Source organism: Garra rufa, chromosome 23, assembly GCF_049309525.1.
Source record: "Garra rufa chromosome 23, GarRuf1.0, whole genome shotgun sequence".
In the NCBI taxonomy this organism is placed as follows: domain Eukaryota; kingdom Metazoa; phylum Chordata; class Actinopteri; order Cypriniformes; family Cyprinidae; genus Garra; species Garra rufa.
In genome coordinates, this window is record NC_133383.1 from 5,415,425 (window position 1) to 5,487,513 (window position 72,089).

The 72,089-nt window shown below is 35.6% G+C and overlaps 3 protein-coding genes across 4 annotated transcripts in view; all 3 read left to right on the forward strand.

Annotated features, from left to right (window-relative positions):
• ttc28 (tetratricopeptide repeat domain 28) overlaps positions 1-8,005 on the forward strand; it is a 253,373-nt gene extending 245,368 nt beyond the window's left edge. Inside the window, exons 18-23 of one of the 2 annotated variants that reach the window (XM_073829886.1) lie at positions 1,093-1,324; positions 1,447-1,523; positions 3,475-3,498; positions 3,666-3,795; positions 3,869-3,976; positions 5,637-8,005. In XM_073829886.1, coding sequence (XP_073685987.1) covers positions 1,093-1,324; positions 1,447-1,523; positions 3,475-3,498; positions 3,666-3,795; positions 3,869-3,976; positions 5,637-7,237 — 2,172 coding nt within the window. In that variant the 3' untranslated portion in view covers positions 7,238-8,005. The remainder of the gene's footprint in view (positions 1-1,092; positions 1,325-1,446; positions 1,524-3,474; positions 3,499-3,665; positions 3,796-3,868; positions 3,977-5,636) is intronic. The other variant, XM_073829887.1, reaches the window with a different exon arrangement.
• A 3,671-nt stretch (positions 8,006-11,676) lies between these two features.
• pitpnb (phosphatidylinositol transfer protein, beta) lies at positions 11,677-46,677 on the forward strand. The gene is made up of 12 exons (XM_073829936.1): positions 11,677-11,730; positions 15,701-15,731; positions 21,761-21,906; positions 22,101-22,192; positions 23,983-23,990; positions 25,331-25,405; positions 25,501-25,584; positions 32,227-32,304; positions 32,402-32,512; positions 35,018-35,140; positions 39,672-39,760; positions 44,338-46,677. Exons 1-11 carry the CDS (start codon positions 11,711-11,713, stop codon positions 39,717-39,719), a joined length of 816 nt encoding a protein of 271 aa, XP_073686037.1. The 5' UTR covers positions 11,677-11,710; the 3' UTR covers positions 39,720-39,760; positions 44,338-46,677.
• Positions 46,678-48,301: 1,624 nt separating this feature from the next.
• On the forward strand, positions 48,302-61,305 carry mn1a (meningioma 1a). Its single transcript, XM_073829776.1, has 4 exons — positions 48,302-48,862; positions 49,104-52,262; positions 58,650-58,703; positions 61,242-61,305. Exons 2-3 carry the CDS (start codon positions 49,145-49,147, stop codon positions 58,658-58,660), a joined length of 3,129 nt encoding a protein of 1,042 aa, XP_073685877.1. The 5' UTR covers positions 48,302-48,862; positions 49,104-49,144; the 3' UTR covers positions 58,661-58,703; positions 61,242-61,305.
• Positions 61,306-72,089: the final 10,784 nt, after the last annotated feature.

Below are 72,089 nucleotides of genomic sequence, written 5' to 3' on the forward strand. Positions count from 1 at the left end.
CAATGAAAGGTTAGAATTTTGTGAATTTTTTGAATGAAAGTTCTAAAGGATAAACGATGCAGATTTATTTTCACAGTCACCTTTGCTCGTATTTACTAAGGGTGCCACTATTAGTGGAGGGCACTGTATCACATACAGTAGTAGACTATACTACTACTTTAGATATAGCAGTTTTTTTTGTATTTGTTATGTAGTTCTTTATCTTTTTGCTTAAAAGTATTAAATGTAATCATATAATTGTGTGTATATATATTAGTTATATACAACAATGTGGCTAAAGTAAAATATAATTATGAGAGTATATGTTATAGTATAAAATATTACAGTATAAAATTTAGTATAAAATATTTTACAATATAAAATGTGGATTTAATATTTATGCAATTTTTATATGACATATATATATATATATATATATATGTATTGCATTACATGCATACATACTAATAATAAATACTTTTTTTTATTTTAAAAATATTTTTTATGTTAACCTTAATCTTTTTAAAATTATTATATATTATTTTGTATATAAAAATGCTATATATATACACAATGAAGTGTAATTTTCAATAAAAAAAAATTATATATAATAATAAAAAATATTTAATATATAAAATAAATGACATATATAAAAAATTATATAAAAATAATATATAATAATAAAAAAATAAATATATAAAATATATATAAAATAAATAATATATAAAATATATATAAAAAACTGGATATTTTCTTCTTTTTATTAACCAACATTAACAAATAAGATTAACAAATAGTGTAATAAATGTACTGGTCATAGTTCTTTCATGTTAGCTAATACATTCACTTATGTTAACAAATGACACCTTATTGTAAAGTGTTACCACTTTACCTACTTATCATTTGTTTTTCATTTAGTGTTTTTTTTATAGGTTTCATTTTTATTTTCAATTGAAAATGTTGAAATAGTAGTGACAGACAATAAGTTGGAGTATCTGACTTTTTGTCTGGATAGAAAATGTTGAAATAGTAGTGACAGACAATAAGTTGGAGTATCTGACTTTTTGTTTGGTATTGTACAGCAAATCATCTGTGTTTCTGTGGCTCCCCCAGGTGGAGAAATCTCTCCAGCGCATTCAGAACGGCCAGAGGAACTCCATGTACACGTCTCAGCAGAGTGTGGAGAATAAGGTGGGCGGCGTGCCGGGCTGGCAGGCTCTGCTGACCGCGGTAGGATTCAGGCTGGACTCGGCTGGAACGGGCCTTCCCGCAGCGGTCTTCTTCCCAACCACTGACCCTGGAGACCGACTGCAGCAATGCAGCACCACCCTACAGTCACTGCTGGGTACGACACACTCTCACCAAAACCAGTACTAAACCCGTGCAAATTAGAAGAGATGTGTTGATAATATAGCATAATGACAGATTTACAAGGGTTAAAGAGTTATTTGTCCTTCATGTTTGCAGGTTTGCCTCCTCCTGCTCTGCAGGCGTTGTGTAAACTGATCACAGCGTCAGAAACCGGAGAACAGCTGATCAACCGGGTAAGATGTCACAGCATGTATCTACCTTTTCATTAAAGGAGAAGTTCACTTCCAGAACAAAAGTTTACATATAATGCACTCACTCCCTCGTCATCCAAGATGTTTATGTCTTTCTTTCTTCAGTTGTAAAGAAATTGTTTTTTTTAGGAAAACATTTCAGGAATTTTCTCCATATGGTGGACTTCTATGGTGCCTGTGAATCTGAGCTTCCAAAATGCAGTTTAAATGCAGCTTCAAAGGGCCCTAAATGATCCCAGCAGAGGAAGAAGTGTCTTATCTAGTGAAACGATCTGTTATTTTCTTAAGAAATTGACAATTTATATACTTTTTAACCTCAAATGCTGGTCTTGTCTAGCTCTGCGTCAACTCGGTGTATTCCGGTTCAAGACAGTTAGGGTATGTCGAAAAGCTCCCATCTCAATTTCTCCTCCAACTTCAGAAACATCCTACATCGCTGCAGAAGTACCGACCCAGTGTTTACAAAGTGAACGTGCAAAGATCTAACGCCCTTCACAAAAACTGCGATGTAGGATGATTTTAAAGTTGGAGGAGAAAATGAGATGGGAATGTTTCAACAAACCCCATACTTCATAAACTGAAATACATTGAGCTGACGCAGAGCTAGATAAGACGAACATTAGAGCTTAAAAAATATATACACTATTACTCAAAAGTTTGGGATTGGTATGTTTTTTAAAGAAGTTTCTTATGCTCATTAAGGCTGTGTTCATTTGATCGAAAATACTGAAAAAAAAATTTATATTGTGAAATATTATAACAATGTAAAACTGTGTTTTTCTATATTAATATACATTAAAATTTTATTTATATCTGTAATTAAAGTTGAATTAAAGTCTTCAGTGTCACATGATCCTTCAAAAAAATCATACTAAAACGCTGATTTATCGTCAGTGCCAGAAACAGTTGTGCTGCTTAATATATTTTTTGGAACTTGTGATACATTTTTTCAGGATTCTTTGATCAATAAAACAGCATTTGTTTAATTTTCTAACACTATACAGTACTGTTCAAAGTTTGGGATCAGTCAATTTTTTATATAAATATATATATATATATGGATGTATTATATGTGTATTTTATTAGTTTATTTATGGATGTATAATATATGTATTTTTGTTTTGTTTTTATTCTGCTAACTACAATGCTTTGGCAATATGTACCTAAGTATGTCATGCCAATAAAGCAATATGAATTTAATTGAATTGAAAAAATACATTTTTTTTTTTTTTTAAGAAATGAATACTTTATTCACCAAGGATGTGTCAAATTATTACAAAGTGATAGCATAGATTTACATTGTTAGAAAAGTATTATATTTTGAATAAATGCTGTTAACTTTTTAACTTATTGATCAAAAAATCCTGAAGAAAAGAATCACAGGTTTCAAAAAAATATATGGCAGTACAACTGTTTCCAACATTGATAATTCTAATAAATCAGCATATTAGAATGATTTCTGAAGGATCATGTGACACTTAGGAATGAAGTAACAGCTGATGAAAATTCAGCTTTGCATCACAGGAATAAATTATACTTTAAAGTATATTAAAATAAAATAAACTTTTTTTCTATTGTAATAACATTCTGCAATATTACTGTTTTTTCTTGGCTGGAGCCCTTTGAAGCTGCATTTAAACTGCATTTTGGAAGTTCAAACTCGCGGACACCATAGAAGTCCACTATAAGGAGAGAGTTTTTTCCTCAAAAAGCATAACTTCTTTACGACTGAAGAAAGAAAGTCATGAACATCTTGGACAAGGGAGTTGTCCTGGAAGTGAACTTATTCTTTTAAGCAAACTATTCTGTGCTCATGCATCTGATCTGTGCGTAACTACACTGCTGTTAAGAGTGCCTGCTATATTATTGAGATGCTCATGTTTGCTTTTTAACAATCCTCTTTCCTTCTCTTTTCCTAAACTTACCACTAAAGGCTGTTAAAAATGTAGTTGGAATGGTAAGTGCTTAAATATCTGCTTTCAACTAACTCTGACTAACGCTAATACACTACCGTAAATTAACTTGCCTGTGATTTTTTAGCTGTAATGTTTTATTATAAATAAAACAAGATGCTTATATATTGGACAGACTTTTATCATTGAGATCATTGTTGTTTTTCCGCAGCTCCATCAGGTTTTGGTGCAGCTTCAGTCTGGAGAGAAGGAGCATGATTTCTCTCTCGCGCCCATCCAAGTGTCCATCAGTGTGCAGCTCTGGAGACTTCCTGGCTGCCATGAGTTCCTGGCTGCTCTGGGTAAGAGTAGCTTCAGCATATAAGTACTGACTGAGATGCTTTACTTCATGCTGAAGGTTTTCTCTTTCTCCAGGGTTTGACCTGTGTGAGGTCGGTCAGGAGGAGGTGGTGTTGAAGACGGGCAAACAGGCCAACCGTCGCACCATGCACTTTGCCCTGCAGTCGCTACTGGCCCTGTTTGGTGAGCATTGCATCAGCCTCACACTGTTAATCACATTAACAAAACTGATTCATTAATTGTAAATGAATAAGAATTTGATCACCGATACTAAAGACAAGGAAAAAGCTGTATCAATAAGATTAGCTCATATATCAGTTTACTCAAAAGAAGCTGTTAGTATTTTAATTTATAGACAAGGCAAGTTTATTTTTATAGCACAGCTTACACACTGCTAATTTAAAGTTCTTTACATAAAAAGAATTAAAAAATAACCATAACTATGGAACAAGAACTATGGACGTTTCCACCACTGAATAAAAAAAGGTAATTGCGACTTTTTATCTCACAATTCTGACTTTTTTTCTCAGAATTATGAGATATAAACTCACAATTACGAGTTATGACGTCAGAATTGTGAGATATAAACTTACAATTCTGAGAAATGAAGTCAGAATTGCTTAATGTAAACTTGCAATTGCATGTTATAAAGTCCGAATTGCAAGATAAAAATTCACAATTCTGACTTTTCTCAAAAGTGCATGATATAAACTCACAATTGCGAGTTAGAAAGTCAGAATTGCAAGACATAAACTTGCAATTTTGACAAATAAAGACTTTTTTTTCGGAATTGCACATTTTTTATCTCTCAATTTTTTCCCTGAATTGCGAGTTTGTAACTAAATTCTGACTTTATAACACACAATTGCGACTTAAGTCAGAATTGTGAGATATAAACTAAAAGTTAGAATTGTGACTTAATACCTTAATATCTTTATATCATAATTCTGACTTTATAACACGCAATTGCGAGTTTATATCTCACAGTTCCGAGACAAAAGTCAGAATTGTGAGTTTGTATCATGCAATTCTGAGAAAAAAGTCGGATTTGTGAGACAAAAGTTGCAATTACCTTTTTTTTATTTTTTATTTAGCTTCAATACGTAACAGTGCATAAGGAATAAAATGTGTTATTTTAAAATTTCTAAAGTTATTCAAAAGAAAAAAGATGCAATTTCAGTCAGAATAAAATAGACTACAATTAATGGATGTGAAATCATAAATTTAAAGGACTAAACATTAGCAACTACTAAATTTTGCTTTTTAAAAAATTGATGTAATTTATTACATGCAATAAATAATCATTATTAGTATTTTACTGGCTTAAAAAACATTTCAAAAGACAATAACTATGACTAAAACAAAAAATTTTTTTTTTACAACTTTTAAAGTTATGTTAATAATATGTATAATATGTAATAATAGTCATTCATTATGGCATACGAATTAAGTATAAAAAATTATTATTATTATTGCAATTTTTCCCTCCAATGAAATTCCAATATCCTTTTAAAAGAAAGTTACATTTTGACTAATTTAAACTTCTGACTAAAAAATTATCAAAATAAAATTTGATTAAAAAATTATATATATCATATATTTATGTTGTGTAATCATTACAATACTGGTAAAAATGGAAAAGATAATATTATTATTACTATTTTATAGTAATAATAATATTTATAATAATGTCTTTAATTACATGCCATGAGTAATCACTATTACTATTTTTACTGGCAATAAAATTTCTATATCTATACACCCTTAAAATATATAACGTGTTTTATATACATAAAATAACATCTGACTTGGTAATAATTGCCCTCTTGGTAATTCCCCTCAGACTCTACTGAGCTGCCGAAGCGTCTGAGTCTGGACAGTTCATCGTCTCTGGAGTCTCTGGCCTCGGCACAGTCTGTGTCCCACCAGCTGCCTATGGGCTACCCCAACCCTCCCTTCTCCCCTCCGTGCCCCGACAGCCTGGCCTCGGACGCCATCTCCGTCTACAGCCTGAGCTCCATCGCCTCCTCCATGAGCTTCCTGTCCCGTCCCGAAGGCGCGTCCGACTTCATCAGCCAGCGTTCGCGCCAGCAGGAACTAGAACGGCATCGGGGCGGAGCCGGGCTGTTCGCATCCCACCGGCACACGGCGGTGCCCCGCAGTCGCTCGTCCCCACATGGAGCCGTAGGAGGGCATGATGATGAAGAGTATGAAGGATACAGTATAATCAGCAGTGAGCCGTTGGGTAGCCAATGCGACACGCTCCCTCGTCCCGCAAACCACAGGAACCATCGGGGCGCTGCGCGCGGCGGGACCGGCAGGGGTTACGCAGTGTCCGTGTCCTCCAGGGGAAGTGTCAGCACCCCAACGTCTCCTATCAAAGCTACTCTAGTTCCCAGTCCCAACTCGCCCTTCCAGAAAGTCGGGAAGGTGAGCAGCTCCGACACGGGCGAGTCTGATCAGTCCAGCACGGAAACGGACAGCACTGTGAAGTCCCAAGAGGAGCGGACACCCGGAACCCCTCTGGACCCGCAGGAGCTGGCGCAGAAGATTCTGGAAGAGACGCAAAGCCACATGCGGGCCGTCGAGACTTTGCAGAGAAGCACTGGGAGCGTCCCGCTGGGTGACGGGACGGCCAGCGGAGGACCTCCAACCCCAACCGGTGGGTCTGCTTTCCGTTCCTCGGAGACGAGCGCATTCAGTCGCCCTAGTAGCCGGGCGAGCATCAAGGCTCAGTCGTCTCCACTCACGACGCGTCCCAAGCCGCCCTCCCGTACGTCGTCCCTACAGAAGGTCAGCTCGGGATACAACAGCCCCGCTACGTCCGAGACATCCCTCAAGGAAGGCAGCCAACCATCGCCAACTTCCGAAAGTCACGCCCAGTTTAAACTCAAATATCCCAGCTCGCCCTACAGCGGCCACATCTCACGTTCGCCCAGCAACATCTCACCCAGTTCAGGGCACCAGTCGCCATCTGGGAGCGCGCCCTCGCCGGCCTTGTCCTACTCCTCAACGGGCTCGACGCGCTCCAGTCCGGCGGATGCCCCGGATATCGACCGACTCAAATTGGCTGCAATTGATGAAAAAGTCCAAGCGATCCACAATCTCAAGACCTTCTGGGCGAGCGCGACCCAACAGCAGCACTCGGGACCGATGCGGGCGCTCCGTGGCGGGAAGCTAAGCACCGCCAAACGAGATGTCCTGGGCCTTCTGAACCTCTCGCCCAGGCATGGCGTGACGGGACAGGATACGCCCGGCCAGGATGTGGCGCTCGAGCACAGAAACCCACCTAATGGCCACCGCAAGATCGATCCCAGGAGAGTCGCGCCTTCTCCGACGGCTTCCACCGGAAGCAGTCCGGGTTCGCATTCCATCCGACTGCCTTCGGGGAACGGATACAAGTTCCTGTCGCCAGGACGGTTCTTCCCTTCATCTAAATGTTGAGATTCTGTCCCTCAGTGACTGGCTTCTCTTGATAAAGGAGTATTTTGAGTATTTATGACTCTTGAAAACAGTGAAAAGGACAGTCTGGGTGAGGAAGTGCACATTCCCTGAAGCCTCAAACTGCCTACTGTTTAATTTTCCGTGCAGAGAGCATATAATCCTTATGCTTCCACCTACACTGTAAAGGACCGTTTATATATGCAGACTGATCGTAGACTTGCGCAAGGCATGTCAGACAAACAAACAAACAAAAAAAAAACTACGAAAAAAAAAACGAGATTATACCAAAATGGTATTTCAACAAAAAAGACAAAAAGGCTCGCTGTTTGTGTTAGTGAAGATGATGCGGCTTTGACTGGTTTATTTCTTTTGTTTTTTTTGTTTTTCTTTTTGTTTTTTTTAAATATAATTATTGTTATTGTTATTATTATTATTATTATTATTATTATGGATGGTAATTGTTATTACAGTTATTTGTTTTGTAAATTAAATCAACGTTTTGCAATCAGTATTATACGTTTTTATATTGTTAAAGAAGCAAACCATGCACAAAAAAAGTTGAAAAAACATTTTCATATTTTTATTGAGATGGTGACGATGCACCTGACCTGACTTCTATGTGAATTGAGTGTCAGTATTACAGCATGGGTTCTCTTGCTCTCCAGTGATTCAGTGTCTTTTTAACAGAGATTTTGCATATGTGGACTCTCATCCAGACATATCTCAGTCATTTCTCAGTAAAATGGTCTCAATAAAAAGTTTAATTTACTCTCTTGCGGTGGTCTGTTATTCATTTTTATATTACTGTACAACAGAATAGAACTATTAGAATAGCTTCACAAATTAAAATAGTAAATCCCACAATCGATTCATAACAAAGTATTTTGTTACAAATGGATCAAAATTATCGGCAAAAAATATTAGGATATTAAAGTTTATTGTCCATTTAGATATTTTGTAAATTTCCTACTGTAAATATATCAAAACGTAATTTTTGATTAGTAATGTGCATTGCTAAGAACTTTATTCAGACAACTTTAAAGGCGAGTTTCTCAATATTTAGATTTTTTTTGCATTTTTTTTTTTAGATTTTCAAATTTTCAAATAGTTATACAATATCTCGGCCAAATATTGTCGTATCCTAACACCATACACCAATGGAAAGCTATTTATTCAGCTTTCAGATGATGTACAAAACCTCAATTTAAAAGAAATGACCTTTATGACTGGTTTTGTGATGCAGGGTCACAAATCAGTGCATTTTCCACAGTAATTAGGCATAATGATTGTACTTTACAAATAGGGTTTTGTTCATTTTTTCTTATTTCTAGACAATTGTATCCTTATAGTGATTCAAAATTCACTATTTTCACAAATATTTGTTCCCAAATATATTCCTTCAGCACATGTGGACTATGTTCTTTGGTCAGATAAAGGGACACGGCCATTTGTAGAAATCTAAACATGAGTATGTGTCTTAGAAGGCAATGAAGTTGGGATTAGACACTAATTGAATAGTATTTCTCACATAAATGGAAGTGACATGATAGTCAATATGCAGAAATAATATTTGTAAATTTTTTGAGTATTATTCCACAGAGAATTACTTTAAGGTTATCAGAAGATATCATAAAATTGAGATTTATACATCATCTGAATGAATGCTGAATGAATAAGCTTCCCATTGATTTATGTTTTTTTTTAGGATAGGACAATATTTGGCCGAGATGCAACTTTTTGCAAATCTGGAATCTGAGGGTGCAAAAAAATCTAAATACTAAGAAAATCGCTTTTAAATTTGTCCAAACGAAGTTCTTAGCAATGCATATTACTAATCAAAAATTACGTTTTGAAATATTTACGGTAGGAAATTTACAAAATATTCTCATGGAACATGATCTTTACTTAATATCCTAATGATTTTTGGCAGAAATGAAAAATCTATCATTTTGAGCCATACAATGTATTTTGGGCTATTGCCACAAACATACCCTCACTACTTAGAGCTGGTTTTGTGGTCAAGGGTCACAAATGATTAGAAAAAAAGAAGCATACAAAGTCTACACAAACAAAAAATGGTACTTCCATGGTTTTTGGACATGTTATCATGGTATTCCAGTTATTCCCAGGAATGTGTTATTCTTTCAGTACCATGGTATGCCACAAGCAAAAACTTTACATATTTTTCCATGATTATCTTGAATTTATAAATCAAACACCCAATATAGTGTTCCCATAGCTCAAACAATAGAGCTTTGTTTTAGCAAAACCAAGGCAATGGGTTCAGTTCGAAAATGGGTCACAGACGAGATGTCCCATTTTGGTGTCTGCATCAATTAAATGTATTAAATAAATTGCATTTGATATTAAATGAATATTGAATGCAAGTGCCTACTTCATTGTTTCAAATACCTTTTGTGAAAATAAAATATCAAAATATGGGTGAAATAATGTTGCCATTCAGCTATATTTATGTCAAAAATCAAAGCAACATGCTTATTCTGGCCAAAAATGTAGAAAAGTGATCATACTACATTTTATTGTATTTAAAATTAATGTTAATTAGTATTTTAGTGCTGCACTGTGATGCCTACATGTGACCCTGGACCACAAAGCCAGTCTTTAGTAGCAATAGCCAAAAATACACTGTATGGGTCAAACTTATTGATTTTTCTTTTAAGCCAAAAATCATTAGGATGTTAAGTAAACATCAAGTTCTTTTTAGGATATTTTGTACATTTTTATTGTAGATATATCAAAACTTAATTTTTGATTAGTAATATACATTGCTGAGAACTTCATTTGGACAACTTTAAGGCGATTTTCTCAGTATTTAGATTGTTTTGCACCCTCAGATTCCAGATTTTCAAATAGTTGTATCTCTGCCAAATATTGCTCTACCCTAACAAACCATCAACGGAAAGCTTATTTATTCAGCATTCAGATTAAGTATAAATAAAAAATAAAAATGACCCTTTTGATTTGTTTTGTGATCCAGGGTCACAAATAGTTTTTTAATGCCATGTAGTGAGTGTTGTTCTAAATTTGCCTGACAAGAATTTTTGGTATATAAACTATTGTTACACTGAATTAAAATAAACTTGCCTTGCCTTGAATTACATTTTAGTGTGTGTCTTCCTTAAATCACAGTAAAAAGTCACTTCGGATAAAAGGGTCTGCCAAATGCATGTAAATAAATCCATTATATGGAACAGATAGTGATGGAAAATAATCAACAGGTGTCCAGCATGCATGTGAACTTTTAATAGTGATTAAAAGCATCCAAAAATGCAAGTTAGTTGATGAATGCCCCGAGTGACAGAGAAGCTCAAATATAAGCCTAATAGAGATTCATAGAGCCCTCTTCATGTTTTGCAACTCCTATATATGACTCTGGACCACAAAACCAGTCTTAAGTAGCATGTATATTTGTAGCAATAGCCAACAATACATTGTATGGGTCAAAATTATTGATTTTTCTTTTATGCCCAAAATCAGTAGGATATTAAGTAATGTTCATGTTCACCATAAATATAACGTGTAATTTTTGATTAGTAATATGCATCGCTAAGAACTTCATTTGGACAACTTTAAAGGTGATTTTCTCAATATTTAGATTTTTTTTGCACCCTCAGATTCCAGATTTTCAAATAGTTGGAGATCAGCCATTTATTGTTCTATGCTAACAAATCATACATTAATGGAAAGCTAATTTATTCAGCTGAATGTGATGTCCAGCATGCACGTAAACCTTCAGTAGTGAATAAATGCATCCCAAAATGCATCTCATGAAGTTGGCTGATGAATGTCCTGAGTCACAAAGAAGCTAAAATATAGGTCTAAGAGAGCAGAAGCAACTCCTATTTGTAACCCTGCACCACAAAACCAGTCTTAAGTAGCACATTTATATTTGTAGCAATAGCCAACAATACATATGGTTCAAAATAAATTCTTTTATGCCCCAAATCATTAGAATATTATGTAAAGATCATGTTGCACAAAGACATTTTGTAAATTTCCTACCGTAAATATAACAAAGATTAATTTTTGATTAGAAATATGCATCGCTAAGAACTTAATTTGGACAACTTTAAAGGTGATTTTCTCAATATTTTGTTTATTGTACTGTATTTAGTTTTTTTTTTTTTGCACCCTCCAGATTTTTAAATAGTTCTATCTCGGCCAAATATTTTCCTATCCTAACAAACCATACCATTATTCTAAAGTGGCATTTCAATAATGAGCAGTTGTGCCATTTGATACCATACTCAAGGATAATATTAATTACATGAATTAAATCGCACATATACTTTCAAAAGCTCAGTGGTTTATGATTCTACACATCCTTTCTGAATTAAAAAATAATAATAAACATAAATTGAAGCTCCGGGTGTAAAGGGCGGAATCGCTTGGCTTGTGACATCAGCCGTGACGTCGGCAGGTCTGCGCGCAGCCGTAACCGGTGCAAAGAAGATGGTGCTCATCAAGGAGTAGTAAGTTCAAGTCTTATTTTTCCACCTTTTCAGTCAAAACATTTTATCTGCTTTCGAATTACACATAGTAAATGTGTATCTGTTAGTTCTTGACCACTTTTGGAGGGTGAAGCGTGGGCGCGCGGAGGTTGTACTCGCTCCCGGGAAGTACGCGAGACACCGGTTCGCGCATGAGGCCCAGCTTTAGCATGCTAAGCTAAGCGAAAGCACTAGCCATTCATTTTCAACAAGAGGTGCGTTAGCACGCGATGCTATTAGCTGTTAGTCATTAGCCGTCAAGATTAAACGGCAGCAAATCTGATAGTTCCCTCAGACTGGAGATAACGACAGAGTCATTGATTTGTAAGAGTTTATATTCTCAGAAAGCGTCTGACTTTGCCGTTAGAGTATTTACTATCACAAAAATGTGAAAAAAAAATCGCTTTTTGGAGTTTTTCTTTCTTTTGCCGGTTTATGTAAGCGAGGTATTAATCCTAGCAAAACCGCTTGACAGTTCAGCAACTTTTGAGTAAAACTTTTTTAGATTATATCTCAACATCTATCTCAGAAATATTGTCATCGTATTATATCCAGACTGATTTAGTTTATCGTTTCAACAAACAGACCTAAAGTTCATGTTTTGAAACCTGTTAATGCCAGCAGGTATAGGTGAAAAGTGTTTAATGGTGATTAAACCGTGCTAAATTACTCTCTAGCCTCGCAACACGTTTGGTTTGCCTTGGTAACCACGAAACGTTAATCTAATTATATTCACTCGTGTGACTTGGTTATTTTTAGGCATTTTCTGTGTTAGACAATCTTTGATGCACCCCAAAACGTCAATTTGACAGGTGACTTCGGTTTAGAAAGGCCTGCAGTCATTAATTTCCAAGCTGTTCTTGTTTCCTTCCAGGTTTTATCTTTCTGTTCTCTGGGGATCTAGTTATCACATTTTAATTAGGTTCTCATCTGTAGCACAGGACATGACATGCCTGAAAACAGTTGCTGTATAGCCTTTAATCTGAGAGATCGGATCAAGATTATGTCACAATGTGCCACCTTATGAAATCCAGCACCTTTTAACCTTCTCTCACGGTTCAGACTCGGAGTATCCACCCTTTAGGCTTGCAAGCGAATGCAAATGTGAGCGATCCTAGTCACGTTGAGCAACAGGTTTGCATGGGTTTCATTCCAGAAAACTCTCTGCCAAAGTTTCCGGCATGTCTCTACTAGGTTTAAATGGTCAAAATGTACTAGAAAAAGGCGGTCTGTCGCAAGTCACTCAGCGGATGGGAGAGAATTTCAACCTCTTGAGGTTTACAGGGGAGTTTCCGTATTGAGGAAATGTTGAGTAATATAGAAACTGATGTTGGGTTTTCCTTTAAGAAGACTGTTTATATGGATGAAATCTGTAGTGTTTTGCATGCCTGCAAAATGATTATTGCATTACTTTCAGGATTGGCTCATATAGCGAGTATGTTACAAGACTGATTTGCTGTCTCCACTTAGTTTCTTCTCATGCAACTTTTACACGTTAGGAATTACTTGTAGAAATAGACTAATATGTGACCCTGGACCACAAAACCAGTCATAAGGTTAAATTTTACAAAACTGAGATGTATACATCATACGAAAGCTCAATAAATAAGCTTTATATTGATGTATGGTTTGTTAGGATAGGACAATATTTGGCCGAGATACATCTATTTGAAAATCTGGAATCTGAGGGTGCAAAAAAATCAAAATACTGAGAAAATCACCTTTAAAGTTGTCCAAATTAGGTTCTTTACAATGCATATTACTAATCAAAAATTACATTTTGATATATTTACTGTAGGAATTTTACAAAAAATCTTCATGGAACATGATCTTTACTTAATTTCCTAATGATTTTTAAATGATTTTACATAAAAGAAAAATCAATAATTTTGACCCATGCAATGTATTTTTGGCTATTGCTACAAATGTACCCCAGCGACTTAAGACTGGTTTTGTGGTCCAGGGTCACATATATGGTCTAGGCTGATGCGTTTTTGTCCGCAGTGTGTTGTACACATGCTCACACGAGCTATTGGCTCACAGGAAACCAGGTTTGCGTCTGAACTGGACCATATCATGATCTCATTTCCCTTTTCTCAGTCCTACTTTACTGTCTCTATTCTACTTTCCTGTAGTATAAACAAACCCCTCAATCTCATTTACTGGCATCAAATTGCATTATGTGTCGTTATGTATATGTATCTGAATATTGGGACCGGCGTCGGCCAGTAAAACTGGTTTATCAGTTTAGTGAAAGGCTTGCATTTATTAGTCAGGCTGATTAATCACCTGGTGTTGCACATTTAAAAAATCATTAAAAATTGTTTATATTTTGAAGTTTGTATTTTATAGGTTTGTGTTTTATAATTGTATTTTTAATTTATAATTATAATTTTAATGCATTTTAATTTTTATAAATCTATAAAAATAACAAATGAATATTTATGTTTTTTTTATACATTTTATTTTATAAATGCATATATTAAAAAATAATAAATTAATATTTATAAATATTTACATTATCAGTATCATAAAACCATAAATGAAAAACATGTATTTTATAATTTTACTTTTTAACTGATTATTCATTTTATATAAATTTATTTTATAAATAAATATCAAACAAATTAGCATGATAAAATCATAAAAAATGTATGTATTTTATAATTGTACATTTTAATTTATAATTGTAATTTTGTATAAATTTTATTTCATAAATATATACAAATAATAAATATCAAAAAATATTTGAATTATCAGCATCATCAATCATAAACAAAACTTTAAATTCAGAATTTTAATTTTTTTAATACATTTTATTTTAAAAATAAATTTCAATTTAGTAGTTAAAGATTTTGAAATATTTTTTTTTATAAATGTATATTAAAATGTATATGAAATTAAATGAATGTCCATAAATATCAATATAATAATGTATGTATTTTATAATTATTTTATAACTGATTTAATTTATAATTGTAATTTTTTGTAAACATTTTATTTTATAAATATATACAAATAATAAATTCATATTTAAAAATTTGAATTATCAGCATCATAAAATCATAAACTTAATTTAGAATTAAATTTTTTTTATACATTTTATTTAAAAAATAAATTTCAATTTAATAATTAACAAAGATTCATAAATATTTGAATTATCAGCATAATGAAATCAAATAAAAATGTATGTATTGTACTCTTTAATTTATAATTATATTTTTATACATTTTATTTTATAAATGTATATAAAATGTATATAAAAATAAGTGAATGTTTATAAATATTTGAATTATCAGTATCATAAAATCATAAATAAAAATGTATTTTATAATTTTACCTTTAAATTTATAATTATTTTTTTGTTTTTTATAATGTATAAATAAAATAATAAATGAATATTTATAAATATTTGAATTATCAGCATCATAAAATAAAATGTGTTTTATTTTATTTTTTAATGAATAATTACAATTTATTTATTTTATTTTATAAATATAAAAATAATAAAATAATTTATAAATATTTGAATTATCAGCATCATAAATTCATAAAAAATAACAAATGGATGCATTTTGTAATTTTAATGTAATTATATTTTTTCATACATTTTATTTTATAATTAAATGTATAAAAATAACGAATGAATACTTTGAATGAACAGCATTATAAATTAAAAAATATATTTTATTATTTTAATGTATGATTAATTTTTTTTATACAATACATTTTTAAAGTATTAACAGATTTTGTGAGAGCCAATGTGAAATTTGTTTGAGTAATTTATTGTTTGTTGTTCACAGATTTTAGCATTAGTCACTGAAAGAATCAGGCACTAAAATTCACATGCATTAATTATTTTTAATGTTTTTTCTGTGTGTGTGTGTAAAATGCGTTTTTTTTTTTTTATTATTATAATTATTAATTGTTCTTGTTTTTTCTTTTCTTTCAGTCGTGTGGTCTTGCCATGCTCGGTGGAAGAGGTGAGTACTTTTTTTTTTTTTTTTTTTTTTTTACTTCCTCCCCAAGTCCTAATAAGTTAAAAATGGACTGAAAATTCACAGCATCACTTTAACCTTGAAAGCCAGTGGAGACTCTCATTTCCTGTGGTTTAATAACGAATATTAGTTCTATTAGCAGCATCAGTAACGTCAGACGGCTCCATCTGATGTTTCTCTAGAGTTCAACATCACAACAATCGCGTAAAACTCCAGCATTTCTGAACGTCGAGGATTTGATCAGAGCAACAAGGACAAGATAAAGCATGTCACGCATGTAGAACACGCTCGCCCTCGGGGAACATTTGAGTCTCGCGCTCTTTTGAGAGAAGCAACCTTGATGCTTGTTTGATTGGCATTGTTTGATATTTTGCATTTAGGATGCCGTTGTTTCGTGGCATGCGACATACAGGCAGACTACTTTTGTGAAGTCCTTTTTAGAGCTGCACGATTCTGAATAAAATGAGAATCATGACTTTTTTTGCTCAGAATAAAGATCACGATTCTCTCACGATTCTGGAGAACTTTTTTATTTGAAAGATCTACCCCTGAACATTAGGTTATCAAACAGCAGTAAAATAGCAGTGAAATAAGACAAAATAAAATTCTTTAAATTTCAATAAATGTAATGAAAAATAATGTAATAATGTAAACAAAAAAAAAATCATCATTAAACATTAAAAAATAAACATACAAAGGTGTCAGAGTAAAGCGATTTAAAGATTCTTAGCTAGAAACACTAGCCTATCAACATCACCGTCCACTCTGTGGGATGCCCAAGTTTACTTCACCATTTTACAAATAAATCCTGACAAACTATATATCGTTGGAAAGGTCTAAGGCTCCTAAATAAATATTTGACTTTTTTTTTGTTACAAATTATGTAAGAAAATAATTTATGACAAGAGTGCACCTCAAAAATCTACTTCAGAACAGGGGTTCTGACCTTTTTCACAAACAGACTTTCTTGTTGCCTTTTTCCCTATTACACATTAGAAATAATAAGAAATGATATATCAGATAACTTAAAATTTCAAAATTCATCCTTTGGAATGCCATTTTAAAATCAGACATTGCATTAACATGGAAAATGTACATCAAAATCATATTACTAAATGTTCTTGTCCATGAATTATAAAGATTTAAGATTCAATTCTTCATTTTCACGTCTCTGTTCAAAAATGGGAGTAACAGTTAAGGGGTTAATGGATCGTCATGCTCATATGTGGTTAAATTTGCTCTGCTGGTCCATAAATCTGGCTCGATCAAAGTACTCTTTCAATATTCAAAGTGCAAATAGTGACCGAATTTTCCAAGCATGATACAGAGCTATCTACACAAATTATTATAGCCCACATACTAATAACAGCCTAGATATTTTATGTAGCTTATTTTGCGCGCATTGGGGAGTCGCTTTCTAAATGCAAATAGCTTTTGAATGAGCGTGCGGGTTTTACTTTTGGTTTCGTTTTAACGACCGCGCGAAACTCTCGGTGGCGCTAAGCGTGCATTCTACAATACAAGAGATTACTTTAATAAAACCATTTGAAAGTGGGTGGACGCCAACGGGATTTTGCAAAGCGTGTCCCCAGTGGATATTACGCCGCTGCGTGAGTGGAACTCTGCCGCTGAGTTAACATTTGATGTGAATGAATGCCGCGTATATTGAGACGGAGGCGCTGTGAATTGCATCTGACAGAATGTGCGCTGAAGATGAAGTTTAAATGGTTATGTAATGTTGAAGAGAACGGTGAACCTGACACTGCATCAGCTCACAGCAGTTTGTGCAGTAATTAGGCTAGCAAAAGTTTTGTAAAATACAAATAAAATATAATTGGCTGAATCGTATAAATGCTGGATTGAGATCGTGAGGGGGGTCGAATCGAGATCGCGATCTTTTAACGATTAATTGTGCAGCTCTAGTCCTTTTGCAGCCTGACAGCTGTCAAGCAGGTTGTTTTTAAGTGATCTGAGTTGCAGATGCGCTCATATGGGATGCACGGATACAAGGATCCTCTTTCAGAAAAGCACACTCTAGGGCTCCGTTCCAAAACCTTGTGAGCTGTCTAGAGTGCATGCTTTTTGTGGCATTGTAGTTGCAGTCGTTGCACCTGTGCTTAGAATGCAAGCACGGAATGCACTGATGGAAAATATTTTTTTAATATTCTGAATTTGTTTTATTTTAAATGTCTAGTAGTGTTATTTTAGTATCTTTAAGGTACCATTAGTTTTAAATGTATATATTTTCCATTTTCATTTATATTTTAGTTAAAATTCTATTCATTTTGTGTTTTTGTCGTTTTTAGTTTTTCTTTTAACGTCTATAGATTTTGATTTTAATTTTAATTTATTTTTGTACATCACGTGTAACTTAATTAAAATTAGAAAAGTTGGCTTTTTTGAATTGAGTGAATTTTGTGTGGAAAGATATTGACAAAATTGCTTATTGACAATTACTTACTTCAGAGATGTATTATCTTTCAGTAATTTAAGCACTTTTCAAATGATTATTTCAATGAATATTGCTGTTTTCAAGGGGTTTCCCAGCCTTAAATTTCAAAAAGTCAAATTCAAGTACTTTATGCACCTTGCACAAACCCTGTATTATAATTATTTCAACCACTGAATGGTTGAAATAATTAAAATACAAAATTTGAAATTTAAGGCTGGGAAACCCCTTAAAAATAGCAATATTCCTGAAGAGGTCATTGAAAAGTGCTTAAATTATTGAAAGATAATGTATCTATGAAGTAAGTAATTTTGTCAATAAACAATTTCAAAGTTAAGGTCAAAATCCATCGAGCTAAGCAAATAGTAGTAGTACTGAGAGTGTTGGAGAAACATGGCTGAAGACACGAAAAGAGGAATAGATAAACCGAATCAATATGCAACTTAAATCAAATGATTCATGATCCATGCTCTGAAGTCCCGATCTGAATAATGATTTCTGAACCAAATTTTCAGATCAGGACTTGGAGAACGAATCATTTGATTTAAGCTGCGTATCGTGAATCATTTGATTTAGTTCGGGAATTCAAATCGCGTACTGTGAATCATTCAATTCAGTTCCAATCATTCAAATCAACTTTTGCTTTAGATCGAATCATTTGCTTTAGATCATAGCACAGATTGTGAATGAGTTGATTTAAATTGTGTATCAAATCTTGTGTTATTTGATTTGAATCATTCAATTTGAATAATATAATTCAATTCAGTTCCAATCATTCAAATCAACTTTTGCTTTAGATCATAGCGTGGATAAAAAAAGATGAGTGGTTTTACTATAGTAAAAGTGTAGTATACTTTGTAATAATTTAGTAGTAATACTTTACATGTGCTTTACTTTATTTTTGCCTTTTGTTTTATTAGTATATTTTTTTATACTAAATATAATTTGAAATAGAAGACATAAGTGAGATCTCTGATTGAAGTCCTTAAATATAAAAAAAGTACTCCTTAAAGTCCTTGAAAGTCACTTTACATTATCTGTACGAACCCTGATAATATTCAAATATTAATTTAAATATAAATATTTATTTACATTTTTGTTAATTTATTTCAGTTTTGTCATTTATTTATTTTTAATTTTGTGAATTAATTTAATTTTTTTTAAGTTACCTATAATAACCCTGGTCCAAAGCCTAGCTTAACTAGTTATGCATATATCTACATTAGTTCCTTATTTTCCTTTGTAAAACTGGTTTTGCTATAATGTCCCTCTAAGGCATCAATCAGTCACACAATGCAAAGCTTTGTCTTCATATCTGGAACTGCTGGAAGGGACATATTTTAATTATATGAGAGCTGTTTAATTCCCCAGACACTGATCTGAGTGCGTTTCCTATATGAAGTCTGTAGGGTTTGTGTATTCATGCGTATGAGACGGCTATATTAAAATGATGTTTACCTAATTTTAAGAGATGAGATAAAAAAAAAACTACTTTTAAGTTTTTTTTATTAATCTCTTTTCCAAGACGACTTTTTAGAAGTGCACTAGCATATAGATGACCTCGAACACGGACTAAAACTGTTATTTTAGTATCATTGAGATACTAGTATAGTTTTAATCAATGTTTTAAATTAGTTGTCATTTTTATTTCTTTTTATTAGTACAACAAATGAAACTAAATTAAATGTTCCCTAAATGTTCCCAGTATTTGAGCATTTTAATTTAGTTTGAATTGATGTACTAAGATAACTAAAAAAGCGTATACTATATAGACATAAGTAAAAAAGTTGAAATTACAACAGAAAATATATAAATTTAAATATTAAAGAAAACTATAGATTAAAAATATACTAGTGTAGTTTTATTTAATACTAATAATAATTAGTTTTCATTTTTATATTTCTAGTTTTAATTTCAGTTGAAGTTTTAGTCTTTTTTTTTGTTTGTTTGTTTTTGTCATTTTCAGTATATAGTTTCTATATTTAGTACATCAAGCTAAACTAAATAAAATGCTAGCTAAAAAAAATTAATTAGATTTTTTCATTGTAGTTAATATTTTATTTCAGGTAATGAGGGTTATTATAGTTAACCTGAAACAAAAAAAAAATATTGCTTGAAATTAAATAAATGTTAATGTGAATATAATATATTAAATATAACACTGTTAAATATAAATATTAAAAAAATATTCAACTAGCAGCATTTCAGCATTTTAATTTATCTTGACTTAATGTACTAAGATAACTAAAAAAAAGCGTGTACTATATAGTAGGGCTGTGCAATAAATCGACATGAAATCGAAATCGAGATTAATCGGAAGCTGCGATTGTCATGCGTATCTTTTAGTGAAGCACGGTGATCTGTGATCTCCATTTCTATGTGATCTGTGATCAGCAGTAAATCTTCCTCCAAAGGCCAGAGGGCGCTCTGTGTCTCGGAAACGCCAAAAACACCTGAAGGAGAAACCTAGAGAAGATTTAACTGCTTTCATTCATTCAACATGATTAATAAACACACTACTATGACAATATGGTTTACTGAAGTTCGTATTATTGTAATTTTCATTAGAATAATGTATACTTATAATGCAATGCGTTAATCACTGCTTAGAATATTACGAACTATGTTATGTGCGTTATTATGTCTAAGAAGCCACATCATTTCACAGATGAATTCATTTTAAACACTTGGCTGACGTTATGAAGTAAGTTTGAAGTAAAAATATTATTAAATGTGGTATTTTCACGTGCTTTGAGATGTAGCACCATTTTTTACACAGCACCGTAGTTCACTGAGAAGCTACGCAAACAGCTGCCATTATCGCAAACGATTTCTTTTCGATTTTATAATCGTTCGATTAAATCGATTTCGATTATGAACACGATTAGGCGTAGCTTCTAAGTGAACTACGGCTCTGTGTACTACATGCTGCTTCATCTCAAAACAGGTGCTGGAGATTTACGGCTAATCAAAGAACTGGCTTTATTGACAAAATGCGCACGACAATCGCCTTAGATTAATCGCCCAGCCCTACTATATAGACATAAATGAAAAGTTGAAATTAAAACAGGAAATATATATTTATATAAAAAATATATATTTAAGAAAACTATAGATTAAAAAAATACTAGTATACTATTCTGAATTAATTTGAATTTTTATATTTCTCATTTTAATTTTAAAGTTTTATTATTTTTTTTTATTTTGACATTTTTAGTATATAGTTTCTATATTTAGTACATGAAGCTAAATAAAATGTTCCCTTGGCAGCTGGCTGAAAAAATAAATATGTATGAAAACAGAAAATATATACTTATATTCAAAGAGCACATAAAAATATTTAAAGAAAACTATACTATACTATAATACCATACGAAACAACATTTTATGGTTTCAGTTTTTATTAAATATAATAGCCTTGGACTAAACTCCAATTTTTTATTTCATAAGGTATTCATAGAGAGGTTAATAGTAACCTTTGATTTGCTATTGAGTTTTAAGTGTCTGTTAAGTGTCCATCTGATCTATCAAATCTGACCTATTTCTTTGCTCTCCACCATTGCAGTATCAAGTCGGGCAGCTTTTCTCGGTGGCTGAGGCAAGTAAAAACGAGACGGGTGGTGGAGAGGGCATTGAAGTGCTCAAGAACGAACCGTATGAGAAGGAGGGCGAGAAGGGACAATACACACACAAAATCTACCACTTAAAGAGGTAAAAAAAAAAAAATAGTCAATGGCTTTTTCATTTTGTACGCCAAGATGAATTCACCAAACTTTAATAGTATTGTCAAGTTAGTAATTTTCTGTAATTGCTGAAATGTCTTTTGATATTTACACCACCTATGGTTTAGTAATTAACTTATATGTACTCCAGCTTCAGCACTCTTGTGTTTTGCATTCATACAGTAAAGTGCCAGGATTTGTGAAGATGATCGCACCAGAGGGGGCGTTAGTTTTTCACGAAAAGGCCTGGAACGCTTATCCATACTGCCGCACGAGTGAGTGGAAACTTTTCATCCGTTATACCACACAATCCGTCACTATCATTTTTTTATTGCATATGGCAATATGTAACGCATTACATATTGGCACAGATGTCATGCGTATACAGTGTTTTTTGATTGTTTCACAAAGTTCTCACATGTGCTGTTTGGTAAAGAATTAGGCCTGAAACATACTCAGTAAGTATGCAAACACAGACATGAATACTCAAAGCATACCCAGCTAAACCGTGTTGTTTTTTTGGTCGCTTGCTATAAACATGTTTTTTAACTACCATTAAGTTAGTTAAATGACTGAAAGAGATCTGGGCCTGTATTCATAAAAAAATCTTAGTGCAAAGTGTTGCTCCTAGTGACAAAATTCTAAGAAAATTCTTAGAAATGTGGGTGTTTCCTCTTAAAATTAAAGAAAAGGTTATGGTAAAGAAAGTAATTCAGAAAGCATCTTAACCCTTAAAAGAGGTCTTAAGGTCCAAAATTGTTAGGAGTACGGACAAGGACTTTTAAGAGGCTTAAGAGTTTCTTTAGCAGTGGAGAAAATTGACAAAACCTGAGGAGGGCAATGAAATATTTTGCACACAATGCATGACAGTGAGTTAATAAGATGTTACACATGAGATTGTGCAGGGATAATGTTTGTGACCGATTTTATTAGAGACATGCTAACATCTCTGACATAGTGCAGAAATGCCACAGTGCAAGAAATGGAAGTAATCACTACATTTATTACATTAACATATTTGGCAACTGGAAACAATTTAACTTTGCAGCTGAGATCACACACACAATTACAGCACTTTCAGAACCTTAAAGTTATGCTGTTCATTACCTATCAAATACATTAAATACAACATTAACAGCGTAGCAAAAAAAAAAAAAAAAATATATATATATATATATATATAAAATAATGTGGGCTTATACTAGACCCTAAACTTAAAAGTGCTTTTATTTCCTTCTTGGACAACCAACCAATCACAGTCTTCAAAAGGCTGTTGTCATAGCTAGCAACGGGGTCAACCCCGCCTCCACACTAAGATAAAAGTTTTTGTCTTTTCTTTGCTCAGAGTTGCTCTTAGATTGGTCCTAAATCTTTCCCAAGCTAATACTTCTACGTAGGAATTATTAAGTAATACATTTTTAATTAATAAATTAGGAGCTTTCTGAGAGGATTCTTTAAGAATACGGGCCCTGATAGGCTAAGAGCACAGTGCAAATTATGAATTGACCACTGACATATGTGACCCTGGACCATATGTGACCGTATTGAGATTTATAGATCACCTGAAAGCTGATAAATAAGATTTCCATTGATGTATGGTTTGTTAGTATAGGACAGTGTTTGGCTGAGATTCGACTATTTGAATATCTGGAATCTGAGGGTGTAAAAAAATTAAAATACTGAGAAAATTGACTTTAAAGTTGTCCAAATGAACTAATACTAAATATAACTAATCAAAAATTAAGTTTTGATATGTTTACGATAGGAAATTTACAAAATGTCTTAATGGAACGTGATCTTAATATCCTAATGATTTTTGGCATAAAGGAAAAATCAATCATTTTGACCCATACAATGCTACAAATATACTCGTGTTACTTACCACTGGTTTTGTGGTCCAGGGTCACATATTTCATAGCTATACCGGTTTGCATTCATGTACTCTGAGTACGTTTCGGGTCTCATTTGTATTGGTCTGTTTTGACAGTGGAGATATGAATGGTTTATTTGTGTCACCTGATTATTTTTCTTCTTTTATTTTTGCATGCTGCTCCATTCTCCTCAGTTGTGACTGTAAGTACGAAAACTAGCTGTTATTATGACTGTACACTAAACTGTAGTGCATGATCATTTACTATGAAGTGCCTGCAATTTGCATCAGTGGAAAATTAATCAATTCATGTTTTTGTTTATTAAAGTGCACATGTTGTCTTTGTTTAATAAATTATGTCATTGTATGCAATGAAATTCGTACTTCTAAGTGTGGCTTAAAGAAATAGTTGAGCCAAAAAGGAACATTTGCTGAAAATGTACTCACTCTCAGGCCTTCCAAGATGCACATGAGTTTGTTTCTTCGTCAGATTTGGAAAAATGTAATATTACATCACTTATCACTAATGGATCATCTGCAGTGAATGGGTGCCGTCAAAATGAGAGTCCAAACAGCTGATAATAACGTCACAATAATCCATAAGTAATCCAAACCACTCCAATCGATCAGTTAAAGTCTTGTGAAGTGAAAAGCTGTGTGTTTGAAGAAACAAGTCTATCATTTAGATGTTTTTTAAACTTCAAACCAATGCTTCTGGCTAAAATATGAGTCCATAATAATGCTTCCTTCAGTAAAAAAAAAGTCGTCTTATCTGAATCAGGAGAGAAATATGCACAGTTCATATGTCCAAAACAACTCTGTGGGCTCATAAGCAAATATGTGGGTGCATTTTAATGTGAGAGAACAACAGGAGATGGACTTTTTCACTGGAAAAAGCATTATTATGAATTATCAGAAGTCATGTTTTGAAGTTAAAACATCTTAATGATGGATTTGTTTCTTACAAACACTCAGCTTTTTTCTTCACAAGATGTTAATTGATAGACTGGAGTGGTGTGGATTATTTGTGGATTGTAGTGATGTTTTAATCAGCCATTTGGACTCTCATTCTGACGGCACCCATTCCCTGCAGAGGATCCATTGGTGAGCAAGTGATGTAATGCTTCATTTATCCAAATCTGATGAAAAAAACCAAACAAACTGATCTACATCTTGGATATTTTAAGGGTGAGTTAATTTTCAGCAGGTTTTCATTTTTGGCTGAACTATTGCTTCGAGTATCTAAAAATGTTTTGGGACCACTTTGTGTATTTAGTTCAGCACACCAATTGAACGCCAGTTTACCTAGAACTTGGAGTACAGCCTTTTTACTTCCTGTTTTCTAGGAACTCGTTCCCTCCCGCATTAAAGCCAGTTTAAAAACATGCGGTTTGGACCGCTCTGAAGTTGCTGGACCTCAGAAACACTTTAGAAAGACATTTGCATTGCATGTGCTGTTAAACCGCAGTTTAAAGTGATCTCATGCTGATGTTTGTGCTAACTTAATTTCATAAATGTAAACATCACTGTATCTTCTCCTCAGAATGAGTACATGAAAGATGACTTCATGATTAAAATTGAAACATGGCACAAACCTGACATGGGCTCTTTAGAGAATGTGAGTGAGATGTTTCTTTGTTATTTGATGTTTTGAATGCATCTGTAACCCCATCCTCAGCCTGATTTTTCGTCTTTGTTTATGCTCAATACCAGGTACATGATCTGGATCCCACCACGTGGAAGACAGTGGAGGTTGTGCATATTGATATAGCTGATCGGTCTCAGGTTGAACCTGGAGTAAGTTCACTTTACACTTACCAGTCTAGAAATGCTCTCATCTCATTTGCTTTTGTCTAGTAATAGCCACTTTGAATATAAAGCTCATAGTCCATCCCTGCTGGTCACCCTGAGGTCAGTTGGCACTCAAAAATGGGCCTCTGCTGCAAATGCATTAAGCTGTTTTTGCAATAGGTTTTGGTGTTGTCTAGTTGCATGTGATGTTTATCCTCAAGTCCCTTTTGGATAAAATCATCTGCTAAATGAGTCCATTGGAATTACTTTAGGCTCATTTAGTGTTCAACCATTGTGCCTTTGTTAATCGCTCATGCACAAATGCTTATCGGCTGATGCAGATAATCTCAAACTGGCAAAATCTGATTTATCCACTTAGTTTAATATTGAGTTTTATGTAATATTCCCTGCACAAAAAGATGCATTAAATTAATCAAAAGTGGCAGTAAAGACATTTATAATGTTACTAAAGATTTATATTTTAAATAAATGCTGTTCTTTTGGACTTTCTATTCATCATAGAATCCTGAAAAATAAAACATATCATGGGTTTCACTAAAATATGAGGCACCACAGCTGTTTTCAACATTGATAATATCAGAGATGTTTGTTGAGCAGCAAATCAGCATATTAGACTGATTTCTGAAGGATCATGTGACACTGAAGACTTGAGTAATTTCACCTTTGCATCACATGAATAAATGACATTTTACAATATATTCAAATAGAAAACAGTTATTTTAAATAGTAATAATATTTCACAACTTTACTGGTTTTACAAGTTTTATTTAGTCAAATGAATGCAGCCTTGCTAAGCAGAAGAATTCCGAGAAACATTAGAAATCTTGCTGACCCCAGACTTTTGAACAGTAGTGCATGGACACAATTTAGACATATTACCGTATCATAAAATCTCTTTGTTGCATACTGTTTGTTTGCTTGTAGCATATGTAAATAAATTACATTATTGACTAGGTAGGATAATTCCTCAGTATTAGCTTAAAAACATGCACTTTGAAAATCTTTTACTTTTTTATTTTATTTTAATCTCACCACAAATCTAGTGACTCTCTTGGTTGATCATTTATTTTATTTTATTATAAAGCTTTTTTTTTAACATTGATCATAATCAGAAATGTTTGTTGAGTAGCAAATCAGCATATTAGAATGATTTCTGCAGGATCATGTGACACTGAAGACTTGAGTAACTATGCTGAAAATTCAGCTTTGCATCACAGGAATAAATTACATTTTACAATATATTCAAATAGAAAACAGTTATTTTAAATGGTAATAATATTTCTAAATTTTACTGTTTTTATTAATTTTATTTTGTCAAATAAATGCAACTTTGGTGAGCAGAAGATAACATTAAACATTAAACATTTTGCTGACCCCAAACTTTTGAAAAGTAGTGCATGTACTTTAAGACAGTATGACTCAATTTAGACACATTACCATATTATAAAATCTCTTAATACCTTAAAGGTGCAGTGTGTAGATTTTTGTGGCATCTAGCGGCGAGGTTGTGAATTGCAACAGTCCACCGCTCACCCCTCCCTTTACAGAACTACGGAAGCCGATACAGGATTAAAATGTCGCCGTTTTTGACAGCAACGAATAGTGAGATTTCTTTTAAAACGTAATTTCGTAAACGTAAACTATGTTATTGTGAATATTATTGTTACTTGTTCATCATTGTGTCAGTGTTTTTTTTTGCAAGAACAACAGTGATGAAATGCGATCTGTAGAGCAGTTTGTCCGTTTAGGGCTACTGTAGAAACACAACGGCGACTTCCATGTGAGGGGACCCGCGGTGTATGTAGATATAAACTGCTAAATTCTAAATTAATAAAAACATAATGCTTCATTAAGTAAGCTCTTTATACACCCCTGAAAACATAGTTATGTATATTATATTGCACCTCTGTCTAGAGATCATCTTAAATATTACACGGTGCACCTTTAAAATGTCTTTATACCACAAACCCATTTGTTGCATACTGTTTGCTTGTCACATATGTAAATTAATTACATTTATTTATTAGGTAGGATAATTCCTCCTCCTGTAGCACAAAACTTGAGACAATATTAGCTTAAAAACATGCACTTTGACGATCTTTTTATTTTAATCTCACCACAAATCTAGTGACTCTCTTGGGTGGTCATTTAATTTTTTATTTTATAATAAAGCTGTTTTTAACATTGATAATAATTAAGCAGCAAATCAGCATATTAGAATTATTTCTGAAGGATTGTGTAACACTGAAGACTGCAGTAATGATGCTGAAAATTCAGCTTTGCATCACAGGAATAAATTTAATTTTAAAATAATTTTTTCAAATAGAAAATAGTTTTAAATGGTAATTTTATTTCATAATTTTATAGTTTTTTCTTTTTTTTCAGGCACCTGTCAAGTTTGAGATCTGGGGATTTTTGGTTTTTCATAAAGTGTTTTTTCAGACTAGTGGAAAGAAAATATCTAAACACTGTTAGGTGTTTCTTTTATAGCACTTTATCTATATATTATTTGTGTCAGTACATTTCAATTACACTACATATTTTTAAAGGCCGTTTTCTAAAAATTTGTTTTGTTTTTTTTCTCATACACTGAGCCATAAATCTCCACTTCAGTAGCACTTACACCAAACTTTACATTTTTATTCCTGTCTATATTCTGAAGGTTTTTACAGAGGGATGTGTTCATATGTAATTTGCTTGATTATATACAACATTTTATTCCCCCCAAAATTGTGAAAATATAGTGTTTTCTGTCTGTTTCAAGTATTTTCTGAATTATGGAGTAACAAATTACTTCTGTAAGGGACCCAAAAGTCCCTCTGGAAAAACTTTTAACTCTAATAAATTAAACAAGAATTTTGAAACTGATTTCATCCAGTGTTTAGATTTTTGCACTAGAAATGAGTGCAAATTAGTGCATATTTCATTCAAAAATGCCTTATTTGTACATTTAAACCTAACATTTTAGAAAACTTGTAATACAATTTTTTTTCTTGCATTTATCAATGTAATCAGTCAGCTGATATTATTTATTTATTTATTTTAATTTTATTTTTTTACCCCATTCACCTGCAGTGTCTATCCTTAATACCACAAACTCCGTTTGTTCAATACTGTTTGTTTGCTTGTATGTAAATTAATTATATTACTATTAGGTAGGATAATTCCTCCTTCTGTAGCATAAAAATTGAGGCATTAGCCTAAAAACATGCACTTTGATTAAAAAAAAAAACGGCTTTTTTAGCAAATGTTTCCAGTGTGCATTGATTTGGGACGTGCTAATCCTTATCCTGCATGCTATTTAGGCAGGCTAGTGTGTGACTTGTGATTCAGCCTTTAGCCGGTGTGTTACGTAAGACTGGATTAGGGTGACGTGACATTAGAGCGTGTGGACCATTGCCCTTCTAACCTGCATTACTCGAGGTTCACTAGTTTACAAAGAAGGCTTCTTCTTATCTTTAGTCTGTCTACTCCAGGAAGACCTGAATCTGCTGTAAGCACAAGAGTTTACTGCACAATCTTGTCTGTTTGAAGCTGTAGACGTCGCTGCTGGAAATTTAAGCCTCAGGATCAAACAAACTAGCTGCCGGTGCCATGTACTAGCAGACACGCACGTTGCGTCAAACATCAACTGCTTTGAATAAATCCAAATGCGTTTCCTTGTGACCTCATTCTGGCTCTGTGCCGAGCGCATAAATACAGCTGCGTCCGTTTGCCTGGAGTCCAGCGTCGTAGTGTGTTGGTTATCTGCTCCTCTTCATCTCTCGCTGACCCGCTCACTGTGGAGGGGCGCTCAAGTGAATGCTCTTCTCAGGCCCCAGCGCTTTTATGCTTCGTATCTTTAATTAGTTAAGTGGATCAGTCCTGGTTCAGGTTAATCCTTATTCCCATATGTTCACGGTACTCGGCGCAGAGGTTGGAGAGATTAAAAGGTAGCACACTTGTGCGCGATGGGGAAAACACGGAAATGATGGGAATTCCCAAACTGGAGGTGGTGGGAAGGTGTTTTTTAAGATAACATCCATTGTTTCAGACTTTTAAGACTTTAGTGGGGTTTTTTCCAAGAAGCACCTACTGAGAAATCAAGCAACTCATTATGATTTATAGTATATGAAATTTGCATTAAAAAAATCTACTGACCCCTGAACATTTGAATAGTAGTGCATGTACTCTGTGGCAAGACAGTATGACACTGTTTGGACATATTACCATATCATTAAATTTTCTTAATACTACAGCCCCTCTTTTTTTTTTGCAAATGTTTGTTTATGTGTAGTGTATGTAAATTAATTGCATTGATTATATTCATACAAACAAATCACAGTGTCACAAATTGGGAAATGTGTTATGATTTATAGTATATGAAACTTACATAAAAAAAATCTTATTGACCCCAAACTTGCTTTTGAAACTTAACTTGTATTTTAACTTATTTTTATTTAATTTATTTATTTTGTTTTAATCTCACCACAAATCTAGTGACTCTCTTGGGTGATATTTTATTTGTTTTTAGTTTAGTTTTTAGTTTTATTTCATCTCACCACAAATCTATTGGTGGTTCTGGATGATCTTTCTTTTTTGTTTAATTTGATTTTTATTTAGTTTTGTTTTATTTTAATCTCACCACAAATCTAGTGACTCTCTTGGGTGATATTTTTATTTTATTTTAATCACACCACAAATCTAGTGACTCTCTTAGGTGATCTTTTATTTTATTAAAATTTATTTTTAGTTTAGTTTTTAGTTTTGTTTTATTTTAATCTTACTACAAATCTAGTGACTCTCTTGGGTGATATTTTTATTTTATTTTAATCACACCACAAATCTAGTGACTCTCTTAGGTGATCTTTTATTTTGTTTGATTTGTATTTTATTTAGTTTTGTTTTATGTTTTTAGTTTATCTCACCACAAATCTAGTGAATCTTGTGTGATCTTTTATTATTTTTTCTTCATACATGCGCACACACACACACCAAAAACAAGCAAAAAAACAACAACAACTAATTAACATTTCACATGCTTATTTTTATATATGTATATATTTTTTGAAGAGATCTAATATGCTCCCAAAGACTGAATGTATTTAATAAAAAATATAGTAAAAACACATTTTAAATAGGGATGCACCGAAATGAAAATTCTTGGCCCGAAACCGAAAACTGAAAAAGAGGAAACCAAGGCCGAAAACCGAAACACCGAAAGAATTATGCCAATTATTAGTATCATTGCATTTATGGCTATGACTGTGTACTAATCTTACTAATATCAAGGCATTGCAGTTGCATAAATTAATATTAAAGTTTCAAAGGATAAATCAATTATATTAATTTAAACAATTATTATTAATCAAGTATTATATTACTTAACATATACATATATTTTACTGCCTTTGTTTAAATTGTTTAATTGTTTACATTTTTATAACACATTATCTTGTGGATCCATCAGTTCACATTTACAACTCTACGTGTTTCTCTTCCAGCAGGAGGCGCTTTCAGAATGGCTCACAAAGCAGCTCAGCAAATGACTTTGAAACGTGCCGCGCTCATATTTATTCAATGGATAGCCTTTTGAAGTTTCATCGCAATTCTTGTCTTTCAATCCCCACATTTAAGACCACCTGAAATCATAATTAAGACTTTCTTAACCCCTAATAACACTGCAGTCATCAATAAAAATTAAGAGCTTTTTCAAGAACCGGCTTTCATAAACAAACCTTACACAAAATACGTTTCTTTTTATTTTTTTTCCCACCATATTCGGGGCACAAGAAAAATATTAGGGGACTAAATTAATGTCAGTATATGAAGTATAATCGTCTCTCATTGTCTCTGAGAGAATGCATGTCAGATGCTGAAAGCACTGTCAGTTTTTACTTTCACTTTACCATATTGCACAGTTTTCCAGTTGCTTGTGTGCTATCCATTGGCTCACCTCCATGGTTTAAAACATAAATATTTATAAAAATACAGTATATAAAAAAGACATCTTTAAAATATTGCGACGTAACACCAACATTAATCCATTGTTTTTCACTCACTGAAAGTCTGTGCGCAATGCGCCGATCTCTGCTCTCATCACTACCCGCACGACTGCAGACAACACCCCCTCTTGAAATTTCGGCATAACATGTTTTGCAAATCGCTATCCGTGGGTCTTTCTCATATATACTGAAATACGTCCACACCGCAGACGTGTTGCTTCAGACAAGCACGTGCAGACCGCGGTTTCTGTTTGCGACAATGTACTGCCGTGTTGTTTCGGTGATAAAACCGAAAATGCACTTTTGGGCCATTTTCGGCCGAAAATTTTCGGTGGCCGAATATTCGGTGCATCCCTAATTTTAAAATATTAAAATTTTAAATAACTGTTTTCTATTTGAATGTTTTGAAAAATATATATTTCTGTGATGTCAAAACTGAATTGTGTATGGTTATTTTGTCAGATGTAAATAGTTGAAATTAAGCAACTTTTTAGGCAGGCTTTAGCTACTTTCCATTGAAAGTAGTTGACAACAGTGATAACATGGTTATTAACAAAATTAGTTATGGGTAATAAATGAAACAAAATGTGGAGTAATATTAACCATAAAAGAAAATATAACTAACCCAAATTGTCATTCTCAGGATTATAAACCAGACGAGGACCCAGCAGTCTTTCACTCAGAGAAAACAGGCCGGGGCCCTTTAGGACCAGACTGGAAGGTCAGTAGCTCTAATAAATTAATTACATTTTGAGACATTTTTGTTCCTGATCAAATCAGTTTTATATAAAGACCACGTGTGATTTCTCCCTGAACAGAAAGAGCTCTTGGCCAAGCCAGACACCCCTCGTATGTGTGCGTACAAACTAGTCACCGTCAAGTTCAAGTGGTGGGGCCTCCAAACCAAAATAGAAAACTTCATCCACAAGGTAAGAAACGATACCCATTCGAACTAGTAATTCATCGCTTATTCACTCATGTTTTTTCAAACACGTATAGGGCACAAAAAGAGATGTTTATAGGGTGTCTGTGGGTCCTTAAAAAGTCTTCAAATGTCTTAAAGATTTGATGGGTCTTAAATATTTTTGGTCACATTACCGCAAAAATATCTTATGTCTCATGGACCTAATGACTGTTTACAATCATTGGACAGACCAAAGATTTTTTTTTCTCCCCCCTGCAGTAGTTGCTGCGTCATCAGACAAAATCGCAGTAGCAGAATACAGGTCAAACTACCTTTTTTTTCTGTATATAATGTTCTCAATAATTATAATAATCATAGGTCGAGCTACAGTTAGCTGACCACCAGCCTTCGAGCTAGTTTAAAATGTTTTTTTTTTTTTTTTACTTTTCCGAGCAGACAAACAGACTCAAATCTATGATGATAAAAAAAATAACCAGCAAAGCATGATTCTTCTTTTAATACATTCGAAGTGAACAGTGATTGATAATGGATAGTCTATTTCTGGTATCAAAATCGTGCTGCCTGTCTCTTCAAATGAGCGTAAGAGCACACAAAGATATACTGTAAAGAAACACACCGAGGTTAAAATTCTAAAATAAAGGGAAAAAATGTGTAGTTCATTTATATCATGATGTAGCTAAGTAACATACCAAGGGAGCTATTTTGCTGAATATTCTCACGATTGCAAATGTTACACTGATTTTAGTTCGATAAACAAATAGTTAGTCAAGTAGCTAACTTACTTACATTTCAGACACAGTATTTACTGTTTTGTTCTGTTTCACCAATCAAAATGGTTCCAAACAATGATCACAGCAGAAGTATTGCATTCTCCAAGCAACACTCTGCTGTGTTTTGCTACTAAATGATTCAACGTTTTGAACGAGTCGGTGGAAATGACTAAATGACTCACTCATTAGGTGACTTACCGCCACCTACTGGTAGTTTAGTATGTTTAGAAGTAGGGGTGCTCCGATCAGGATTTTTGAGGCCGATCGCAGGAAGCAGTATCTGCCGTTCCGTACACCGATACCAATCTTTTTAAAGCCTTCTTTTTATGTACTCTAATCAGGATTTTTAGGTATTTAATCAGTTTTTTAATTAGGGTGGAGCGGAGCATTTTTTAGCATTATTCTTTGGCCATTTTTAAGACCCCCTTCTTGAATCAGGCATGTGCTTTTTAACGTACGAATAAATGCAGCCTTGCTGAGCAAAGCATTTTTTGTATTTGTTACTTTTTTATTTTATTTTACAGAACAACAGTAAAATTACAATACTAACATAACATTTTTGAATTTTGACTTTCATTTTGGCGGAAACCCGCAAGACCTCGGTACTACTTTTTGCTGACAGCAGCAGATTTATGAATGATTGTCATCACGCAGAATTTCCTGGCGCTTTGGACTTTGAACCCTGGCTAAGGAGCTTGTGCAGCACTGTCAGAATAAATACAATTTGTGCGTGTATTAGAAAACATAACGTTCTGTAGTTTATTTACTAATGGTTAAAGGCCATTTCGTTTTTTCAGTCATCATACAGCAACCAGCAACAATCACCTCTTTCTCTTCTCATGCAAGACATGTGATGCGATACTAAACAGTCTTCTGCTGTCGGTGCTTGTAATAATTTTTGCATCTTTCTCGGACAGTTTTAAATGCTTCCACACTGCCGACATGTTTGCTGCATTAGTGCGTGCTTCTATTTGATCACGTCATTGTTCTGTATAATTTATTCAGCCTTTTCGCTTATTCGACTGAACACCGAAATAGCTTTTTTTTTTTTCTATTTTCAGCCAAATAATTCGGTTGCCGAACATTCGGTGCATCCCTAGTGCATGCATTTCAAAAGCTTAAAAAATAGGCCTTTATAAAGGTAAATAAAATTGCAGATGTAAGTATGTAAAAGCTGATAGAACACTAAAAATATTGCTTCAGAATAAATTATGTACACCACCAAAAATCTTGGTGATGTGGTACTTCTATGGGGACATTTTGTGTGGAATATTGCCTACTGATATGAAAAGTTCACTGTATATCGTAGTAATAAATATAATTTATGACTGATGATTTTTTTTTTTTTTTTTATAACATTAAACACTTTAAATATTACATATGTATGTAATATAATGTGTATTTCCATTACAGGTTTAGGTCTTAAATTTCATATAAGGTGGTATTAAATAGGTCTTAAATTTTACTTGTTCATATCTGTCGAAACCCTGTTTTTAGTGCCCTTTCCGCCCGTGTGTGCCGTCATGCAACAGAAATTACAAAACTCCATAAAGTGGTCCAAACAACATGCATATTACATTACATTACAATATATTACATGTACAATCTCAAGTTGTGTTGTGCCAGATATGTTAGTGATCTAAAACACAAGTGACAAGGGACACCTCTCAAATTTAAATGAGATTTGAGATGTTTATTTTTCCTGTCTCAGTAACAATGTTTTTCATCTGCGTTTGCAGCAAGAGAAGAGAATCTTCACCAACTTCCACCGTCAGCTCTTCTGTTGGATTGACAACTGGGTGGAGCTCACCATGGAGGACATCCGCAGGATGGAGGAGGAGACGCAGCGAGAGCTGGAGGAGGTGAGAATGACATTTGAACAGAATTATGGTCTGAAGCATGTATTTTTTCCTCAATTGCATTTGTTCCCACCCATCCTTGGCAGACCTCCTAATTCCCAGCAGTCCAGATCATTAAACGCTGTTCTTTCCACTGTTTTTTTTTCTTCTTCTGGTTTTGGTCCATTCATGAATGGTTTTTAAAGGTCAAAGGTGTCATTTCTGCGCCTTTAGTATCAGAAAATGGAATTGCTATAATTCTTTTAAATGATTAGGATGATTTAAATGTCCCAGACCTCTCAAACCTGTTTAAAATTGCTTCTAAATAAAATTATAGCTAATTTTGGGAATAACGACTTGCCGCAAATAACTGCATTAGGTTCAGTGAATGAATGGTTATTTGTTATTATCGTTTCAACTGACTCAGCAAGTGAGTTTTCTAGATGATTCAGACTCATTTTACTTCAATATTTGATTCATTTTTAGTTTCCGACAGTGTTGTTTTAGTGTCATTTGAAATACAGTTATAGTTTTTAAATGTTAATTCTAATTAAAAATTTTATAAATATAAATATATATATATATATATATATATATTACACACACACACATACATACGTGTGTATGTATAATTTTTGTTTTACAAAATTTTTTTTATATATATATATATATTAATTTTTAAATATTTTCTTATCTCATGTTTTCACTTTAAGATTTTAGTAAGGCTGTTGGTCAATTTTGAAATTGAGATTTATACATTTATACATCGTTCTGGTGAAATAAGCTTTCCGTCATTGTATGGTTTGTTAGGATAGGACGATATTTTGCCGAGTTACAACTATTTGAAAATCAGAATATTGAGAATCATATTTTAAAAATAAAATATTTTTTAAATGCTCAAATATTTTCTTATTCAATTTTTATAATTTCTGTTTTCACTTTAATTTGTTTTAAGATTTTAGTAATTTTTTTGTTAGACATTTTAAGTTTATTTTTTCATGTCTACATAGTTTTTATTAATTACATTTAAATAATGTTACATTTACATACAAATACATTTTTTATTCAATTTCATCGTGATATACTATTATAGTTTTTGGTGATATTTGAATTAAAATAGATTTTAAATGTTTAAATATAGTATTTATAAGATGTTAGTAATTTTGTGCAAGTCAATGTATTTTTAAAAAGTGTTATTACAATTTTTCATTACTTTTAATTTGATTAATAATTTAATATTTTGGTATTTTAAATTAATATTTATATATACTTTTATTTCAGTATTTTTTTTTTCAAATAATATTTTGTTTTTGGATAATCCAAAGATTCAGACTCACTTTACTTAAATTTTTGATTCAATTTCAATTCCCAACAGTGTTTTAGTTTAATTGTTTTCACTTTAATTGTCATTTAATTATTTATATTTTCTTTAATACTGTTATTTTTTCATAACTTTTAATTATATATATATATTTAAAAGTAATAAAATTTACATATTTTTATACTTTTTCATTTTAATTTTTATTAAGATTTTAGTAATTGTGTAAGTAATTTCTATTAGTTTTATTTTCTTTAATATTATTAATTAAAAAAATAGTAATATTAGAGAAAATAAAACAAAGTTTCATTACTTTCAATTAAATGATTGATTTTTATATATATTTATATATATTTATATAATTAATTAAAAGTAATGAAAATTACATATTAAAAAAATAATTTACTTACACAATTACTAAAATTGTAATAAAAATTAAAGTGAAAACAGAAATTATATAAAATATGTTTAAACATTTCAAATATATTTTAATATAGTGTGTGTGTGTGTGTGTGTGTGTGTGTGTGTGTGTGTGTGTGTGTGTGTGTGTGTGGATGGATGGATGGATAGACTTTTGTTTCAGTATTTTATTTCACTGTTTCATTTTTTTTTTTTGGTATAGGTTTAGTTAAGTCAACTACAATAATTCTGGATTTAGATAACAAGTGAGTTGTCCAAATGATTCAGACAAACATTTTTTGCACGCTTCATTTAAAAGGAAATGAGTCCAAATGGCTATTTAAATATAACAATGCTAATTGAATGCAGTTGCTATTGTGTGTAACTAAGCACAATTCAATACACAGTTGTCTGTCTTTTGTCATTAAATTCAGACAGCTAAATTATAAAATTGCAGTGGGTCAGTGCACTATTGAGAAATGCTGAGCTGGAGTATATTCATAATACACATGTCCAATCTGTACATCATCAGCCTACAGTGCACATCTGGACAGCTTTTACAGCGTAATGTGGGCGTTTATATGTGGAATAAAACGTTAGTACCTGTGATATTAGCACCAGGGGTCATTATTCGACTGTAGACGTAAAATAGTAGTCGCTGAATGTAATCCGGCTCCTGGACGTTATTGAAGGGGTTACAGATTTGAGCTATATTGGGTTTTTTCCCCGCTGGTCACCGTTGGCAGCGTGCTCGTATTCTCTATTTTCAGTTGTGTGTTTTTGTTGAATGCGTCCCAGCTCAAGTGTATAGTATTTGGCCCAGATTCTTTCCTCTACCCAGTAAATATGACGATCCAACGGCACGCAGTCTCTCCAAACTCTGACACGCTCTGTGATCGCTTTCAGCATGCAGCCAAGGAAAACCACAAACTCCTCACTGCCTGGGAAATATCGATCAATGCATTCTCATCCAAATCCCGAAGGCGTAGTCGCTTATTAGTTTTATTCTTAAGCGACGCTTGGCCAAGACCAATAAAGTGATTCCTTAACCGTCAACCCGTCGGTCACGTTACGAGTTATATCTTTCTCTTAACCAGTTCGTCTGTAATTGCCTTCGGATATAAAGGTTGGCGTTAATAAAACAAGCAGTATGTGTAGTAAAACTTTATATTAAACAAACAGCTTTTTACACTGCAACTATCGGGCTGCCAAGCAGAAAAGTATGTATTTGGACTAATATTTGACGAATTAAGTTTACTTTGGCCTTGCCATGCTTTACAGAAACCTTCCAGGGTGTATTTTTTCAAAACCTCTTTTATGGAAATGATGGTGAATATGTTTCCAGTGAGGATTATGTCAACGTTAACCCATTCAGTGCCTCTCTGCTAAAAAAGTCAACTGTTCAATGCATGAGTCTCAAGAAAATAGCCTATTTTTTTTGGACCAAAAATATATATCTCAAAATGCAAACACATGGCTTTTCAGAATAATGAATTGCTTGTAATGCGAAGAAATAATCTGATTCTCTTTTTTTTATATTTAAAATAATGTGTGTGTGTGTGTGTGTGTGTGTGTGTGTGTGTGTGTGTGTGTGTGTGTGTGTGTGTGTGTGTGTATATATATGCCACGCCACATTGAAGCAGTCATTTCTGCAAAAGGATTCCTCACCAAGTATTCAGTGCATAACTGAACATAATTATTTGAAGGTTGACTTTTTTTTTGTATTAAAAACACTTTTCTTTTATTGGTCGGATGAAATATGCTAATTTTTTGATATAGGAATTTTGGGTTTTCATGAGCTGTATGCCAAAATCATCAATATTAAAACAATAAAAGGCTAGAACTACTTTCAAATGTGTGTAATGAATCTAAAATGTATGAAAGTCTAATGTTTATCAGTATATTATAGAAAATAATGAACTTTATCACAATATGCAAATTTTTTGAAAAGGATATATATATATATATATATATTTTATTCAAATTTTAACATTTTAGTAGGGTACAATTGAGTCTCAAGGTTGTACTAAAATTAAGTTTTTAAATTAATTTGTAATTTTGTATATTTTATTAAGTATGTTAAGAAATATAATGAAATAAGTTATTGCTTCATTACATAAAATGAAAAACAAAAAATAATACAAAAATAATAAATTATAAAAGATGAATACTAAAGTAAAATTTTTCTTTTTTTGCATTACAGTTGTGATTTACAAACATTTTTTTTGTAAATGATTTATTATGAAAATGTCTTTCTCATATCCCAGCTTTTTATATATTAATTAAATGACCTAATTACTTTTTTAGTATATTAAATATAATATTTTAATATTTTATAATTATTATTTTATATTGCATAATAATAAAATAAATACTTAAATATTTACAATATTGTTTGTTCATTTTTTTGCATTGCAGTAATAAAGTTTTTTTTTTTATTATAAAAAAATGTAAAAATTAACTGTTTCATTGTTAGGAAAATGTCTTTCTCGAAACTTGGCGTTATCTATGATTGAGTTGTATTTTATTTATTTATTTGTTGCTTGCTTTAGCATTATTGTGATCATTTTATGATTATTTTAATTTCTTTTTATGTAAAGAACTTTGAATTACCATTGTGTATAAAATGCTTTATAAATCTTGCCTTGCCTTGCCTAGGTACGTTGAATCCTATTTATAAAAAAAAAAAAAAAAAAACTTGGCTATGTCTACCTGAGATTCACTCAAAAATGCTTTTCATGTTGTGTTATTGCCTATTTTGATGTTTCATAACGTGTTCCTTCCAGCTGGACGTCAGCAAGTGGTAAGATTGCACCTAACGGCATGTTTTGTTTCTAGATGCGTCAAAAGGGATCCGTACGAGGCACGACGGCAGCCGAAGAGTAGCCCCATCCTTTTTAATAACGCGAGGCAGGTGGAGAGACTCCGTAAGTGGTGCGGCAGGAGATGCGGCCGCTCCGTCGCGCATTCTTTCTCACGTTCCTTTCATCCGCCGCCGCCCACTAACCCATCACTTCACTGCCTCCATTTCAGCTAACCACAACTAACCTTTCTTCTGGTGTTCTCCTCTCAGCTGACGGGTGGACGAATGTAACCCGAGTTAAAGTGTTAGTCATTTCAGACAAACTCTTGGCTGAACCGCCCAATAGCGTTCGCTCAGGCCAGAGGAAAATAGTGCCTCAACGGCGCAAATTGAAAGCAGGTGTTTGCAGCTCCTTGAAAAAGCCTCATCTGCAAGTTCTAATGGTTTTAGACTCCAGTTGAAAGGTAAAAGAGGGTTTTTTTTAAAGCGTTCTTGATGTTTAAAGCAAGTGTGGTGGCCAATGCCTGTAGCTTCCAAAAGCTGCGTTCTTCTGTCGACTTGTTGATCTTCTCTCTAAATAGAGGCAGGTTGCGATGTTTACAGGAGCAGCTGCAATGGCTGTCTTTTTCTTTTCCAGTATTCTCATTCTAAAGGGTTAGTGCATAGAAAAATAAATTGCCATCATGTCGTTCCAAACCTGTATGACTGACTTTCTTTCACAAAGGTGTTTTTGATAAATCTCCACATTTGTTTTACATACAATTCTAGCATACAATGGGCACAAACTATCAAGATTTGTTTTTTTTTAATCAAAATACCAAAAAGAAAATGTAAAAAAAAACAAACTTTTTTTTAAAGGTAGTTTAATGTCCATTAAAAATATTTTATTTTAGTTTATTTGTATTTGTTTTTTGTTTGTTTTTGCATTGCACTTATGTTTTGTTCTTATGAAAATGTCAAGATGCGAAAATTGGGTTAAAAAAAACCTCTTAAAACTTTCTCAAAGGTAGTTTGATTCCCATTAAAAATGAATAAATAAAACCAGATAATATTAAAAAAAAAAAAAGCCAAAAATTTTAAATCTTTATTTTTTTTAAAGGTAGTTTATTTTCAAATGTTTATTTACTTTTGTATTGTATTTTATTTGCTTTTTGTTGCATTGTATTGCAGTTGTGAAACTTGGTTATAATGTTTTATGAAAATGTCTAATTGTTAAAAAATAAAAATTGGGCTAAAAACTCTTAACTTTCTTAAAGGTAGTTTGATTCCCTTTAAAAAAAATCAAACACAAAAAATAAAAACATTTTAAGTTTCCAATATGCTAAATATACAAATAATACAAATATATATATTTTTTTAACGTTTTTACATTTTCTTAACTTTTTTTAAAGGTAGTTTGATATTTTTAAATATTTTGATTTAGTTTGAATATTTTTATGTTGCATTGCAGTTGTGAAACTTGGTTGTAACGTTTTATGAAAATCGCAAAATGCAAAAAAAAAAATATATATATATAGGCTTAAAAAATCTTACATCTTCTTAAACTTTTCTTAAGGGTAGTTTGATTCCCGTTAAAACAATACAAAAAATAAATTATATTTTTCACATTTAAGTACACATGGTTAAACCAAATGTAATTAAGAGCTGTTTTTTATTATATTTAAATTTATATGCATATTCAAACATGTAAGTGCGAAGGAGATTTGAAAAATGGTAGAAGGAAATGTTTCAGACAGTACGTTTTTTTAATCGCATAAAAGGTATCGTTTGATGTTATATGACTTGTAATAGTGCATGAGTCGTATGGCCTACTATTATAGTGTTTTTTGCGAGTTTGACAGCCATTATATATTTTGAAATGAGCATCCTTAACGTTCTGCTGAACCTTTCTTTGGTGTTACAGAATAAAGAAACTCATGCAGGTTTGGAACAACAAAGGATGACAAGTGAAATATCTCTTTATTTTTGCATTGGTCATGTGGTTTTGGTTTTTCAGAGTTGCTCGAGTCTCGTGTTGATCTTGCAGCGTCTGTAAGGCAGTTATGAAGTTCACTTTATAGACTTTCTTCTCGAGAGAGAAATTCGGCGTCTGTTGAGAGTCAGAACGGAGCACAGCCGCTTCATATTTGTGTTACTCTCCCTCCCTTTGCGTTTGGCTCCGCCGTAAAACGATCTGGAAGAGATGAGACTCTCCTCGGTCGCTCTTTCCAAGCGTCTCTGCCCAATCTTGTTTTTTTTTCCCCTCCTTCATTTCTCATTTCTCCTCATCGGCCCATTGCTGCTTCTCTGCACTGTTCTTGGTTTCTAATCACCGCTTTTTGTGTTTGTTGATTTTTCCAGAGTGTGTTTGCACTCGGCGCATGTGAGCGTGTGTTTCTGCTCTCTTTGACTTGAGTGAGTGTGCGTTTGTGCACGTGCGAGTGTGAAAAAAAAAAAAAAAAAATGCCTACAGGGTCTTGAATTCACACGGTGTCCTAACCAGGCACGATGAAAACTTGCCACAAAATCCTGCACATCAGAACTAATTAGTGATGTTTACTAAGGCATTTTTACTGCTAGTCATACCTCGTGTTATTGATTCAAACAAACCCGTATCCTAAGTATTAAAGTTTTGCATTTAATTTGCCCAACATAGTTTGTGCTACGGATTCCTCAAATCATGCATCTCTTGTTTCCAAGTAATCAGACTTATTTTTGTCTTGTAGATGAAAAACAAGTGAAATATCTGACAAACTATCTAGAAATGTAAGGGTGAACTTCTGAGTCAGTAAGAAACCACTTGAAAAAGCTGGAAATGTGTCAAAAATTGTAATACCCTTACAGAACTGGGTAGATTACTTACAATTTGTAATCCAAAACTGATTCCAAATTCCATGACAAAAATTGTAGTTAGTAACGTAATGCATTACATTACACATTTTAGGTAATATAATCGGGACTACTTTTAGATTACGTTTGACCTAACTTGTTTATCTCTTTGATTTAAAAAGGATAATATTGTACCACATTCACATAAGAATACAATGAGTATTAAAATATTTTTTATTTGTTGTTGTTAACAGCATGAAGTGCGAACAAAAATATATTGCTGGTGTTTGTGAAGGAACTGTGAAAATATAAAAGATGTTAATTAAATCATAAATGTTCAATTAAATTTTTTTTTATAATTAATCAATATTATAATTATTTTAAAATCTTGCTTCAGGCTAATATATAAGATGAACGGATCAGATGCCAAAAAAGTAAGTTAAAATGTAATTTAAGATAATTACAAGTACTTAATCTTTGGAATCTAATTACGTAATCCAGATTACATGGGATCAGTTACTACCCAGCTCTGTACCATTAGTAACCCAGTGTTACTTTAATATTATATACTATTTTATTAATTATTTTGAATTAGTTTCTATTTTTAGGAGAAAAAAAAATAATTTTCATTTTAAAGTTTTAGTAATTTTTATTTTTTTTAATTATTTTTATTAGTTTATTTTTTTAATATTATTTAGCTCAAATTTATTTTATTAATACTTACTACTTATTTGAAGTACTGTTAACTTAGTACATGCATATATACACATATAACCAGTCAAAAGTTTTTGGACAGTAAGATTTTTTTTTTTTTTTTCTTCTTAAAGAAGTCTCTTCTGCTTACCAAGCCTGCATTTATTTGATCCAAAGTACAGCAAAAAAAAAAAAAAAAGAAAAACCTGTAAAATTCTGAAATATTTTTACTATTTAAAATAAGTGTTATTTTTTAAATATATTTTATAATGTAATTTATTCCTGTGATTTTAAAGCTGAATTGTAGCATCATTACTACAGTAACATGATCCTTCAGAAATAATTCTAATATTCTGATTTGCATCAAAAACACTATGTCAAAAACACCTGAGTAAGTTTCTTTGACGAATAGAAAGTTAAAAAAAGAACAGCATTTATCTGAAACGGTAATCTTTTGTAACATTATAAATGTATTGAGCATCACTTTTGATCCATTTTAAATCTGTTTTTGATCCTTTTTTTTCCACACCCAAAAAAAAATTTGTATAATGTTGCAAAATAGTTGCATTTCAGATAAATGCTGGTCTTTGGATCTTTCTATTCATCAAAGAATCCTAAAAAAAATATTCAACTGTATATTGATAATAATAATAATATGCAAATCGGCATATTAGAGTACAGTTATTTTAAACAGTAAAGATATTTCACAGTATTACTATTTTTGCTGTACTTTGGATCAAATAAATGCAGGCTTGTTGAGCAGAAGAGACTTCTTTAAAAAAACATTTAAAAATCTTACTGTTCAAAAACTTGTCGCCAATATTTCCCATTTGTGTTTAAGTTTTAATCTAATATTTGCATTTTATTTCGGCTTTGTTTGTTTTTGTGTGTTAAGTTAATAGTAACACCACTGTAGATGCACAGTTTTCTTCAGAATATGACATTATAGTTAATATTATTCAGCGTGACCAGACCAATGCAACTAAAAATTGAAATTGAAACTGATTTGAAACCAACCAACCGACTAAATGCATCAACTTAAATTAGCATTGTACAAATCATCGCAATAGCCCACTTCATCGTTTCGCACCTGGTTAGGACAAAATGGTGGAATGATTCAAACATGCATTGAAAAAGCTGCACGAATAACCTTTTTTCCACGTTCCTAACATTCACCATTTTCTTCTCCCATTCTCGTAGCTTCGTAAAACTGGTCAGGTTCGAGGAACCAGCGCTGCTCACGAACAATGAGGCAAAACTTCAAGAATCCAACCACGACGACACTTGACGAACGACACCACCGCATCCAACCAAACCGGCCAGTGGCGGCGCCATCGTCCTCCACCACCACACTGCAGAATGACACAGTGATCAGTAGTACTGTACTCGCACACCTGCCGACAGGGTGGACACACTGTCACGCTCTACCTGTTTTACTTTTTTAGATTCAGCCAGGTTGATCCACTTTGTTAGAAACACCCGAGTATTGCTGTATGGTTGTTATTCAATCTCAGAAACAAAAACGACATAATTCTGGCAGGCATCGGACCAATTTTTGTTTTTTGTTCGGTTTTATGTTTGTAATGATTTTCCTGTCTGTGTCTAGTCTGTCCCCCGACGAAGCACTTCTTTTTGCTTCCTTTAAAATCATGTTTTTTAATTGGTAGCGTCAGCATAGTCCTGCCTACCATCTCGTCTTTTTTTTTCTTTTTCTTTTTTCTAGGTTAAATGTGTGATGCTACCGCACAGCATGCGCATTTGTGCAAAAACACACGTCCACCTCGCAAAACCTTTTCCATTTGCATGAGCTCAGGCATGATAGCGGCTGTTTTTAAGAGGGTCTTCATGTTCATGTTCTCAAGACACTTCGCGTGACGTAACCCCTCAGGACTCTTCAGGTTCTCCTCACCAAAATCTGGACTAATTACCAGAGCAAATCGTTGCTGCCGCCTCTGCTGCTTTTTCTTACTTTTAGAGTCGCTTTAGGACAGGCAAAGTGCTTTTATATCGCTAATCTACCTGTAATGCTTTCAGGGTTCCCACGGTCTTGGAAAATCCTGGAGATATCAGGGAAAAAAAATTGTGATTTCCAGGCCTGGAAGACATTTTCATTAGTAAATGATCGTAAAATTAGAATAAATGGTTTCTTAGTTTGACCTATGAAGAGGTGTAACTACTTTTCCAGGTGGATGAATCTCTAGTTACTGACATGCGAACAGTGACTCTATCCCAGTTCTGGTATCCTTGCGCGTATTATGCAAATGTTACTGGCGTCGTCATGACAACAGATTTAAATTCGGTGTCACTACACAGGCACAGTCAGTAAGAGATTCTAGTGCACAAGTCTCACAGTGTGTACTTGAATCTTTATTGACCAGCCCTGCATACTTGCATTATTAAATAGCTTTTTAACAATTTTTTTTTTTCATGAAATCATCATCAAGGATTAAATTTATATATTTATATTGAATATTGCAATCAGAATGTGTGGGAACCCTGAGCTCTGCACCTGAATGTGTGCGTAGCTGCCTCAAGAGACGCTTAGGACAAAGCGGAGAACTTTCTAAACGCATTTTAAAGAGCTTGATATTTGTATAGTTTCTCTATATCGTACCAGGTTGGAGTCGCAGGATGCACAGGTGTAATTCTACTTCCTGACGTCCTCGTCTCTGACCGTCCTGCACCAGCTCAGATCATCCAGCCTAGCAAAAAGACTCTCTGCTGTTTGCACTTGACCCGCAGGGCTGTTTTATTAGTAACAGGTTTTTAACATGTACGGTTCTCTGTCCTGACGGTTGGACGGATCAGATTTTTATCATATATTGTGGCCAGTGCATTAGTTTTATAATAGTCGGGCTTTCATGGACAGCTGACGGCACGCAAACCTAGTGCCTGATGTCTGCGTAGAAACGTGCGATCCTGTTGCATTGTGATTGTCTAGTTAGAATTGCACATTTACAACATGCTTCTTCTCAGTTTGCATGTTTTGTTTCTTAACGTCCCTTTCATTTCAAGGTCCACGAATGTTCACGCAATCATGCAAGCCATCAGGACACCTTTTTGGCAATCAAGAAGACGTTATCGCATACCTGCGCTCCTCTTCTGAGATCCAGATGGGACGTCAGGTTTTGATTTTTCATGTTTTCTAGATCGTAATTGAGCAATCAGTGCACTGACGTCTGTTCTGACATACTGTCTCGAGTCTCACGGATCGTGTGGTTTACTTTTGTACACGTACATGGCTTTTTTTAGGCTAGCAGGGACTGGGATGGGCAAGGGTTTCGGATTTAATGAATGAATCATATTGTAATCGAAGCATAACGGCGCACTTGGAGAATCTACTGTGTTTTTTGTTGTTGTTTTCTTGGGGAATTACACGATGCTGTTTTACTGTCTTTTTCTGATTGTTTGTTTGAAAATCAGGGGAAATATCAGTGAATGTACAATGGTGTGATTTATTCTGTTTTTTCCTTGCAGCTTTTGAATTGGTTATAAATTTTAACAGTTAACGGTATATCTAATAAATTTCGACACCAGTCACGTTTGGTCTGTTATTTTTGCATGGTTTAATGTTTTACCTTTAGATGCAAGTCATGGAAAACCTGGATGTATCAGGTAATTTGTGACCTTGGACCACAAAACCAGTAGCAATAGTCAAAATTATAAAAAAAAAAATTATGCCAAAAATCATTAGGATATTATTTAAAGATCATGTTCCATAAAGATATTTTGTGAATTTCCAACCGTAAATATATTAAAACTTAATTTTTGATTAGTAAGATGCACTTCATTTGGACAACTTTAAAGGTGATTTTCTCAATATTTAGATTTTTTGCACCCTGAGATTCCAGATTTTCAAATATTGTCCTATCCTAAATAAAACATAAATGGAAAGTTATTTATTCAGCTTTCAGATGATGTATAAATCTCAATTTCAAAAAATTGACTGGTTTTGAGGTCCAAGGTGAATATAAATATTTCTAATCTTTTTAGGGTTAAATATCTTAATGCGTTAATAAATCATTTGTCTAAAGGGGTTAGGATCTTAAATGCTTCATTTGATTTCTGTATCTTTAATTTGTGACCACAGAAAGATGTCTGTGAATTTCTCCTAGTTTTCATCAGCGTTTGTTCCTGCCAGCAGCACTAGATGGCACTGTTCCGCTTTGCCAAAGAAGCAGGTAACGATTTCTTATAAAAACCAGAGGGACCTACAAAACAAGTCTCATGGCTTTCCATTTATTATCCTTTTATTAGTTTAATTTCTTCAGTCATACCTATCAATAAATGGCCACTTATATTTCACCATAAAACCTTTCAGTAACTTAATGGTTGTATCATTCGGTAGTGAGTTTGCAGGACGCAGTCTAGTTTGTAGTATAAGGTTTTTATTTCTACAATGTTGTAATCGCTATTCATTAAACAGCTTTTGTTGTAAAGATAAATAATTTGACCCGTGCTGCAGCAGTGGCTTCTAAAAATACATCACAATCACCGGTTACTTACAGGAAATTAACCCTGAAGACACATTCATTATCTCTGGCTGCCATTCGTCACAGCTTGAAAATGAAGCCCGTTTCATGCATCTGCTAATTTACTAATTAACTGCTGCATATTTACTACAGTATCTGTGTATAAACGAATAGAGCTGATTTACATATGAGGGATTTGGGAGTGACTGAATATTTGCATTTATGTTTGGTTCATTTTTCATTTGAATCTAGATTATAAAAATGTATGGCTGTGTGTAAATAAAATATCTAATATTTCACACGTAGATTAAGTACCAGTGAGCTTTGATGCGTTTTTCTTACCTGTTTGTGTCTACGCGTTCTCATATATAAATTGCAGAATTTAATATAAATGATAAAATCACTTAAGTTTTGATTTTTTTTATCAGATGTTTATGTTGTTGATATGTACCTTGTAGAAGAAGGCCTAAATAAATCTGTTTGTAAAATAGAGTATCAATGAAGATTGAAGTGGTTTTCATTATTTCTCTATTATGTTATCTATTAATACGTTATATACATCTCTTTTAGACTTCCTTAAGCGAATCCACGCCCCTTGTGCGTCAGACCCCGCCCTGGCGCACGAAACCCCGCCCCCTGCGCATGTGTGCCTGTGTCGGCATTGGTGAGAAATCAGCGCTGGAACAGATGAGGGAATGTCAAACTTGTTGCCGATGCCCGCGGCTCGACACATCCGACTCAAGGATAAATGAGAAAACCCTCCTGGAGCCAGAAGCATTTGACGGAACAGCGCGTATCTTATGGATAGTATTAAAGAAAATGGCGATTAATTTTTGTGCTGAATACATTTCATACTGTGACAACAAAAGGGATCCTGGGCTCTCCAGTTACTAGCCGTGCGCGCACCCACAGCGGCGCATTGACTCTCCTCGCAGGACTGAACGCGAGCGCGAAGTTCTCCTCAAAGGACCGCCGATTGAATGCATTTATCTACCTTTTTTGAATTCGTGTAAGTGTTTTTAGTGTAGAATAATTAGTCGGGATCGCGCGCATTGCATTGGAGATGTGAACATGGGACATGTGCTCTGCGCGCTGGTTTGCACTCCTCTGGATTTGTGTTGAACGACTTGGGGACGTTACGCATCGAATAATGATGTAAACGAGGAGTTTTTTAAGATGTGCATTTTTCAGGGTCGCTGCTTTAAGGATATACAAAGAGGAGTTCGCGTTTTTACGCTTGTGCTGGAATTGAGGTACTTCCAATTGTCATCTGATCTCTTACTTTCGCATTATTAAATATTTATCAATAAGCACGTGCATGTGAAACGTAAACTTTGTTTTTTTTTTCTTAAATTGTTAATTACGTTATTGAAAATATATATAATATTTGGATTTTTTAATTGGCTGCTAACATTTGCTTCTGAAAGACACAAAATATATTTTTTTCAAAGTACAGGATTGTTTGATTCAATTGTGTCTTTTTTTTATTTGCAGAGACGAACAAACAAAAGGAATTTAATCCCAGTGGACTGAAAATGAACTCTAATTATAACAGTGCCGGATTTCATATGAAAGGGCCGTCGGTAGCTGTGGAGCCGATGATGGGTCCACTAAATGAATCCCCTGTGCAGGGACTCAACTTTGTCTCAAATAGAGACCAGTATGGATTCCAGACTCATGGCCATGGGGATATGCTCGCTATGGGAGTTCAGCCACAACATCAACTCCACATGCAAGGACCGTTCAACCATCAACCTCCTAACCACGAGCAGCATTCACATCTGTACCAGGACAGCGTCCCCTCTTGCCTGCATGGGGACAGACACATGGGCTTCAACAACAGCAACGCAGGTCACCCGCATATGTTTGAAGGAGGATTCGGTCAGCAGCTCGCAGAGGCGCAGTCACGAGAGTGCCTCTCGCAGCAGCAGCAGCAACAGAGAATGGCCGCGATGCCCGAGTTTCAACCGCATGGCCATCCGAACGGCAACCACGCCGTTCCAGCTCCGTGTCTTCCGTTAGACCAGTCACCAAACCGTGCCGCGTCCTTCCACGGCCTGCCGTCCTCGTCCCCTGAAACCCACAGACTTGAACATTACAGGCTTTTCCCACAGGGCAGGATGGGGGGATCAGAGCACTGTTTTCCCTGTGATCCTCTGACGGGGAATTTCGATATGACAGGATTCTCCTCCGCGGACTCTTCAGAGCACAAGCTGCCCTATTGTGAAACGGGGAACCAAGTGGTCGGGGGTCATTTTTCCACTTGTAATCGAAACGGTTCCCGAGGGCCCTTGATGGGCGGCTCTAAAGTCGACCAGCAGCTACCTCAGCAAAACGTGTTTTCGGACCGATTCGGGAACCGGGGGAAAATAGATCCGGGGGTTAACGCTAGACACCATCTCATGCCGCAGCAGAGACCGGGACCCGTCGCCCGGCAGAACCCCGGCTCCCCAGCGCTTCCACGGTTTTATCACACTCCGGACTATGTAGCGAACAATACGGATGTTCAAGGCGGTGCCCCGATGGTCCACGTTCAGCATGGCCACCTAGATCGGCCCATACATAGACTGAACAACCATAACATGCACCCCTTCGGGGAGCCTGTGTTTGATGTCCCCCAGCTCGCCCCGCAGCCCCCACATCACCCTCACCTCAGCTCGCTGCCTTATTTGAATATGGCAAAAAGGCCACGGTTTGATCTCCCAAACGGCTCTGCTGGAGAGAGCTGCAGCCCCCTGAGCAACAGCTTACATAATCGGCCCAATCTTGAGAATCACCTCTCCCCCTCGGCTTTCCCCTCTCCCATGGGGGACTTTACATCTCATGTGACGGATGGGTTTCCATCAGGCCCCCTACCCTTGAGCTCCGGCCCACAGCAACAGCAGCAGCAGCATCAGCAGCAGCAGCGGCGGCAGAACGCGGCGATGATGATCAAACAAATGGCATCGAGGAGCCAGCAGCAGAGAATGAGACAGCCCGACCTGCAACAGTTAAGTCTCCACGGGGACGTCACGTCAAACGGCATGGTCTGCCGTGGCCCTCTGGGTAGTGTGTCTCAGTCTAATTTTGAGAAGAAGCATAATTTTCATGGAAACTTTGACAGCCCCCACCTACCTCAAGAAAACTCATGGTTTCCTGAGCCGCAGCAGCATTGTAGAGAAACAAACACGCATGCCTTGGAGCAGGCAGAGAATGGCCACAGCATTATTTTTAGGCAAGGCGTCACAAGCATGGACATGCAGTCTTTGAATTCTCCGGGAGCGCATCATCCGTTTGAAAATAATGTCAGCAATCCTCTGCAGATGCAGTCTCCCGATGAGGGCACCATGCAGCCAGGCGCACCCACGGACAGGAGGCCGGCTGAATTCGGAGGCATGGCGATGAGGAGGCAGCATAGCTTCCCTCCTGGAGGGCCGAGTCAACAGGGAGCCCCCCAGAGCAATCCTCCAGGATTTAGCTCCTCTCCAGGGAACTATCCCGCCCATCCCGAGTACCTCTCCAGCCAGCACCTGTCAGTCAATAAGCTTGGGGCCCTCTCTTTGGGGAATTTGAACAAAGCCAGTACAAAAGACAGTGTGTTTGGCCAAAGCTGTCTGGCAGCCCTTTCCACAGCCTGCCAGAATATGATCGCCAGCCTTGGGGCCCCGAACCTCAATGTGACTTTTAATAAGAAAAGTCAAAATGAGGCCAAACGCAAAGCAGGTCAGGTTGAGCAGGACATAAATAGCAGTGGCAGTAGCGGCCCAGGGGCAGAGTATTTCCAGAGCAATGCTTCTCAGAATAGTCAAACGCCTTGCTCTGGGAATAACAACAATACGATGGCAGGTCAAAGTGGTACGGGCCAGATGGCGAAAAGGGAAGCGAGCACCCTTTCCCCGAACGACAACATGGAGTCTGGATGCGAGGGGAAAATGGCAACAGGCAACGGCAAGGGGAGGGGGAAGAAGAGACGCGACAGCGGGCACATCAGTCCCGGAAACTTCTCGCCTCCGTGCGGCGGTAACCCCGTCGTCAGTCCGAGTCAGCAAGGCTCCGCTTTGAACGTAGGCATGGAGGGCCGCGGCAAGACCCCTGAGAGGTCCCTGGTCTCCCCATCCTTCGGCAAGCCCGACCTCGCCACCTCGATGGACAGCGGGATCCAAAGTGTGGGCAAGTCGGACGGCGTTTCACCGTGCATGGATTACTTAGACGAAGCCAGCCCCAACTACAGCGCCGAGGACCCGAGGCCTTGCAGAGCCGGCGTCAAGTGCAATTCTGAAAACAGGGCCGGCTACAGCGACAACCCGTGCATGGAACAGGTGCGGACGCCATTGAGCAACCCGGGCCAGGACGAGGTTCATCCTCTGGAGATTTTGCAGGCTCAGATCCAGCTGCAAAGACAGCAGTTCAGCATCTCTGAGGACCAGCCGATGGGAGGCAAAACGGGCAAAAAGGCCGACTGCCAGGCCAGCATGAACGGAGAGTGCGCCCTGGCCAATTCCAGCCCGGTCACAGGCAAGGGCCCTGTGAATACCATTGACCTTGACTCTCTCATGACAGAGCAGCATGCCACCTGGTATGTGCCTGGCAACAAGGCTCTGATAGAGGACCCCAGTAATGACAAGTGCCTGGGATTCTGGGATCGAGCACGGGGCCAGAGTGACAACAAAGAAGGTAAACTTCATTGACTTGCAGTGAGAGCATGATGAATTGGTGTTTTTATGGACTGTTGAGTTTACTTTGATGGCTTAATGGTTGAATAATGAACAACCCAAGGTAGCTTAACCTCAGGCACAGGGACCCATTTACAACTAATCTGTCACCCAGAAGTGAGCTTTAATTAGCACACTTTAAAACACTCAGTCTTGAGCTGACAGAAAACAGGATGCAAAATAATAATTAACTCACTGACAGCAGAGAAAGTTTGTTTAGGTCTGCAGTTTGCACTTTGCACGATGAAATATGAATCTAAATATATAAATAATTGTACACTTTTAATATTGTATATATATGCACACACACACACTAGCAGGAAAAAAACAGCTATTATTTTTATATTAGTAGTGATTATTAGCAGCATCAGTATTAATATTTCTTATATTATTGAATATTTAAACATTATGAAAACTGAATGTTTTGATTCCACCTTATTTGTACTTACATTTAACTTTGATCTAACTCTAACACAAAGAGGATCTGCAGTTAAGATTTTAATGAGATTTAAGCACATTCAGATCTTAACTACAGATCCTCTTTGTGTTAAATCTAAGTGCAAATAAACTGCAATCAAAACCTCCTGTAACCCGTGCAGCTTTCTTCTGGAAAAAAAAAAATTCTGCAGTGTTTAATATGTTCCTGGTAGCCTAAGTGTTTTTACCCCAGGCTTTCTTTTCAAATTATTTACTGGAAACTTTACACGGCCGTTCAAATGTATTGTCAATGGTATAAAATATCAGTCAAGAGCATCGTAGGTCACAGAACTCCAGTTCCTCGAATTTCTTGTTGAATGCCACAGCAAACACATTTATTTTGGAAACAAACGTTGTCTGAGGAGGTTAGAACAGCCAAGTTTGCGATTAATTTGACTGCAGGCACGTCAGAGCTCGCAGTGGCGTTATTAACCCGTGAGGCCTGACAACAGCGCTGTGCGAGGGTTAAACGCAGGCGTTAGGCGCATGGCCAAGATTCAGTGTTGTTTTACCCACGAATTCTCTTTCCTGTCACTTCACGCTTCATGATTGGTCCCGTCGGTCCTGTAATTGCGCGCCATCAGATATGTCAGAATCAGACGTGTGGCATCGTATTCGTGAGGGGACGTGGTTGATTTTCACGATAGTCCGAGAGGAGGGTCAGAATTATTTTCTTAACAGGACTCGTAACTTAAAACATCCAAAAGCTGTAGCAGAGCCAGTTGCATGGTATTCCCTTCACAAAAAAAAAACACACCAGAGACCGCAAATCTGTTTTTGCATTTATCTCTATTTCCATCTTTTGCACCGGGTATTGAGTTCCTTTATTATTTTTTTAAACACAGTAGTGTTCTCTTTCTCTTAATGAAGTTTTGCAGCAGTATTGATCACAATAATGTGTTGAGCTGTTTTTATTTTGTTATCTGCTTTATATATGCTTTTCCATCAAGCTGTTAAAATGAAATGAAAGATAGTTGCTGTTTAAAACTGAAATCATTTCAGGGATGTGATTTAGATGCATCTCGACCAAATGTAGAACAGATGTAAGCTGCGAAAAGCACGTTATCAGAATGCAGTCCGATCACAAAGCTCCAACTCCGAGCGTTGTTTTTTTTTTTTATCACTATTTTGCCTAATAAATGGAGAAGGTTGTCAGATGCAATTTCTCAGACGGGGCTGTCGGATATTCTGACAGCTTTGTGGCTCTGAAAATAAACACTAAAGGCCAGAACAGACAGAAAACAAAGGAGAAGATGCAATGGTCTCCTGGGAAAATGACTCAAAACAACACTCCAGAAACAGACTGAGAACACAGGTATAAGGATGCGTTTTGTGAGGAAGGGACGTCAGTGATGTGAGGAGAAAAGAGGGCTTGATATCTATGTGGAAAAAATCAGCAAACAGTGTACACTCTAAACGCTGTGTAACTTGCAGATCCTTTATAAAAATGAGCTTCCTTGTCTTTGAACGTTTTCCGTTTGTCAGAAAAGCCAGATATCTCTGTGGCTCTGGATAAACAAATTTGTAAACAGTGTACACAGGGTGCAAGTTGCATCTCCTAAAATAACCATCAATGCTTTTGAATGTTTCCTCATTTATCAAAAGCACCATTTGGTGTACACTAATTGTGGTCGTCATTTGCGTACAATATAATTAAATGTAGTCAGTTTTACAGCTAATATCTCTGGTTTGCATGATGGATAGCAATTTGAGCACTGCATGCGCAGATGCACACCTTTCTATGGGAGTGTTTGTTTGCCGAGCAGAATTAATTAGTGTCTTCTTGTGTCCGTGTGATACACTGCATTTTTCCGTGAGGAATGTCAGGGTGGAAACGAAAAAAAAAAAGCATGATCTTGTCTTGGCATGTATTGAATTCCGCTTTTGCATTTTGTCAAGGGACAGGCTTGTATCGTCAGAGATGCATCGCTTTGATTCGTGCAGCATCTCTCAGTGCTAAATGTTAAGGAAAAATTTCAGTCATTGTTTGTTTCACCATTATTATGTCCTCATTTGACTAAGCGTAAAGGCAGATGCTAAGCAAAATGTGCATGCTGCACTTTTCCATAAAATTAAAATAGATGTTTTTCTATCACCAGACCTTACCGTAAAAGTCTTATTTGCAATATTCTATCTCTGAATATTCCCATTAAAGGTCTTTTTATTATTATTATAATGTATTATCGCCGAGCTGTAATTTGCTAAATGCAACTATAAGGCATTAGGATATTGTTACAAATAAATTTGACTTGACCTGACACTAATGGCATTTGTAGTCGCATTTTCGAAATGTTTTTAACCAAATACAACCACTAAAGAGATTTGAGAGCTTCTGTGGAGAAGAAGATTTGTGTATTTAACACAAAGTAAAGAAAAGAAAATGGCACGAGTAAATTTGGATTAAATTTGAATTATTGGCTTAAATACTTTTTTAATGTTCAAGCTGCTCTTTTGAATAGGTGTTGATTTTTATACCACCAAACTCAGACAAAAATAATCTTATATTTCATTAAAAAACGAAAATTAGTCTTAAGTAGCACAGGTATATTTTTAGCAGTAGGCAAAAATACATTGTTCTTTTTTTTGTATGCCTATTATATTTTATGCCTATATTTTCATGTTTCATGAAGATATTTTGTTAATTTCATACTGTAAATATATCAAAACTTAATTTTTAATTAGTAATATGCATTGGTAAGAACTTCCTTTGGACAACTTTTCCCTTGATTTTCTCAAAAAAAAAATTTTTTTTTTGCACCCTCAGATTCCAGATTTTCAAATAGTTGTATCTCAGCCAAATATTGTCCTATCCTAACAAACCATACATTAATTGAAAGCTTATTTATTCAGATGATGTGTAAATCAGTGATGTATAAACCAATTAAAAAATGGACCCTTATGACTGGTTTTGTGATCCAGGGTCACATATAAGGAATTTAAATATTATAATAATTAACATCATAATTTTCTTTAAATAAAATGCTTTGAAACAATGTATAGTGAGAGAAGCACTATACAAATTTGACTTGATTCAATTTATAGTCATGTTTTTGAAACATTTTTCAATCAAACACAAGCACAAAAGACATTCAAGCTTTAATGGAGAGAGGAGGATTTTTGTGTTTAACAGAAAGTAAAGAAAATAGCATGAGTTTCAATGACTTGAGAGAATAAATGACTAAATTAACATTATTTTTACCTAAAATATGACTTTAAATATTAAAAATTGCTGTGAAAAAGGAGATATTTGGCAGAATGTCCAAGCTGCTCTTTTCAACAACAAAAAAAGTAAATACCACTAAGATCCATAATAAAAATCTGACCTGTGTGTCAATTTTTCGAAATTAAGATATAAGTAACAAGTATACATCACTTGAAAGTTGAATAAATAAGCTTTCCATTGATGTATTGTTAGGATAGGACAATATTTGGCCGAGATTTAACTATTTGAAAATCTGGAATCTGAGGGTGCAAAAAAAATCAAAATATTGAGAAAATCGCCTTTAAATGAAATTCTTAGCAATGCATATTACTAATCAAAAATTAAGTTTTTATATATTAACAGTAGGAAATTTACAAAATGTCTTCATTAAGTAAAACATGATCTTTACTTAATGTCCTAATGGTTTTCGGCATAAAAGAAAAATAATAATTTTGACCCATACAAAATGTGCGACTTAAGACTAGTTTTGTAGTCCAGGGTTATTATATTTATTATCACACGAATCTGCTAAATGCAACTATAAAACATGAAGATATTATAACCATGAACAATCATGATTTCTGTGAAGTTGCTAGGAATAAATTAGTTTTTAAAATTTCAGCTTTGGTGGAGATAAAGAGTTTTGTTTAAAAAAGTGACAAAGAGAAATAGAAAATGGCATGAGTTTAAGGTTGAGTAAATAATAACTACGTTTTAATCTGAAATCCGTCTTAAAAATGCGTGTTTTGTGGGCCCGTTACAGATAGGTCAACGCTCAAGCTCCGAGGCCAGATGTAAATTTTCCGTGTCACCTCATATGTTGTTGTTGTCATACGTGTCTCTAAGATCATTAATGTTTCTTCTTAGCAACCCCACCCAGAGAAACATAAACCAACAAGTTTCTCCCCCCTCATTTGTTAGTGACCAGAGCCTGCCTGTGAACGGCATATGGAGCAGAAGGGTGTTGCTTTTCCAATGCGTACGCTTTAGTGCATGTGTTGCGCTGGCCAAGAGAACACGTCTAAGAGCCAGACAGAGCAGTCAGCCATCCAGACAGCAGTCAGCCTTCCAGACTGGGCCCCACAGCTGGCCCGCTTTCCCAGCCCTTCCCCTCTCCAGATCCAGGCCCGGCGCTCATGAAGGCGATCCCTGTCCGCTGCGCGCCGGCAGAGGAGGAGGGGGAGGAGGGGGGGAGAACGGCCCCAGGGCTCTGATGTGAAACTCCTTTAGTGCTTTGGGCCCTCGAAAACTGTGAAAAGCTCTTTCATATCCCTTGGCCTGGGTCCCGCGCTCTCTTTAGAATATTTTAGAATAATTTCATTCTAATTTGTCAATGGAAATTCAAACCATATAACAGCATATAAAAACAGGTTCTGGAGGGACTAGTTTATGTAAAAGAGCGCTCCGGTGCCAAGCTATTTCCACGCTCTTGTGTGGGGAGGCACCCACTGCGTCCCCTGCAGTTCTGTTGGCTGCCGTTGAGAGACTCGCAATGTAAGCGCTTAACAATGATATGGACACAATCCCGGCGTTTGAGTAATGAAGTCTGCACTGTCGGGATGATTCGCAAGATGGAGTTTAAAAGAGCAGTTTGTGCAAAAACCAGCGTTCTGTCATTGTTTACTCGCTCTCGTTTCTTTCCGATCCGTAGGGTTTCTGTGGCACACACAAAAGAGACTTTGAAGAGCGTCCTGGCTGCTCTTTTCCACATCATGATGCTGAATAGGGAATATTTTGGAGTCATTTTGAAATGGTTTTGATGTCTACCTTTAAGGATTCAAATACCTTTTTGGAAAATAAAATGTCAAAATTTGGTGGAAATAATGTTACATTGTCATACAGTGGAACACAATATTTATGTAAAAATTTAAACAACATGCTTATTCTGACTTTTAACTATTAAAATGTATAAAAAATATGGGAGCATATTAAATTTTGTAATTTAAATGAGTCAAAACTTCTTATTGACAAATGGGCAAAACCTAGGATAGTGGCAAATTTGAAAAAAAAAAAAAGGCAGAATTACAAGTAACTTAGGGTGAAAGTAAATTGTCTTTTAATGTCATAAATTGATTTTTGTTGTAAATATGCCTGAGAAGATTGTTACACTGAATAAATTTTAGTGGGTGTCTTCTGTAAATTAGGGGAAAATTTATGATATTTATTTTTTGCTTAGAAAAACAAAAACAATAACTACATGCAATTGAATTAAATTAAACAGAAAACTTTTTTATATTTTTTTTGGCAAAACAACAACAATTTAAAGCCGTATTACACTTATTGTTTTTATGCTTAAACTCTTTTTCATCTTTTTTCATATATATATATATATATATATTATATATATATAAAATCAGATTTGAGTTGGATTGCATTCTGATAATGTGCTTTTTGCAGCCTACATTTGGTTGAGATGAAATTATAAATCATGTCCTTGAAATTACTGCCAGATTTTATCAATAATATCTTCCAGCAGTCTGTTAGAATGGGGGAAAAAAACTGTTAAATGGAATTTCAAAATATTTAAAACATACAAATATTTGTAAAAATATTAAAAGCAGATAGCAAAATAAAAATATATTAATAAAAATGTATTATATTGTTTTTTTTTTTTTTATTCCAAACATCTGTGATGCGATTTTAATGTTTTTCCCTTGTATCTCCTCACAGGACATGGGTAGGAGCACTCCTCTGCTGGCTCTACTTTAGTATCACAAAAAAAAGGTAAGACAGTCCAATCTATCAGATATATCAATCAGTTTGGTCTCAGAAGTGAAAATGTTTTTACTTTCAAGGTCTACCAAGAGCTCTAAAGTGATATTTGCTTATGTGATTTCAAATTCATGCAAAAAAAAAAAATCATGTTGACTAGCCAAATTCTCTGTGAAGATGCACCACCAATCAGAGAGCTGTGCGCTGTTACCATGGAAACAGAATTTGCTCCAAAAAAGCTCATTAGTCACCGCCCACTCCCATGAAGCTTTGCGAATGATGTAATCAATTCAGCCTCCTTAGACTGTCAAATTACTTATATATTGAAATGTTTTTGTTTCTTTTTTAGTTTTTGCTTTTTTTAAAGTGTGTATATAGGTTTTAATTTATTTATTTATTATAGTGATTCAAGTTAAACTAAATAAATGGGAAATGATTCCTTAGATTCTCAAACTACTTATATGTTGGAAAATTTTACAAAAAAACGATGCATAATTCTAATATATTACAATAATATATAATGTTTTCAATATATGATTCATTGTTTTGTTTGTTTTTTAGTATCATTGAAGGTACTATTATAGTTTTTATGTTTTGAAAATGTTTAGTTTTTATTTATTTAAACAAATTGTAATTTTTATTAGTTTTTGCTTAAAAAAATCTGTTGTTTTTATTTATTTTTATTTTATTTTCAATTTCAAGTAAACTAGCTGAAATAAAGCCAGTTTATTTAAAGTAGTGAAAATAATTTTATGGTTTTAGTTAACTAAAACTATAACTTGAATTCATCATTTGCAATGCAACATGGGGTATTAATTCCTTTGAATCAGAGTTTGTAATGTTGTTGGTTTGGGTATTCTGTGAAGTGAGAAAAATACTTCACAAACAAAGGCCGCGCTCGCCGCAGCATGCCGTGATCTGTACCGACTCGTAAATCTGCCCCGATCTGTACCAAATTTCCACGGAACGAGCCGCAAGTTAAACTAAATAAAAAATGAGAAATGATTTTTAGGTTCTCAAACTACTTATATATTGAAATATTTTGCAATAAACACCTAAATATGTCATTCTAATATATTTAAAATCATATAATGTTTTTAATATATGATTCATTGCTATTTTAGTATCATTAAGGTGCTATTATAGTTTTATTACTATTTTGAAAATATTTATTCAAAAAAGGTCATTTTTAATAGTTTTTGATTTTAAAAAAAATATCTATATAGTTTATCTATATTTTTTATTTTTTACCTATATAGTTTATTGTCAATTTTAATGAAACTATCTGAAATATATGGAAGCCTGTTTCCACCACTGAATAAAAAATAAAAAAAGGTTATTGCGACTTATCTCACAATTCTGACTTTTTTCTCAGAATTTGCGTGATACAAACTTGCAATTCTGAATTTGTTTTCTCAGAATTGTCAGTCATAAAGTCAGAATTGCGAATGTAAACTTGCAATTGCGAGTTATAAAGTCAGATTTATGAGATACAAACTCGCAATTCTATGAACATATCAGTCTTTTTTTCCTCCTCAGAACTGGACTTTAACTTGTAATTGCGATAATTCTGAGAAAAAAAGTCAGAATTGTAAGATACAAAGTTGCAATTGCGAGGAAAAAAAGTCATATCTCATTTTTCACAATTTTTTCTCACAATTGTGAGTTTATATCCCCCGATTCTGACTTTATATCTAGCAATTCTTACTTTATAACTCGCAATTGTGCATTTATATCTCACAGTTCTGAGAAAAAAAGTCAGAATTGTAAGTTTATGACAATTCTGAGAAAAAAGAATTGTGTGATACAAACTATTGTGAGTTTATATCTCACAGTTCTGAGAAAAAAGTCTGAGTTGCGAGAGAAAAAGTCGCAATTGTGAGAAAAAAAGTCAGAATTGCACGTTTATATCTTGCAATTCTGACTTTATTTCTCGCAATTGTGTTTATATCCCGCAATTCTGACTTTATATCTAGCAATTTATCTCACAGTTCTGAGAAGAAAAAAAAAGTCAGAATTGCGAGATGTAAACTAAACTAATCATTCTGTTAAAATGTAACAGAATTGTGAGATAAAAAGTCGCAATTACCTTTTTTTTATTTTTTATTCAGTGGTGGAAACGGGCTTCCATAAAAATAATTCCAGTTTAAGGTTTTTATATATTTTCAATTTCAAGTAATGAAAATTATTTTTATGGTTTTAGTTAACTGTAATAATACTTACACTGTGTTTTTATACTAACATTTCTACCAGTGTTATTGATTTGAATACATCATTCGCAGTGCATCATAGGATATTAATTCATTTGAATAAGAGTTTGTAATGTTGTCAGTTTGGCTGTTCTTTCAAATGAGAAAAATACTTCGCAAACCAAGGCCGCGCTCGTCGTGATCCGTACCGACTCGCTTAATTTCCGCGGAACGAGCCGCAGCCGCCGCGCCATCTGTCTCCCGCCGTTTGAGCGCGACGGCTCCCGTTGCTATTCCTGCGAGCCGTCCGCGACGATTCCATGGCGACAGGATGACTGACATGTGTCGCATCTCTCCACAGGTGCTGCACGATCTCGCTGTGAGGGTGGGGGTGGGACCTGGAGGAAGCCACCCGCGGTGTCCGGAAACCTCGGGACGCGGGGGTGGGGAGGGGGGGACCGAGGGGCCCCTGTTGTTCCTCTCACTTCCAGATGCGACTTAAACTCATCCAGAACAACTCTAACCACTTTGGGACCTCGCTGGCTGCTTTCCGTAACTGTAAGGATGAGGGCCGGCTTGGTGTTTTCCAGCAGTAATTGGATACTTTTTCTTTCTTTTTTTTTTTTACTAGCCCCAGAGAAACCACAAACTCTCCGGGTGTCCGTAGAGTGAGTCTTCGGGCCAACAGAGTCTCTTTAGATTGACTGGAGACGAGAGACAATGGGATACAGGAAATACACAAGCACACCAGACTGGAATCTTGGACAGCGAGGCTCAGTTGCTTTTAGTGTATTTTTATCTTCTATAAAGTTCCATTTTTGCTGGGATTACCTCATTTTTTTTTTTTTTTTTAAGACTTGCAAGTGAGGGTTTAACTAGTTAGTCGGAAAGCGTGCGCCGCTCTCTCTATAAATATTTATTATCCCCGTTTGTTGAGCAAAGCTCCTCTTACTCGTGAACTTCAGCGTCGCGTTTAATCCATCTTTTTCGGTTACGTTATCTCTTTTTTTTTGTGGTTTTGTTTCCAACTCCTGAATTCTGACAGCGAGCTGCTGTCCAATAGAGACCGAATTCCTTCACACGAGAGGGAAGCGGCGTGTTATAAAGCTTCCCATTCTCCGAGGTCTCGAGCAGCAGGCTCCGTGTCTGTGGTGGGTCAACCTTTTGACTTTGAAAGGCCAGTGGGGGTTCTGTCCTCTCCCTACTGTTTTTGGAAATTTGATATTCACCCTGAGAACATCCCTTTGTGACCTGCCTGGCCGGCATCGGAATGCCATTGTTTCAAGTCGAAACTCTCCTTTGCTTGGGTTTTCCCTCTTTACCAAGCCTCCATTGAGACCCTGAGCTTCCCTCTGCCTTTAAACCAACTGATGGTGAATATGTTTAGTCGGAATTGGCAGGCTATTCAAGCGAGGACAATGGTTGGAGACAAAAGACTTTCCTTTTAAGAAAATAGGTTTTCTTCTGGAGAGAAAAAGGTCTTTAACCAATTTTTTGGTCTTCGACACCTCTCTGTTTCCTTGTTCTACCTCTTTTCTCCGTTTTTCTCTCATTATTGTGATATACACGAAGCTTAAAGTGAAGTTATTTGTGCCCGCAGAGTTTTTTGTAAATAACCTGTATATTATGAATCACTTATTAACAATAAATATGTTGTAAATTATGCCTTTTCCCCGCTTCCTCTGTCCTCGCTGTCATCTCATTAAATATTTTCCTCTGAAATGTGCCGTTCTTCCCAAGAGAAAGCCGAAATTAGCACGCTCTCCGTAGCTACCGCTTGAAGTTGGCGTCGAAAACTGTTTTAAAAGTACGATTACATCCATTTTTGTTTGATTAGGGGGCACCGGGTTTGAGATATGCCTGAGAAATGCCGTCTTTATGTTTACCCTGAACTAATCTTAAACAGTGGGAAAATACTTTCAACCGAGAGCTGGAGAGAGAGAGCGAGGGAGAAGTCAAACGAGGAGACTGTTTGTGAAATGCTCGGCTACAAATCTCCAGTGGTTTGGACGAGCTTCGAGACCGCTGGCTTTGGGTGGTGAAGTCTCCCGAGTATCGATCGTGATTGCTCCGGTTTTCTTTATGTAAATCATTGCTTATTGATAGTGGAACTAGTTCAAGGATGTAAAGTGCACATTGCAGCACAAGGGCCGTTTCTAAACCTTGGAAACCATTTCTGAGAAGAATGTATAATGTGCATGTGTACGCACACAACATGTGCTGATTACACTAAGCAGATGTTATAGTTCAGCGCTCCTCGACTGGTTTTGTTTCAGCTCATCGGCATAGGCCCGAGAAGGAATATGCAAAATGATTGACATGACATGACATAAACAACTTTGTAAATGCATAAACACCAACAGAAATGGGATCTACCTGCGGAATACATGAAATAAACACTTTAGAGGATAGATTTTGTATTAACAGAAGAATTAGTGACATGAATTGGTGTGTAAAAGCAGTTTTTAATAAGCTTTATTTGTAGCAATAGCCAAAAATACGTTGTATGGGTCAAAATTATATTACTTTTATGCCAAAAATCTGTAGAATTTTAAGTAAAGATCATGTTCCATGACGATATTTTGTAAGTTTCCTACCGTAAATATATCCAAACTTAATTTTTAATTAGTAATATGCATTGCTAAGATCTTCATTTGGACAACTTTATAAGCAATTTTCTCACTATTTAGTTTTTTTTCTCAATGGAATTTCTTAAATGAATTCTCAATGGATGGACTTAGCTTTCAAATGATGTATAAATCTCAGTTTCAAAAAAGTGACCCTTATGACTGGTTTTGTGGTTACATATATACTCTTATAACAGCAATAAAAATATTTATTGCACAAAACCATTCTTTTGCCACCCTCAGTCAAATATTGTCCTATCCTAACAAACCGTAGATCAATGGAAAGCTTATTTTGACACTAATGACTGGTTTTGTGGTCTGGGGTCACAAATGAGACGTAATGACATCAGGAGGCTGGATTAATTAAAAGTAATTAGTTTGCTGATCGATTAAAGCCAGATCTGGGGCTTTCTAAAAATGTGAAGCATTTATAAACTCGTCTGTGTTTTAATTTTTTTACTTTTCATAAAATATTTTTACATTTATTTTTTATTTTTTTATTTTTTTATTATAAATGTATAATTTTTGTACAAATTCATTAACTTGCATCAAAGCCAAATTAATTTTTCATTAAATAAATACTTTTTTATAAATGTATTATTTTAAATGCATATGTTTGTATGAATTTATCTAGAATGTAGATGCAAATCATCATACATGTGTATATAAAATTTGATTGCATGTGCAACTTCAGACGAAAAGATAGTGTTTTGATAAGCCTGTTAATTCTATTATCCTAACTATTTACGATTATAAAATGAGTTGCATTTTAATATTTGCGTTTAGCATTACTGTTGATGATCAGAACTGACTTGCAACATATTTTCTGGTTGCAACCCACCAGTTTTGACTTAACCAAAAATCTTAAGAAATAGCGCATAAGTGCCACCAATATTCCAGATGCAATGTCCCAGCGTGTTTTGTGCTCTCAATGCGTCTTTGCTGATATTTGCATGTCTATTCCAGCGCAACAGAGAGAAAGAGTCAATACCACGGCCATTCTGATTCCCAAGAGTGACGCACCGTCTAAGAGACGGAATCTCTAACAGGAAACGCAGTCTGAAAAATGTCCTAGTGCAGTTAGGCCGAAGGTGCATTTTCTTTGGCTGGCGCCAGACATTCTTGCTCTTGTTTTTCCAATTTACTGGAGCTACAGTGAGACAGTTTTCCCATTTGGAGATGACTGCAAAGCTCTGCTTTTACTATTGTCGATCGTCATTACGAGAGCCGCTTTTAGGCGTGTTTACGAAAACACTCATTTGCAGACGTGAAAAAAAAAGAAACGTTTCTAAACGCTCAAATTAGATCTGCAGGTTTTTGTAAAGCCCCAGAGTTGGGTTTTAATCGATCGGCAAACTCTGCATTTTAATTAATCCGGCCTCCTGATGTCATTACGTCTCACTTAAGCTTATTAAAAACTGATTTGATTTGTTCTGCATCCAACATTAAGCCGTTTCGCTCTTCCAGGCAAGACAGCGGCGGGGTTCGTCGTGTTTGTTTAAGACGCCGATGGCTTTGCCATTCCCCGTGCAGCGCGTGCGTTGGCCAGAACGCGACCACATGGTTTAGTCCTCACATACATGTTAATATGCAACACAAGTGGCTCTAAAATTGCAGGCCTTTGAGAGCTTTGACAGTCTGTGCATTCATTCAGTCCCAAAGCAGGTTTTCCTATTCATCTCCCCTCACAGAGGAACACCATGGTGGGACTGCTGGAGAACGGGACAGAAAGTGGAGGAGGAGAAGGAGGAGGAGGGGTATCTAAGCCCAGCTTGGCTTCAAGAATGGGATTCAGCAATTGGTGTGCAAATGGCAGTGTCTCCCACAGTCCGGCGATCCCCAAGGAGCCCAACAGTGGAGGGCCACTGGCTTGGGTCTCTTGTCTGTCCTCTGAATTTTTCATAGGTCAGCCTTCACAATACACACTTAAATAGCTGGGCAGAGCCGATGGAAATCAGCATAGAGAGAGAAAGAGAGGGGGAAAATCCACCCCCCACCCCTCGAACAATGGGAATAAACAAAGATTTTGCTATCTTTTTAAGGAGAGCTCATCCAAAAGCAAGCTGCTTGAAAGGAGAGAGACGTTTCTCAGTTTTCTTTTCTTCAGGAGAGCATGAGGAAAGGGGGATGGAGAGGATCTCTTGTGCTTGGGAATGCTTCGCGATCCTTATATTTTTCTTTCCGTCCTTCCGTCCCCATTAGGGTGGACGCGCACCCGGGTCGTCTGAAACTTCCTTTTGTTTGCGCTCTATGGGCCGAGGAACCCGGTGGCATTGGCTGCTTCAGGCTGCTTGGATTCACTTAACGCTTCTATTATCTCTAATGGTTTTGGATGGCTTGTAAAGACTTCCATGTGCCTTATCTGGTTGGGTGGCGGTGGGAGGGAAACCGCGAGACGTAATTGACTGATTGTTATATGGAGCCTTCATTGAGAAAGTAAAAGCGCTAAATGTCATTGAAGACGTAGGAGCATTTACTAACATTTGCATTTGCATTAAATATGTGCATGCGGAGTGTGCCGCTGATTTATTTGGCAGCTCGTAGATCATCCAGACCGGCGGCCTTCGGCTGCTTTTGCTTCAGGACCCAATATGGGAGTCATTTATTGTCATGTGTTTTCTTTGGTTTCTTATTGGTTTCGTGCAAACACTTCTCAATCCGTTAGCATCCGAATGGCACTTGCTCGGCTGGAAGCCCACTGCATGCATCTTCTGCACATTGTTTAGGTCAATCACCTGAGCCATAAATGTCACGTGACTAATTACCCTGCATTTATTACGTCCTGACAGCGCTGATTGACTGATGGCTCCACGGGCCCTTCATTAGCGACTATCCTGAACTGTGACGTCAATTTCACGCTTTTAAGAGCCACAAAAACAATCAGGAACTTGTAAAAAAAAGTATTTTATCCAGAATGCATAAATTGCAGGCAAGGAAACACGTTTTTTATCCAACATGGTATTATGTAATTATACATTTTATCAATGTAATCAATGCATTGCAGTCCCTGGAAATTGCAATCCATTTGCTCTCTATATTGTATGGGTCAAAATTAGTTTTTCTTTTATCCCAAAAATCATTAGGATATTAAGTAAAGATTATGTTCCATGAAGATATTTTTGTACATTTACTACTGTAAATATATCAAAACGTAATTTTTGATTAGTAATATGCATTGCTAAGAACTTTATTTGGACAACTTTAAAGGTAATTTTCTCAATATTTAGATTTTTTTTTTTTTTTTTGCACCCTCAGATTCCAGATTTTCAATAGTTGTGTCTCGGCCTATATTGCTCTATCCTAACAAACCGTACATCAATGGAAAGCTTATTTATTTAGCTTTCAGATGATGTATAAATGTATGACCCTTATGACTGGTTTTGTGGTCTGGGGTCACACATTTATTTAGCAGAAGTTTTTTTTTTTAATCCAAAGTGGTGTATGTAATTGTACATTTTATCAGTGTAATCAATGCATTGCAGTCCCTGGAAATTGCAATCCATTTGCATTTTTTTAAAGTTATTATTTTGCTATTTATATTCTGTTTGCTGCATGCAAAACATTTCATGTTAATGCACTTTGGATAAATGCAAATGCATAAGGATGCAATATGTGACCCTGAACCACAAAACCAGTCAACAATAGCCATCCATACATCTTTTATTTAAGTAAAAGATCATGTTCCACGAAGATATTTTGTACATCTCCTACCGTAAATATATCAAAACTTAATTTTTGATTAATAATATGCATCACCAAGAACTTCATTTGGACAACTTTAAAAGCAATTTTCTCAATATTTAGATTTTTTTGCACCTTCAGATTCCAGATTTTTAATCTCAATGAGATTTCTCAAATGGATTCTCAATGGATGGATTTAGCTTTCAAATGATGTATAAATCTCAATTTCAAAAAATTGACCCTTATGACATATATACTCTTATTGCAGCCAATAAAATAATATTTATTGCACAAAACTTGTTGCAAATAACGTAGTTTGGTTGGCATTTTCTTTAATCGTGCATATTTTGGTTACGCAACCTGTTCGTGTTGGTGTCTATCTAATTTGACTCGGTTCTATAAAGTTACAGATGATTTCAACCTTTGACGTCAACAAAATAAGATACGGATGTGTTTTCTTTTAAAAGCTGATGAGCCTAATTTTTATGCGTTTGCTTTTGGCAGATGCATTAATCAAAAGCGACTTGCGTTGCACTGAAAGTATACTTTAGTATTTTTTTTGCATTGAATATTATCCTGTTGTCCGGTGAGCCGGTCGTGGGTCGCGAGCCACCGGTTGAGGACGGCTTGTGATCTAGACCATATGGATATGGATTTGGTGGACTCCCATCCCCCCACGAGCTTGACTTGTGGCTCTTGGTCGGTTGCCGTACGTATGACTCAACATGGCTTGGGATTCAGGGGTGGAAACATCAATACAGCTTTTTCTTTTCACCTCTTTTCTCTCTTTTTCACTCCCTTTCCCTCCAATTCCTCAAAGCCCCCCACCTTTAGCTGCTGGCTGACCTCTCCTTGTCTTCCAGAGAAGGCCTCAGCGTGTCAGGAGCTGGGGGGAGCTGGGGGTCTGTGATGGACTGAAAAAAGCAGCTGTGCTGCTGTGCTGACGGCCCACTGAGCGTCTCTCCCCCCGTCACACCGAGAGAAGGCCTCCTGCCGTTTTCCTCTGCCAGGCAGCCGCAAACTCCTCCAGCAGCCCCTCGCTGTAATCTGAGCCGCATTTCAGCTCCCTGAGCTTTGATTAGTGCAGGAAAAACTATGCTGTTTTATACTCCTTTTGGACGAAATCAGCGCCATCAATGCCTCAACACCTCAGACTTGTAGCTGTCGGTTACTGTGGCGGATACCTTTAGTGAGTTGTAAAACATCTTGTAAAGTGGCTTATTTCAGCTTAAAAATCAGTTTTAGCATTGCAACATATCTGTGAACTATCAAATACATATTTCCTGTGCAAAACTTCCACTATGATGCATGTAAGTGCAACACACTAACAACAGTGTAGTTAGTGCATTGCTATGCAGTTGCTAGGGTGTTAGTAGGTGTTTGTGTACTGAAACTGAAAATCCCGTCCTCATGTCTCCATGATATTTTGGACATTTTATTGTCTGCCAGGTGAAGAGTCAAAAGTTACAAACCATTAAAATGCTAAAGAACATGCAGTGCATTGCACTGCAATAATGAACTATATATGTGACCCTGGACCACAAAACCAGTCATAAGGTAAAATTTTACAAAACTGAGATGTATACATCATATGAAAGCTCAACAAATAAGCTTTCTGTTGATGTATGGTTTGTTAGGATAGGACAATATTTGGCCGAGATACATCTATTTGAAAATCTGGAATCTGAGGGTGCAAAAAAATCAAAATACTGAGAAAATCACCTCTAAAGTTGTCCAAATTAAGCTCTTAACAATGCATATTACTAATCAAAATTACATTTTGACATATTTACAGTAGGAATTTTACAAAAAATCTTAATGGAACATGATCTTTACTTCATTTCCGAATGATTTTTAGCATAAAAGAAAAAAGAAAAGAAAAGAAAAAGAATAATTTTGACCCATACAATGAATTTTTGGCTATTGCTACAAACATACCCCAGCGACTTAAGACTGGTTTTGTGGTCCAAGGTTGTCATGATCTGGGCTGTGGGGCTTCCCTCAGCCTCTCGAGGTCGCTGTTCCCCTGCCACTGCACCTTCCTAATCATTCACGGTTGTCTTGTCATTTGCACTGATTTCATGCACACCTGTTCACAATTACTCCTGGACTATAATAGATCCCACTATTCACTCTGTATTCATGTCTGCATTGTCTCGTGTCATGTGTGTTTTGTGTTCCGTGATTTTCCCTGGATTTTGAATCTTGTTCTTGGTTTTGTTATTTTGTGTTTGAGTTTTCAGTTTGTGCCGTGTTGGCCTTTTGTTTGTTTAGTTGGTTTTCTTTTCATTAAAAATCTACTTACCTGCATTTGGACCCAGACCTCCCGTGTGTTACCGTGACAGAATGCAGACATCACTGATGGGTCCAGCGGGGAGTAATTTTTTTGAAGAGGCGGCGGCCGCACGTTTGGGGGCGGTGACCATCTGCTCTGTTCCTGACACTACCGGGATGTCCTTCGAGGCAGCGTCGGCCAAGCGGTTTGAATTCATTTATGCCTGCTTGGCGGCACTGGACACCCGCAGCGCCGAGGCTGCACGGAAGGGTCCCTGCTTTGCGGCGGGGGCGGAGACGCTCTTTCGCGGGGATGTGGCGACAACCGCCATCCCTGTCTCTGACGCTGAGACGGCTGCGAGTCCTATTCCTGACGCGGCGGTGACCGCTCTCTCTGCTCCTGACGCGGCGGTGACCGCTCTCTCTGTTCCGGACGCGGCGGTGACCGCTCTCGCTGTTCCTGACGCGGCGGTGACCGCGCTCTCTGTTCCGGACGCGGCGGTGACCGCGCTCTCTGTTCCGGACGCGGCGGTGACCGCGCTCTCTGTTCCGGACGCGGCGGTGACCGCTCTCGCTGTTCCTGACGTGGCGGTGACCGCGCTCTCTGTTCCGGACGCGGCGGTGACCGCTCTCTCTGTTCCGGACGCGGCGGTGACCGCGCTCTCTGTTCCGGACGCGGCGGTGACCGCGCTCTCTGTTCCGGACGCGGCGGTGACCGCTCTCTCTGTTCCGGACGCGGCGGTGACCGCGCTTTCTGTTCCGGACGCGGCGGTGACCGCTCTCTCTGTTCCGGACGCGGCGGTGACCGCTCTCGCTGTTCCTGACGCGGCGGTGACCGCGCTCTCTGTTCCGGACGCGGCGGTGACCGCGCTCTCTGTTCCGGACGCGGCGGTGACCGCTCTCGCTGTTCCGGACGCGGCGGTGACCGCGCTCTCTGTTCCGGACGTGGCGGTGGCCGCTCTCTCTGTTCCGGACGCGGCGGTGACCGCGCTCTCTGTTTCTGATGCGGCGGTGCCCGAGGACATTCCTCTGCCGGCGAGGCCAGTTCACATTCCTATGACTGCGGTGCACGCGGACATTCCACTGGTGGCGAGGCCAGCTCACGTTCCACTGGCGGCGGTGTCCGCTCACGTTCCTCCACTGCACGGGCCTGGCCCGCCGTCCCTCCCCCTGATTCACCTTCCACCGTTCCTCCTCCCTCCAGGATTTTGTTTGGGAACATCTGGAAGCCGTTCCCTTGAGGGGGGGTAATGTCATGATCTGGGCTGTGGGGCTTCCCTCAGCCTCTCGAGGTCGCTGTTCCCCTGCCACTGCACCTTCCTAATCATTCACGGTTGTCTTGTCATTTGCACTGATTTCATGCACACCTGTTCACAATTACTCCTGGACTATAATAGATCCCACTATTCACTCTGTATTCATGTCTGCATTGTCTCGTGTCATGTGTGTTTTGTGTTCCGTGATTTTCCCTGGATTTTGAATCTTGTTCTTGGTTTTGTTATTTTGTGTTTGAGTTTTCAGTTTGTGCCGTGTTGGCCTTTTGTTTGTTTAGTTGGTTTTCTTTTCATTAAAAATCTACTTACCTGCATTTGGACCCAGACCTCCCGTGTGTTACCGTGACAAAGGTCACATATGTGACCCTAAGAAGTTCATTTAGACAACTTTAAAGGTGATTTTCTCAATATTTTAATTTTTTAGCAAATCAGATTCCAGATTTTTTAATATCTTAAACCATACATCAATTGAAAGCTTATTTATTCAGCCTTCAGGTGATGTATAAATCTCAGTTACAAAAAAATTAACCCTTATGATCTTATGTGGTCCTGGGTCACATATATGAATAATTTATTATTAAATTATACATTTTTTAATTGTATTATATATTATTGCGTAATATTATTTATTTAATTCATTAGAAATTAACTTTTGAATTTATTTATTGAGTAACTGAATAGCAATTTACATTTAAGGTTCCATTGGTTAGCACAATTGTAAATACATCTGAAGTATTTATTAATTTTACTTTTTCTATATTTTCAGTATTTATTTTCATGTAGACCTAAGCTGACATGAACAAACTAACAACAAATGTATTAGTCATTGTTAGTTAATGCATTATTAGTAAGAAGAAACTCATTTATTTAACATTGCTGTCTTAGGGCATACTGCTGTTATTGCTGTTAGCATTAAGCTAACTACTTAAGTTACAGCCATTTTATGACAGTTCAACTTTGTTGGTTTAGCGTTTAATGATTTTAGTAAGGATTAAAAGCACAATAATTAAAATAAAAACGGCAAATTTATCTAATGAAATTCGCTTGTTTCTATAGGTGTTGGATGCTAATGTCGGGAAAGAGCTTCCTGTTACTATCAGACTCAATTTTAAGGATACATCTCTACTCATTCAGGCTTTGTTTATGATCTTAATAATCTCTAGCTGAGGTAACATTATTATTATTATTAAGAAAAAATGTATTTATTGAACACTGGTGTCTTATATCACACTGCTATTGCCACTGTTAGCATTAAGCTACTCGATTTTGTGTGGTACAGTGATTTTACCACAGTTAAAAGCTGTTAAAAAGGCAGAACTTTGTTGGTATCATGTTTACTGCTTTGGTTAGGAT

Excerpts from the sequence above, each read along its gene's own strand:
- pitpnb (XM_073829936.1), top strand. The coding sequence starts at position 11,711 with ATGGTGCTCATCAAGGAGTA. Across the intron at positions 21,907-22,100 it reads AAAATCTACCACTTAAAGAG|TAAAGTGCCAGGATTTGTGA; the intron begins GTAAAAAAAAAA and ends GCATTCATACAG. Across the intron at positions 35,141-39,671 it reads CGCAGCGAGAGCTGGAGGAG|ATGCGTCAAAAGGGATCCGT; the intron begins GTGAGAATGACA and ends TTTTGTTTCTAG.
- mn1a (XM_073829776.1), top strand. The coding sequence starts at position 49,145 with ATGAACTCTAATTATAACAGTGCCGGATTTCATATGAAAGGGCCGTCG.